Source organism: Scyliorhinus canicula, chromosome 5 (assembly GCF_902713615.1).
Source record: "Scyliorhinus canicula chromosome 5, sScyCan1.1, whole genome shotgun sequence".
In the NCBI taxonomy this organism is placed as follows: domain Eukaryota; kingdom Metazoa; phylum Chordata; class Chondrichthyes; order Carcharhiniformes; family Scyliorhinidae; genus Scyliorhinus; species Scyliorhinus canicula.
Genome location: NC_052150.1, coordinates 125,932,689 through 126,004,777, shown reverse-complemented (window position 1 = coordinate 126,004,777; position 72,089 = coordinate 125,932,689). Strand labels below are relative to the sequence as shown.

Here is a 72,089-nt window from a genome sequence, read left to right as displayed (position 1 = left end):
GGCAGTAATACACAGCTAGGAACATATTCTTATTCACAATTGTTACGGGCCAGGGTTTAGAGAACCCCAAAGTGCATCATGGAGTTAACCTGACCCAAAACTTTTAATAGATTGTGGTATGGGGGGCACACAGCCCACTCTACAGGTGTGGTACAGCAGAAATGGAAAAGTATTTTTTGAAACAAAACAATGTTTATTCTATGAACTCAAGTTAACCTTTTTAAAACATACAGTAAACATCATAACAACCATTAATTCAAATACAACCCCCAAATACTACAACACTAAGTTAACCTTAAGCTTTCCTTTTAACATCCATACGACTTAAAACACCTTTTACCAGAAGCACATCAGGTTAAAGTCACTACTGTTATTAGTTTTAAATCACCAGGATCGATTTACAGTCTTTAGATTACAAAGAGATTCATACACCTTCTGGCTGTGACTGCAGCTATTCCAGCTCTGAAAACAAAACTAAAACACACCCTGCAGCAAACAGCCTAAAACGAAAGTAAAAAGCTGACAGACAGCCCAGCTCCACCCACTCTCTGACACTGCAGTAATAAACACCCATTTCTTAAAGGTACTCTCACTACAGATATTTATGTACATACCCATTTATAAACACCCATTTCTTAAAGGTATTCTCACATGACACAATGGATAGATCCTGTGAAAAGCAAGCAACGTTTCTTCTCATTTTTTTGGGAAAATATTTTAATTAAACTGTTGTCATTTTACACCTGAAAAACACAAAAAGTACGAAAATTACAAACAACAACAGTAAGCCAAATAATAAGAATAATAACCTGATAAACCCACCCCCTTTATTCCCTTCCACCCCTCTATCAACCCCCCCAACAGCTAACAGTGACCAATACCTTAAAGTACAATATGAATAACCTGATAAATTGACTCACCTTTTGAAGGAGCTGCGCTCTGAAAGCTAGTGATTCCAAACAAACCTGTTGGACTTTAACCTGGTGTAAGACCTCTTACTGTGCCCACCCAGTTCCAACACCGGCATCTCCACATCATTATAATATGAATAGTTGCCATCTCTGGTAGAAACCTTCAATTGACCCCCTCATGCATTTTTGACTTTCCCGAGGTGCAAAAACTCCATTAAGTCAAAGAGGATGTGACGATATTTATTAGGGCCCGCCTCCCCGCCCTACCCCCCTCCAGCTATTTCTCCCCTTGCCTCACGCAGAAGGCGACATCACCGGAAATAGCAGGAATGTCTGTCGTACGAACAAATTCCTTTTCTTCTAATCTAATGCAGTGAAAGTGATTGTGACACAAAGCTATACCTACCTCCAAACAATTTCAATTCACATTTTTTGCAGTTGGAATTCAAATCTAATTGTTGTGTAAGACAGGATTAAAGATAAATTTAGTTTCAATTTTCTTCATAAATGGTATTAAAATTTAGTTGGATATGGAAGTAATTTGGAAAATAATTCTATTTCTTTACCAACTCAAATTTTTTAATGTTCTGCTTTATGTTGTTATTGTATCACAACATACAGACGATAGCACACAAGAAGTTTGTGGGGGGACATCTCGAACATCATCGTTGAGTGTGCCAGGATGAAGGTGTCGTGAACACTGCCCGGGTACCGGGCATAGACGTGAATGATGAGCAGCTGATTGTCACATATCAGCTGCACGTTCATCGAGTGGAACCGCTTTCGGTTGGTGTAGAGCGGCCTGACATCTTCAGGTGCCTGTAGGGGGACATGCATTCCGTCGACCACCCCCTGGACCCGGGACATCCCGTCGATGGCGGCGAACCCCACTGCCTGGGCACCCTGATGGGCTTGGCCCACATTGAAATAGATGCATTGACCTGCCTGGGCAGAGAGGGCCTGCGTGACCTGTGCATCGAGATCTGTGAGATCCCGGACAGGGGTCAAAGTGGGTGGTCAGTGGGTGCACAGCCAGCACGGTCTGTGTCTGGGTCGACAGCCTGCAGTCGCTCCTCTCCGGGTCCTATCCCCTCTCACTCTCCCTCAGCAGCTACCACACCTGTTTCACAATTTTTAAAAGCACAAGTGAACCGCGCCGTCAGGAACTCGGGCCCATCGGAGGCAGTGAATCGCAGAGGCCCCGGAGTATACCGGGCCTAGCCCCTAATGAATGCAAACGGTGTTTGCTGTACACGAGTTTCCAGTTGCATTGCCACCGCTGTCCAGGTGACGGAGAATCGCGATTTAGCATCAAATCGGTGCCTGCTATGATTTAGGCATGGGAACCGATTCTCCGCCCAATCGCCTTTCCCGATTTCGCTGTTGGCCAATGGAGAATCAGACCCTCTATCTTTTTCTTTTTTCTGCATTTCCATTTCTCTCTGATTTCTCTCATTCCCTCTGATGCTCAAACGGCCACCGAATTCCCCCCAGCTCAATTTTCCCACCAAAATATGACTACTTAGTGGGCTCTCCTGTGTTGCTGACAGATTCAAGTATTCAATCAATATATCATTTTTCTTTGTCTTCCTAGCTTTAGCTGACACCACTATGGGCGACATGATAGCACAGGTGTTAGCACAGCTCCAGGGTCCCAGGTTCGGTTCCTGGTTTGGGTCACTGTCTGTGCGGAGTCCGCACGTTCTCCCCGTGTCTGCGTGGGTTTCCTCCGGCTGCTCCGGTTTCCTCCCACAATTTTTCATTTTTTCATTTCAAGACCCAAAAGACATGCTGTCAGGTGAATTGGACATTCTGAATTCTCCCTCTGTGTACCCGAACAGGCACCGGAATGTGGTGACTAGGGACTTGTCACCGTAACTTAAATGCAGTGTTAATGTAAACCTAATTGTGATATTAAAGATTATTATTAAAGATTATTATTACATGCAAAACATTTCTGTTTGAGCTACCACTTTCAACGTAACCTGTGTGAAGGAAGGATTTTATGGTTTCAACAGTTCCGTGATGTAATGAATATTAGTTGCCATTTCAGTATTTTTATTATTGCTTGTGATCACAGGATAGTCTCAGGTCAACATAGAACATAGAACATACAGTGCAGAAGGAGGCCATTCGGCCCATTGAGTCTGCACTGACTCACTTAAGCCCTCAGTTCCACCCTATGCCCGCAACCCAATAACCCCTCCTAACCTTTTTGGTCACTAAGGGCAATTTATCATGGCCAATCCACCTAACCTGCACGTCTTTGGACTGTGGGAGGAAACCGGAGCATCCGAAGGAAACCCACGCAGACACTGGGAGAACATGCAGACTCTGCACAGACAGTGACCCAGTGGAGAATCGAACCTGGGACCCTGGAGATGTGAAGCCACAGTACTATCCACTTGTGCTACTGTGCTACCCTAACAACAATAATATTCCTGCACAATTAAAGTTTAATACAGGTAAAGTTACAGACATTGCACTGGAACTCATCAAGAGTGAAGCAAAGGAAAGAGTGTCATTGAAAGACATGCTCTACAAAAGAATAGGGTGCCACAAGTATGGCGGCTAATAGATGGCAGGGTGAATGCTGCCAACAACATCATCAGACCGGGTTCCTGTTGCAGCGCCAATTGAAAATCATTAATTTTAAAAGCAAATATAAATTTCCCAGTGACTGCTACAAATAATCACTCCAGGAATTTTCTTTTTAAGACTTTTACTGTGACAAACAAACTAAAATCCACATGGACTAAACATTACTTCATAGACAATTAATACACTAAACAACAGAGCAAGGACTCCCCATTAAATCCTTAACACACCCGAAAACCCCATTCACCTGATGAAGGAGCTGCGCTCCAAAAGCTAGTGATTCGAAACAAACTTGTTGGACTTTAACCTGGTGTGTTAAGACTTCTTACATTTATATATTACACTGCACTCTCAGCAGAGATGTAACCTTGTGTGTAAAATCCCAAGTTCCTCCCGGCTTCAGCATCTCTTCTTCTTGCCACATGAGGTTATATTTTCAGTGTCCTTTAAAGTGAAAGTCCCGTCACTCTTCTGTGCATAATCAAATGGATGTCCATTTGCAAGGCAGTCTCTGTGACTCCTTGTTCTTTATCTCTCCACAAGCATCAGCTTTTCAAAGAATGAATCCATTCTCACCAATCCTCTGCTTGGTAGTTAACAAACCCAAAATGAATCCTTTTCTTCATTTCGTCTTCTTCCCAGAACCTCTGGGCACGATCTTCCGGCCTTGTTACGCTCTCTCTCAAGCGAAACTAGGCCAGTGAATAACGGGAGAGGCCAAAACCGATAACCGCGCCAGGCACCAAACAGTCTGTGATGCAGCCAGCCCGCTCCCCGAGGCTAAATCAGGATCTTTCCGTCATGTGGTGAGAAACCAATTGTCACCACTTAAGCCGCATTTCCATACAATTAACGATAGCCACCCCTTATCCAATGGCCTCCTGTCATTAGGCGGCCTCCCCAGCAAGTGCTCACGCTGGTGCCGATGAGTACTCCTTTTGAATAATGTGAACCTGGCGGAAGGGCTTCTGTGAGGAGCTGAGGAGATGAGCAGCTATTGTTGCTCACAGGGAAAGAGACCGGGTGTGCTGGGTTTGCTGCCCCTGCTGTGCTCGGGTTGCACTCCCTCAACATACAGCTCGTGTGTGACCACCAAATGAAACAAACCTCTTGGACTTTAACCTGGTGTTGTAAGATTTCTTACTGGGCTGAACCTTTATGCCACGGGATTATTCTAGGGCTCGAGCAGGGAGCTGTATGGTATCTCACAGGCCACAGCCGAGAAGTGAATCCGACAGGTCACGGATGCCCTGTATGCTCGAGCGGAAGACTGCATTGTTTTTGACATGGACTAGGCCCAATAGGATGCCTGGGCAGCAGGTTTCTCCACCATCGACAGGATGCCCCAGGTCCCGGGGGGGCCATAGATGCCATGATGATGCCCTGCGCTCACCGGGGCATCTGGGAGTTCCCTACATTAACAGAAAGGGGTTCCACTTCCTCAACATACAGCTCATGTGTGACCACCAGATGAAAATCTTGCACTTGTGTGCACGTTTCCTGGGGAGTGTCCACGACAGCTACATCCTGGGCCAGTCGGTCATCCCCGGCCTCTTCAAGGATCACCCCGGGATGGGCGCCTGGCTCTTGGGGAATAAGGGGCACCCGCTATGGCCCTGGCTAATGACCGAAGCAGAGACCCGGTACAACGAGGCCCATGCAGCCACCCGAGCTGTGATTGAGCGGTGCATCGGACTCCTCAAGCTGCGGTTTGGATGCTTCAACCATTCCGGTGGTGACTCCAGTACACCGCCCGGAGGGCCACCCATTTTGTGGTGCTCTGCTGTGTCCTCCACAACCTCGCACAGCAGTGTGGCGATGTGCTGAAGGTTGGTGACGTTGAACATGTAGCAACCTCCAAGGCGGAGGGGGATGAGAAATGAAATCAAAATGAAAATAAAATGAAAATCTCTTATTGTCACAAGTAGGCTTCAAATGAAGTTACTGTGAAAAGGCCCTAGTTGCCACATTCAGGCGCCTGTTCGGGGAGGCCGGTACAGGAATTGAACCATGCTGCTGGCCTGCCTTGGTCTGCTTTACACTCCAGGAATTCCTCCTCTACGGCATTGTGGCTAATTTGATTTGCCCAATCTATGTGAAGATTAAAATCACCCATGATCACAGATATTCCCTTGCCATTGCCATTCCCAACCTCACCAGGGCAATTTGGGGGTCTATATATGACACCCACTAATATTGGTTTGGTTCGAGTGCCGGCTGCCCTTGCCCTGACGGCTCCCCATGGTCTGCAATATCGACACCCTTGGCGATGTTCCTCAGTGATTGGGCCATGCTCTGCAGTGCCTCGACAATGCCCATCTGTGACTGGGACAAGCTCCACAGTGCCTCGGCTATTCCCATCTGAAAGCGGGACATGTCCTGCAGAACCTCATGAAGGTCAGCCTAAGGGCAGCACGGTGGCCTAGTGGTTAGCACAACCGCCTCACGGCGCTGAGGTCCCAGGTTCGATCCCGGCTCTGGGTCACTGTCCGTGTGGAGTTTGCATATTCTCCCCGTGTCTGCGTGGGTTTCGCCCCCACAACCCAAAAATGTGCAGAGTAGGTGGATTGGCCACGCTAAATTGCCCCTTAATTGGAAAAAATAATTGGGTAATCTAAATTTATAAAAAAAAAATGAAGGTCAGCCTGGTACTTGGTGACATCCCCTGGCAAGGCGGATATTCTGCCTAGACCCTCAAATGTGGCCGTCACCGACTGCGCGACGACTTTGGCACCGTCACTCATGCTGCTGACGTCATGCACCAGGCTCTCCACTGCGGTCACCACCCTAGCAGTGTTGGCCTCAGTGCCACTCATTGCTGGCACCATCTCCTGTGGCTGTAGCCTCTGGGACTCCTCCAATCAGCCATGGATCTCCTAGAGTGACACTGACATATCCCTCTGAATCCCAGGCCGCTCCCTAGCGTCTCCATCGGCTCCGGGTAACCCTGTACCAGAGGCTTAGCATCAGACTGGGACCCAGCTGGGCCCTGGGATCCAGCAGCCCTCCGACTGCTGTCTTGTTTGAGGGTTCCTGCTTCCACCTGATGTACATCAGCAGCAGTGTGGGTGAATAGTGTTGCTGGCCTCGCTGGGCTGAGCGCCGGGATGCTTGCAGCAATTCCTGACTACTAGCGCACCTGTAAATTTTTCCAGAGAATCGCGCCCTCTGAGAGTGCATGACTCTGAAAATTTGTGCAAGCAAGGCGAGCTGCCTCAGTACATTTCAAAAAGTAACTTCAACAAATTTTACCCTCGGCTGCTCTGTCGGGGACAACTAGGTCAAATGGGCTTATCTCCAGGCAGATTTTGTAGGAGGAAATATCTCCCCCCTCCCCCCCACCTCCATGATAGATAGTTTTTTGAAGAATAAAGGGATTAAGGGTTATGGTGTTTGGGCCGGAAAGTGGAGCTGAGTCCACAAAAGATCAGCCATGATCTCATTGAATGGCGGAGCAGGCTCGAGGGGCCAGATGGCCTACTCCTGCTCCTAGTTCTTATGTTCTTATGTCTCCATTTAGCGTGGTGGTAGTGCCACACAACATGATGGAGGATAGCCTTAATATGAAGATGGGACTTTGTCTCCACAAGTTCGGTGTGATGGTCACTCCTACCACTACTGTCATGAAAAGATGTATCTGTGGCAGGTGGGTTTGTGAGGATAATGTCAAGTATGTTTTTATATTGTTAGTTTTTTTACCACCTGCTGCACACCCAGTTTGACAGGTACACGCTTTACGATTTGGCCAACTCAGTCTGTAGTGCTGCTACCGTGCCAGTCTTGGTGATGGACATTGCTGTCCCATGCCCAGAGCACATTCTGCACCCTTGCAACTCTCAGTGCTTAATCCATGTGTCCAACATGGAGGAGTACTGATTCATCAGCTGAAGGGGGATGGTACATGGTAATCAGCAAGAGGTTTCCTTGCCCATTTATGACCTGGTGCCATGAGAATTCATTCCTGGGACCCAGTGTCAATGTCGAGGTAACTCCCTCCCGACTGTGTACCACTATGCCCGCCGCCACCTCTGCTAGGTCTGTTCTGCCAGTGGGACAGAACATAACCTGGGATGGTGATACTGATGGCTAGGGCATTGTATGGTGTAATTCCATATGACTTTATCAGGCTGTTGCTAGACTAGTTTGGCAAAGGTCCCCACATGTTATTAAGGAGGACTTTGCAGGATTGACAGGACTGGGTTTGCCATTGTCGTTTCTGCTGCTCAGGTCAATGCCAGATGGTCTATCTGGTTTCATTCCTGATTTTGATGCAACTCAGCGGTTTGCTGGACTAATTCAGATGCAAGTAAGACTCAACCACATTTTAGGCCAGGCTGAGTAAGGTTGGCAGATTTCCTTCCCTAAAGGCCATTGGTGAACCAGATAGTTTTTTTACAACAATTGGCAATGGTTTCATGGTCACCATTAGACATGTAATTTCAGTTTTATTCACTGAATTCAAATTCCAACATTTGCCATGATGGGATTCGAGAGCAGGCCCCCAGATCATTATCCTAGGCTTTTGGATTACTCGTCTACTACCCTTCCATATCCTCCCTCTCTATTCCATTGTAAGTGACCCACTTTTCACGTTTTGAGTTATTAAACTAACCATAGAATCTTAGAATCTCTACAATGCAGAAGGAGTCCATTCGGCCCATTGGGTCTGCACTGGCATTCTGAAACAGCACCCTACCTGGGCCCAATTCCGCACCCTATCCCAGTAAACCCCACCGGGGGCAATTTAGTGTGGCCAATCCACCTGACCTGCACTTTTTGGGACTGTGGGAGGAAACTGGAGCACCCGGAGGAAACTCATGCAGACACAGGGAAAAAGTGCAAACTCCACACAGATAGTTACCTGAGGTTGGAATTGAACCCGGGTCTCTGGCGCTATGAGGCAACAGTGCTAACCACCACTGCGCCACCATGCTGCCCTTTGAGTTCATCCTGTGGGGTTATAAATAGAAAATTGGATCACTCCAAAACTGAAGGATTGGGAAAAATGCCACCATTTATAACAAGAGAAACAAATTAAAACACATACCTGTTTCCAGATGGGTGTTGAGAGGAGAATCAGTGCTATTTAAAGTAACCCCACACGTGTCAGTAACAATTGTATATTCTTGCTGAGAGTGGAACTTGAGAAAATTTGCTTTATAGTCTGGTGTCAATTCCCCTTTGATTACAAAGGGGAAAACATCCCAAAATTCTTTTTGGTGAATAATTTGTTCATCAAGGTGAGGGATGTCACTGCTCAGGAAGAGTGCACTTTCGTATTATTCACATCTGGTATTAATATCGCATGCTTCCAGTTCAGACATACTACAGCAAGATATAGACTAAAACCCGCTTTATACATCCCCAATAGTTCATGTCTTATATCCAGGGTAAAAAGATTGCTTTATTATTAAATCTCCTTCACCTCCATCTACTGCTTTCATAATAAAACAATCTCTTTAATAAAGCTGAAATTGAATGCAGATTTAAATAAGGGCTCATACCTGTTGTGGAGCATCAAATTAAAGACACTCAACTCAACACTTAGCTGGAAGTACATCAGGCAAAGTCTATTACCAGTATGCACACAGGGAAGATTATCGCTCGACATTGCCTGGGAGGCAAACTCAATTTACATTTGTTCAAAGCATACGTATAGCTTCCTTTGATCTACATGTCAGTTAACCGTACCAATGTCATTGAACTGTGGCTACTCATTCAGTTCCCTACTTTGCTTTGTTCCCTTCCCCGGTCATGTTTCGTTCCAAGTTTATCTTGAGTATGACTCAATGTCCCATGCTTCTCAATGCCAATTTGCAATTATCAGCTATTTACAGTGTTAGCAGTCTCCAGTCTTTATATTATAAATTCCCATGGTTCCCATGTTGTCAAGTGTCCCATCCTGTCTATGCAAGGAACGCACAACACTTTAAGAGTGGTAAAGCATTTTAATATAAACCCTATTAATATAAGCCCCTTCACTACCCAAAACATCACGATCTGTCTAAACCTTTTACTGACTTGCTCAATGTTTCCAATATTATATTTCCTTTTTTCCGAATTGATCCTTAGGGCTTGTTTCACTGGCCTTGTCGTGCTCTTGCTTCAGTGAAATGAGGCCGGTGAATAGCGGGAGAGGCGGAAAACAAGAACTGTGCCGGACGTCAAACCGATTGCGATGAAACTGGCCTGCTCCCCTAGGCAGAATTGGGGTCTCGCCGTAGCATGGCTTTAAACTAATTATCACCACTTATGTCGTATTTATAATTATAATTAACGGGAGCCACCCCATATCGTGGGCGGCATAGTAACAACGGTTAGCACAGTTGATTCACAGCGCCAGGGACCCGGGTTCGATACCCGGATTGGGTCACCGTCCGTGTGGAGTCTGTATGTTCTTCCCGTGCGTGCGTGGGTTTCCTCTGGGGTACTCCAGTTTAACCCACAGTCCAAAGATGTGCAGGTTAGGTGATTGGCCATGCTAAATCGCCCTTAGTGTCCAAAAAGGTTTTGTGGGGTTACTGCGTTATGGGGATAGTGTGGAGGTGTGATCTTAAGTAGGATGCTCTTTACAAGGGCCAATGCAGACTCGATGGGCTGAAAGGCCTCCTTCTGCACTGTAAATTCTATGATTCTATCCAACGGCCTCCCGTCATTCATCGGCCTCCCCAATAAGTGGTCACGCTGGCGCTGATTAGTACTCATTTTGAAAAACGTGAACCAGGCGGATGGGCTGCTGCAGGGAACTGAGGAGGTGAGTAGCCATCATCCCTCACAGGCAATGAGCCAGGGGGCACTGGGCATGTTACCCCTGAGCTCGGGGAGGGGTGTGATGGGGCCACCGACGGGGGGAGGGGGGGGGGTTGCACCCCCTGTTGGGGTGGGCTGTCATGAGGGGCTATGGGTGTTGGTGCTGGGGAGGTTCCCTGTGGGGCAGTGGGGGGGGGGGGGGGGGGGGCGGACATGCGCAGGTCCACCATGGCAACCCCTGGGCCATGTGTTTCCATTGAGGGGGCAACCCAGGTCCTGCCTGTCTGTCCCACCAACCACCTACAACTCCCACTCACCACAGAGGCCTCTTTACGTGCAGCTAAAGACTACTGCTATTCGGGAACTGACAATTGCGGTTAAGTGAGCACTTCACACATCCTGTGGGTGGGCGGGCTATGTGGCACGTGGGGTACCACTTTGTCTGAGGGGTCACTGACTGCCCTGTGACTCACCCTCCGGGACCCTCGGGGAACAGGATATCTATCCTTGCCTCCACCACATCTAGGAGCCTCCCCAGGTCCCCTTCTTGAAACGTTGGGGCCGTTCATCTCAGCAACATGGCTGTGAGCTGAGTGGGGTTGGCTGAGCAAGTGCTGTTTAAATGCTGCTTGACCTTGTTAGCGGGGGGCTGATGAGCGCGGTCTGGCGAATTGGCTGGTGAGCCTTCATTTGCGGCATGAAACCCATGAGGCCTCGTTAAATGGACCAATTAATGTTGAATAGCATTGCTGAGCACCGGGAAGCTCGTGGCAGTTCCTGCTCGCTACCACACTTAAATATCTTTCTGGAGATTCGTGCCCTTAATGTTTTTACCCTGATTAGGCAGGGTGGAGGACATCTCTAGGGGGATGGGGCATGGGATTGGTGGTCGACCCACATTGCAGAACAGAAAGCCAGAGGTGCCAGACTGGTTGTGTTGAGGATATTTTAATGTTCCTCGTCCAAGTGTACACTAGTGCCCCATTATACTGATGGTGCCACCCCACTATCCCCACCTTCCCTTACTTCCCCCCTCAAACCACCATCTGTAACAAATACCAACCAATATTGGCCTTTGGACTGCTGATTTCCTCTCGACAGATACACCATGATGCTGAAAAATACTCCAAGGTTCATGCAATTAGGGGCTAGTTTAGCACAGGGCTAAGGAGCTGGCTTTTAAAGCAGACCAAGGCAGCCAGCAGCACGGTTCAATTCCCGTAACAGCCTCCCCGAACAGGCGCTGGAATGTGGCGATTAGGGGCTTTTCACAGTAACTTCATTGAAGCCTACTTGTGACAATAAGCGATTTTCATTTAATTTCATTTAATTTCAGTCAAATCAGCATTGTGTCAACCCACAGTTAAAGTATGTATGATAGTTAAGAGTTCAATAAATTCGAGTTGCATTTCTTCAAGTGTTGGAAGACTGTCTCTCTCTACACTGCATCAAACGCAGTCCTTGCAGACCCAGCTTACCCAACACATCAGTCATGTTGGGGGTTAGGACGGTTTCAATGGGCGGGGTGGTGTCAACTCACCTGTGCTGCCCAGTGTAAGTCATTGACATTCTTGCGGCACTGGTCGCCAGTCCTCCTGGTCACACTCCCGAGCTTACAACTGCCGCCACTTTGTCCGAGCGGTCACTGACTGCCCTGTGGCTCACCCTCCGGGACCCTCGAGGAACAGGATATCTATCCTTGCCTCCACCACATCTAGGAGCCTCCCCAGGTCCCCTTCTTGAAAAGTTGGGGCCGTTCATCTCAGCAACATGGCTGTGAGCTGAGTGGGGTTGGCTGAGCAAGTGCTGTTTAAATGCTGCTTGACCTTGTTAGCGGGGGGCTGATGAGCGCGGTCTGGCGAATTGGCTGGTGAGCCTTCATTTGCGGCATGAAGCCCGTGAGGCCTCGTTAAATGGACCAATTAATGTTGAATAGCATTACCGAGCACCGGGAAGCTCGTGGCAGTTCCTGCTCGCTACCACACTTAGAAATCTTTCTTGAGATTCGTGCCCTTAAGGTTTTTACTAACAAACATGCTCTTATGTAACAAGTAAACAATTGATTGTAGATCATGCACAACCACACAACTTCCAAACATGAACAGAATAGTGATGGTGACATTATAAACAGTTGTTATGCCTCCTATTCTCTGGGTTTAAACTGTGCAGTGGTTATTCTGCAGACCCATGTTTTCTCCTGTAGATGGTGGTAGTTATCTTGACATCAGCAGCTGGATCTTGTATTTCTTTTTCAAGTGTCGTTATCTGAGGGTATGCAAGTCATAGAAAATCAAAATTAAGGAATTCAGAAGAGGTTAACATGAGGCAAATGCAATTTCAGACAACTTCAACCAATTTAAGTACTTTAACCTCAAACTCTGAGGGTGGTATTTTATTGAGCAAATTTTATTCTCTCCCTCCAGCTGGAGAGGCTCACGTCACCTCTTTTAGGAAGGCCCACCAAATAAAATGGAACTCAGGTGTGGTGATTGTGTATCAGTGTAGATGCAATACAACTGAGCAAGTACTAGAGGGAGCACGGGAGAGCTATAAATACAGAGGGACTGGAAGTGAGGCCACACTTCACAGAAGGGGGATTTGGCAGCAGGACAGGCAGGCAGCATTTGAGGTAGCTGTAAGTTAAGCTCTGAAGACAGAACAAAGTCACAATAAAGCATCTTCTCCAACTTTGAGACTACGAGCTTTATTAAGACACAAGGAACAACACATGGTACCAAGGAGTGACTTCAGACGCTTACTACAAGACAACTCAGCTGCAGACACAGAAAGACCAAAATGGCAAGAAGAACTCCTACCGGGCATTGGACTTGGGAAGACCTCGCTTATTCGATGATGTGGGTTGGAACCCCACCTCCGCTGGACCTAACCGGTAATGAAAGTAATGTCTGGAAAAGATTTAAACAAGTGTTTGATATATATATCGTAGCTAATGATTTAGCAGCAGCCTCAGACAAAATGAAAATAGCACTGCTCATCGCAGGACCTGCAGCTCGAAAAGTATATAATGGCTTTAAATACTCGAAAGCTGAAGCAACAACTTACAAATAATACTAAAAAAAATTGAAGAGTACTGTATGGAATTTTAACAGTACTGTATGCTCAGAGGCCAAACTGCACAGGGTCTGAGTGATGCATAACTGAAACAATCACTATCAGAACAGAAAGGGTTCAGTCCAGAAATCGCGAGTGAAAAGTACAGATCAAAAAGAAACAGTAACTTGAACTTCTCACAAAGACAAAACACTGAAATCCAGTTGAGATCAAAAGGAAGAAGTAACTAGAATTTTTCACAGAGACAAAACGCTGAGGTCCAGTTCAGATCGAAAGGAAAAGGTAACTTACACTTTTCAAAGGTAAAGAACGCTGAAATCCGCTGTAAAATGGCGTCGGAGCACATTTTACAGTCTCGGGGCTACAACGGACGAAAATCTGTGTCTGCGCATGGACAGGAAACAGAAGCTGCGCATGCGCAGTTACAATCACCCGTTTTGCATTCTGCGCATGCGCAAGGTGCGCATGCGCAGTTTAAAAAAGTTTTTGTTGCATGCGCAGTGGACACAAAACCACACAGTAAAGGAAGGCCGATTTGCACATGCGCGATTGATTCCTACGCATGACGTCACGAGTGTCATGATGTCTGAGGATCCGGACCACGCCCACTTAAAAGGGAAATGCCCGAAAATTGAAAACAAGATACTTAAAGCTGTAAAACCAAATTTTCTTGCCTCAGAAGACAGAAAAACGCCTGAACTTAAACCAGCAGTTGAAAATAACTCTCACAACACCTTGGAAAAAGCAGTCTTCACCACCCAAAGTGAAGAGAACAAAAAAAATCCGAAACTAAAAAAGATGATTTGTTTTTCGAACAATACTACTCAGACATGGCTGAGTTATTCGGATATGCAAAAAATGATGAAGACAACGATACCAAATCCGAAGCAAAAAAAGATGATTTGTTTTTCGAACAATACTACTCAGACATGGCTGAGTTATTCGGATATGCTGATCACAGCATCAGCGACACGGTCGCAAAGCTCAACACCAATCTACTCGTGGTAGATGAATCCAACACCATGGTGCCATGGCAGGTCGTCGATATATTGGATGACAGCAATACCCAATACGAAGACGACGCCACACAGAGAGCACAGAAAGACTCCACAGAGAGAGCGATGACAGGCTCCACAGTGAGAGTGATGAAAGACTCCACAACGAGAGTGATGCGAGCCTCCACAGACAGCTCGTTAAAAGACTCCAAAATGGGAGCAAGCAAATACTCCTGAGAGACCACGTCAATAGAAATCATGAAGGTTTTGACTCCAGAAGAGGAGCACCAAGACCAACAAGAAAATGAAATTGTGAAGAACTTAACTCCAGAAGATGAGCACCAAGAAAGCAAAGGAGATTAATTAAATCCACCACAAATTACTCCAGAAGAGGAGCCCCAAGGAAGCAAGGAAGAGGAAGCAAATCCACCACAAATGACTGATGTCACCAGCATCAATGCAACATCAGATCATTCTCACCATTCTCTAGATGAAATGTTCAATGTAACAGACACCACAAAGAACAGTCGCACCAATAACTGTGACAATGACTCAAGTTATCCACACGGGACACTCATTGAGCACAACAAGAAAAACAAAAGCCACAAGAAGCACAGCAGAAACGAGAACAAAAGCAACATGAAGCGTGATAAGAACAACAAAAATCGCAAGAAGCACTGCAGAAACAAGAACAACAACAGCAACAACAAAAACTACAAGCACAACGACAAAAACTACAAAAAGAACAACAAAACCAACAAGAAGCATAACAAAGATAGCGACAACAACAAAGACAGAAAAGACAAAAACAGCAACAAGAACGACAACGAAAACAACAAAGACAGGAACGACAGCAATGAAACAATGACTTGTACAAAATGGTACAACTCTGCACATGAAGGACAATGCCACTGCAAAACAATGACAAGACTACAAACATGCCAGGGGATGACAACGAATCTCACAAACTCACATCTGCTCCAGAACAAGCAAGCACACTAGCTTTCAAGGCAGATGACATCCTAAATCGATACCACAAGCACAGAAAAAAGTCCATGTCAGTCAACATCAGTGGTTCGAACATGCAAACACCTCGGGATGATGTATTGGTTACTTAAAATAACAAGAACACCGATAACATTGACAACGGAGTTGCAATATCGATATCACCACGTCAACAACGAAAAAGAAAAAACTCAATGAACAAATTCATCAAGTTTGGACTCATAAATATTTATATTATGATTGGACTCATAAATATAAATTGGCTTTGTAAAATATGCAATAGCACCATCACTTGTATAGACACACATATTGTAAGTAAGCTAACTGTTTTCTACAATTTTCTTTAACAGAAAATATGTAAAGAAAAAAGGGGGATGTGGTGTTTGTGTATCAGTGTAGATGCAATACAACTGAGCAAGCACTAGAGGGAGCACGGGAGAGCTATAAATACAGAGGGACAGGAAGTGAGGGCACACTTCACAGAAGGGGGACTTGGAAGCAGGACAGGCAGGCAGCATTTGAGGTAGCTGTAAGTTAAGCTCTGAAGACAGAACAAATTCACAATAAAGCATCTTCTCCAACTTTGAGACTACGAGCTTTATTAAGACACAAGGAACAACACATAAGGTACCTAACTAGATGACGGTGGGCCTTTCCCAGGACCCAGAACCCCAGGGATAGAAGTCCTGCACACCAAAATCTACTGGCTAATCAGAGGCCGGAAGCTCTATTAAGCAGCAGCGCAACTCGGAAGGCAGTGTTTCCTGTTGGCATGACATGTACCCAAGGCCCAGGGCCATTGTTGGATCTCAGGCCACAGGTGAATGATAGCGGGAGGGGGTCACAGGGAAAGTGGGAGAGGTAGTAAGGGTAGGGCAGTGGCTCTGAGTGGCACCTCCACTTCCCGTCCCTCAATCAAGCACTGACTGCCTTTAAATGAGGGGTACCTTGGGAGCCTATTAGTAACCATGTTGGCTTTTGTTTCTCCTCAGATGGCCAATGCCCCACATCATTGGGTTAATACCAGCATTAATTGCCCACTGAATGGCATCAATTGGCTATGGGGCAGGAAAGCTGTCCACAAGAGTGGAGATAGAAAGGTGGTTGAATCCCCACCTGCAACCCTCCCCTGATTAAATTCCCTGTCATCAAACCCCCCACAGGGGAAACATTAAATTCTGGCCAGAAAAGTCTTTTAACCACAAAATGGGCTCCTAAATAAAAATGGAGTCCAAGTACCACTTCTCTAATACTTAATCACTCCGACTGAAAATGTTGTTTTTAATCTGTTCTAAATTAGTTTTTCACCAAATTATTTATCTTCACTAGCCTCAGTACACTTTGCAATATCAAACTGTTTTCCTTCGTCAATATCATCTGATATTTTAAACAATTTCATGTAATTCCTTTCACATTTCTAATACTAGATTGGTGTTGTACAATAAGATTTTGTGCTGACCAAACTTGTGACGAATCATGGCTGGGTTTCCCTGCCGGCGGGATTCTCCGTTTTTTGTGACGCCCGGGGGTTTCCTGATGGCGTGGGGCTGCCCCACAATGGGAAACCCCATTGACCGGCCGGAGTAATGGAGAATCTCGCCGGCGGGTCGAGGCAGAAATGGTGGGGCGGAGAATCCAGCCCAATATTTTCCAGTTTTACTTATTAATTCTCAGCATGTGAAAGTCATCGGCAAGGCCAGCATTTCTTGCTCATTTCTTATTGCTCTGGAGCAGTTAGTGGTGAACCACTTACAACTGAATGGTGTGCTAGGTCACTTCAGAGGGCAGTTAGGAGTAACCACATTGGCGTGCAGTCATAAGTAGGCCAGAGTGGGTAAGGACAGCAGATTTCCATCCCTAAAGGACATTTATGAACTAAATGGATTTGCATGCGGCCCAATAGTTTCATGCTCACCATTACTGAGTCTAGCTTTTAATTCTAGATTTATTAATTAATTAGATTTAAATTCCCCCAGCTGCCGTGATGGGAATTTGAACTCATGTCCCCAGATCAATAATCTGGGGGGGGCAGGGGGAGTCCGACCCCGGGGGGGTCCTCCGATGTGGCCTGGCCCGCGATTGGAACCCACCGATCGTCGGTCCGGCCTCTGTGGCTGGGGCTCTCCTTTCCTAAGCACCGGCCCTTGTAGCCCTGCGCCATGTTGCGTCGGGGCCGGCACTTTGAAGGAGGCCACTGTGCATGTCCTCGTTGCCGCCGGCGCAACTGCGCATGCGTGGATCCCACGGCACACACAGTTCGTGCCGGGATCTGCAGCTGGAGCAGCGCGAACTGCTCCAGTGCCTTGCTGACCAACCGTAGGGGCCAGAATTAGATGTGGGGGCAGCCCGTTCACGCCGTCGTAAAACGCAACGGCGTTTACGACGGCGTGCATACTCTGCCGCGGGATTGGAGAATCCAGCCCACAGTTAGCCAAAACGTTCTGGTTCTGAACGCACCAGTTTTAAAAAAAAACTAATTTCTTCAAAACTAAGCTGCCTCTATATTATCAGAATTGATATTTAGGAGAGTTGGGAAACGGAAAAGAATCAATAAATCTCGGCATGTTCGTTTCTGCACTCTGACTCTTACCATGCTTACTATCTGTCACCCGCCATTTCCAAACACTGTGGGCTGGATTCTCCCAATATCACACTATGCCCCCACGCCAGCATAAAAACGGTGGAGTTTTACTCCCGAAATTTCTGTAAAAAAGATGAACTAATCCAATGCCCTGAGGGGGCTAGCAGGGACCCGGAGTAAATCTCGCAACTTTAGCTGCAGATACCTGCACCATCCCTGCTAGAGCAGCACGGTAGCACACGTGGATAGCATTGCTGCTTCACAGCGCCAGGATCCCAGGTTCGATTCCCCGCTGGATCACTGTCTGTGCGGAGTCTGCACATTCTCTCCCTGTCTGCGTGGGTTTCCTCCGGGTGCTCTGGTTTCCTTCCACAGTCCAAAGATGTTCAGGTAAGGTGGACTGGCCATGATAAATTGTCTTTACTAACCAAAAAGGTTAAAAGGGGTTATTGGGTTATAGGATAGGGTGGAAGTGAGGGCTTAAGTGGGTCGGTGGACTGAATGGCCTCCTTCTACACTGTATGTTCTATGTACTATACGGGCCCCTGCATTTCCGATTCAGAGTCCGTGGTATGCACACGGAAGCTGCCTCCAGCGGCCACGCTGAGCTCCATGGCGGATTTGGACCGCGGAGCCAGTCAGAGAAAGGAGACCTCCCCCCTGATCGGCCATGCGCCTGGGCATCAAACCACGTGGATCTAATCCCCGGCCGCCTATAAGGACCCCCCTGTCCTCCGATGCTCCCGCCCCAACCGGGGCGGCCACGGACTGAATCCTCAGCTGCCACGCCAGCATCCCGACCGGCAATAGGTAGTTAGTTCTACGCCATTGGGAACTCGGCCGGTTGGGAACGGAGGATTGCTGGGCGGGCCTTTCTCAATGGGCCCCCCGTCGCGCGGTGTACTCTGCGGTCACGTTGATTTTCAGGGCCCAGAGATTTGCCGGACTAGCGCCGGGCCCAAATACGGTGTGAATGTGGATTCTCCGCCCTGCGCCGGCCATGATTTCGGCGTGAGGGTGGGAAGAATCAAACCCAGTGTCTGGACATTGAGTAGACCTTTTGGCTCATAGCTAATCTCCTGTAATCCCTCCTTTTACATCATCATGCCATTCCTTTCAATTGCAATAGATCTATTGGAATAAAATCTTTTGGATGTTGCTGCACCATCCCAGCTTTCCAGATTTGTACATTTCAACTTCGATTGACAGCCATGCATCGCGGTCAGTTGCTCACACACCTCAACTGTTGTGTGAATTTTAAGAGCAATCAAACAGCTTTCTTCAGAAGGCTATCCCTGCAGATCTTTAAGAGGCAATTATGGCACCCCGTGAGAACAGGAAGAGTGGATAACAAATGATGGACTATTTTTCTTGTTCTGCTGAGCAAATGGCCCTTCAGCTTCCAGATCACCAAAAAACCAACCAACTGAATTATATTCTGCTCAACATAGTCGCAGCCTGAAGTGTGATTCCTGTCTAACAGCGAAATAGTTGATTTTTCCTTGCTCTATTAGGGATGAATGATAAATGGTGACCCAGTGAGTGACATCGATACTCATACCCACTACTACAACTTTCACACAACTCAGTATTGTACAGCTGTAATAATCAACAGCATAACATTTGCTACATGTGGCCAGAGTATCTGAGAACATTGTTCAAAATTGTAAAGATTTTTACTGAGCTCTTATATAACCTTATCTTTCTGTTAACTAATTGGCTGAAAGTAAACAGAGAGACGCTCACTGGTGAGGGTGAGATATGACAGTTCTTTCACAGGTACAAATGAAACAGGGCTCACATGTGGCACAAGAAGTGTAATTACCTTAATCTAATTGATTGAAACTGCAATTATGTATGTTATAACCCCCTTGGGAGCCAAGGACTGTGCTCCATTAGATTGTTCCCTTATACAGCTGAGTATGAACTCCCCCGGTAATTGGGGGGCAGGGAGTAGTAGTGGTAGTAGTAGTGGTAGTAGTGGTAGTAGTGGAGATGTGGTAGTAGTTGTGGTAGTAGTGGTAGTAGTAGTAGTAGTAGTGGTAGTGGTAGTAGTACTGGTAGTAGTGGTAGCAGTAGTAGTGGTAGTAGTAGTGGTAGTAGTGGCAGTAGTAGTGGTAGTAGTGGTCGTAGTAGTAGTGGTAGTATTATTAGTGGTAGTAGTGGTAGTAGTGGTAGTGGTAGTAATGGTAGTAGTAATGGTAGCAGTAGTAGTAGAGGTAGTAATAGTAGTAGTGGTTGCAATGGTGGTAGTAGTAGTGGTAGTAGTGGTAGTGGTAGTAGTAGTACTGGTAGTAGTGGCAGTAGTAGTAGTGGTAGTAGTGGTCGTAGTAGTGGTAGTAGTGGTAGTAGTAGTAGTGGTAGTAGTAGTATTAGTGGTAGTAGTGATAGTAGTAGTGGTAGTAGTTGCGGTAGTAGTGCTAGTAGTAGTAATGGTAGTAGTAGAAGTGGTAGTAGTAGTGGTAGTAATAGTACTGGTAGTAGTGGCAGTAGTAGTATTGGTAGTGGTAGTAGTAGTGGTAGTAATAGAACTGGTAGTAGTAGTGGTTGTAGTGGTAGCAGTAGTAGTAGTAGTAGAGGTAGCAGTGGTAGTAGTAGTGGTAGTAGTAGTAGAGGTAATAATAGTAGTAGTGGCTGTAATGGTAGTAGTAGTAGTGGCAGTAGTAGTGGTAGCAGTAGTGGTAGTAGTGCAAATAGTAGTAGTGGTATTAGTAGTAGTGGTATTAGTGATAGTAGTAGTAGTGGTACTATTGGTAGTAGTGGTAGTTACAGTAGTAGTGGTAGTAGAAATGGTTGTAGTAGTAGTAGAGGTAGTAATAGTAGTAGTGGTTGGATTGGTAGTAGTAGTGGTGGTAGTGGTAGTAGTAGCAGTGGTAGTAATAATGGCAGTAGTAGATGTAGTAATTGTAGTTGTGGTTGCAATGGTAGTAGTAGCAGTAAGAGTGGTAGTGGTAGTAGTAATAGTGGTACTAGTGGTAGTAGTTGGAGTAGTGGTAGTACTAATGGTAGTAGTAGTAGAGGTAGTAATAGTAGTAGTGGTTGCAATGGTGGTAGTAGTGGTAGTAGTAGTAGTGGAAGTAGTAGTAGTAGTGGTAGTAGTAGTGGTAGTAGTGCAAAGAGTAGTAGTGGTATTAGTGGCAGTAGTAGTGGTAGTAGTAGTAGTGGTAATAGTGGTACTATTGGTAGTAGCAGTGGTAGTGGCAGTAGTAATGGTAGTAGTAGTAGTAGTAGAGGTAGTAATAGTAGTAGTGGTTGCAATGGTAGTGGTAGTAGTGGTAGCGGTAGTAGTAGTACTGGTAGTAGTGGTAGCAGTAGTAGTAGTGGTTGCAGTAGTGGTAGTAGTGGCAGCAGTAGTAGTGGTAGTAGTGGTCGTAGTAGTGGTAGTAGTGGTAGTAGTAGTGGTAGTAGTAGTGGTAGTAGTGGTAGTAGTAGTGGTAGTATTGCTGGTAGTAGTAATGGTAGTAGTAGAAGTGGTAGTAGTAGTGGTAGTAGTAGTGTTAGTGGTAGTGGTAGTAATAGTACTGGTAGTAGTGGCAGTAGTAGTATTGGTAGTGGTAGTAGTGGTAGTAATAGTACTGGTAGTAGTAGTGGTTGTAGTGGTAGCAGTGGTAGTAGTAGTAGTAGAGGTAGTAGTAGTAGTAGTAGTGGTAGTAGTAGTAGTGGTAATAATAGTAGTAGTGGCTACTAGTAGTAGTAGTAGTGGTAGTAGTATTGGTAGCAGTAGTGGTAGTAGTGCAAATAGTAGTAGTGGTATTAGTGGTAGTAGTAGTGGTATTAGTGGTAGTAGTAGTGGTAGTAGTGGTAGTAGTAGTGGTAGTAGTAGTGGTAGTAGTGGTAGTAGTAGTGGTAGTAGTGCTAGTAGTAGTAATGGTAGTAGTAGAAGTGGTAGTAGTAGTGGTAGTAGTAGTGTTAGTGGTAGTGGTAGTAATAGTACTGGTAGTAGTGGCAGTAGTAGTATTGGTAGTGGTAGTAGTGGTAGTAATAGTACTGGTAGTAGTAGTGGTTGTAGTGGTAGCAGTGGTAGTAGTAGTAGTAGTAGAGGTAGTAGTGGTAGTAGTAGTGGTAGTAGTAGTAGTGGTAATAATAGTAGTAGTGGCTACTAGTAGTAGTAGTAGTGGTAGTAGTATTGGTAGCAGTAGTGGTAGTAGTAGTAGTGGTAGTAGTAGTATTAGTGGTAGTAGTGATAGTAGTAGTGGTAGTAGTTGCGGTAGTAGTGCTAGTAGTAGTAATGGTAGTAGTAGAAGTGGTAGTAGTAGTGGTAGTAATAGTACTGGTAGTAGTGGCAGTAGTAGTATTGGTAGTGGTAGTAGTAGTGGTAGTAATAGAACTGGTAGTAGTAGTGGTTGTAGTGGTAGCAGTAGTAGTAGTAGTAGAGGTAGCAGTGGTAGTAGTAGTGGTAGTAGTAGTAGAGGTAATAATAGTAGTAGTGGCTGTAATGGTAGTAGTAGTAGTGGCAGTAGTAGTGGTAGCAGTAGTGGTAGTAGTGCAAATAGTAGTAGTGGTATTAGTAGTAGTGGTATTAGTGATAGTAGTAGTAGTGGTACTATTGGTAGTAGTGGTAGTTACAGTAGTAGTGGTAGTAGAAATGGTTGTAGTAGCAGTAGAGGTAGTAATAGTAGTAGTGGTTGGATTGGTAGTAGTAGTGGTGGTAGTGGTAGTAGTAGCAGTGGTAGTAGTAATGGCAGTAGTAGATGTAGTAATTGTAGTTGTGGTTGCAATGGTAGTAGTAGCAGTAAGAGTGGTAGTGGTAGTAGTAATAGTGGTACTAGTGGTAGTAGTTGGAGTAGTGGTAGTACTAATGGTAGTAGTAGTAGAGGTAGTAATAGTAGTAGTGGTTGCAATGGTGGTAGTAGTGGTAGTAGTAGTAGTGGAAGTAGTAGTAGTAGTGGTAGTAGTAGTGGTAGTAGTGCAAAGAGTAGTAGTGGTATTAGTGGCAGTAGTAGTGGTAGTAGTAGTAGTGGTAATAGTGGTACTATTGGTAGTAGCAGTGGTAGTGGCAGTAGTAATGGTAGTAGTAGTAGTAGTAGAGGTAGTAATAGTAGTAGTGGTTGCAATGGTAGTGGTAGTAGTGGTAGCGGTAGTAGTAGTACTGGTAGTAGTGGTAGCAGTAGTAGTAGTGGTTGCAGTAGTGGTAGTAGTGGCAGCAGTAGTAGTGGTAGTAGTGGTCGTAGTAGTGGTAGTAGTGGTAGTAGTAGTGGTAGTAGTAGTGGTAGTAGTGGTAGTAGTAGTGGTAGTAGTGCTAGTAGTAGTAATGGTAGTAGTAGAAGTGGTAGTAGTAGTGGTAGTAGTAGTGTTAGTGGTAGTGGTAGTAATAGTACTGGTAGTAGTGGCAGTAGTAGTATTGGTAGTGGTAGTAGTGGTAGTAATAGTACTGGTAGTAGTAGTGGTTGTAGTGGTAGCAGTGGTAGTAGTAGTAGAGGTAGTAGTAGTAGTAGTGGTAGTAGTAGTAGTGGTAATAATAGTAGTAGTGGCTACTAGTAGTAGTAGTAGTGGTAGTAGTATTGGTAGCAGTAGTGGTAGTAGTGCAAATAGTAGTAGTGGTATTAGTGGTAGTAGTAGTGGTATTAGTGGTAGTAGTAGTGGTAGTAGTGGTAGTAGTAGTGGTAGTAGTAGTGGTAGTAGTGGTAGTAGTAGTGGTAGTAGTGCTAGTAGTAGTAATGGTAGTAGTAGAAGTGGTAGTAGTAGTGGTAGTAGTAGTGTTAGTGGTAGTGGTAGTAATAGTACTGGTAGTAGTGGCAGTAGTAGTATTGGTAGTGGTAGTAGTGGTAGTAATAGTACTGGTAGTAGTAGTGGTTGTAGTGGTAGCAGTGGTAGTAGTAGTAGTAGTAGAGGTAGTAGTGGTAGTAGTAGTGGTAGTAGTAGTAGTGGTAATAATAGTAGTAGTGGCTACTAGTAGTAGTAGTAGTGGTAGTAGTATTGGTAGCAGTAGTGGTAGTAGTGCAAATAGTAGTAGTGGTATTAGTGGTAGTAGTAGTGGTATTAGTGGTAGTAGTAGTGGTAGTAGTGGTACTATTGGTAGTAGTGGTAGTGACATTAGTAGTGGTAGTATAAATGGTCATAGTAATAGTAGAGGTAGTAATAGTAGTAGTGGTTGGATTGGTAGTAGTAGTGGTGGTAGTGGTACTAGTAGTAGTGGTAGTAGTGGTAGTAGTAATGGTAGTAGTAGAGGTAGTAATAGTAGTAGTGGTTGCAATGGTTGTAGTAGCAGTAATAGTGGTAGTGGTAGTAGTAATAGTGGTACTAGTGGTAGTAGTTGGAGTAATGGTAGTAGTAATGGTAATAGTAGTAGAGGTAGTAATAGTAGTAGTGGTTGCAATGGTGGTAGTAGTGGTAGTGGTAGTAGTGCAAAGAGTAGTAGTGGTATTAGTGGTAGTAGTAGTGGTATTAGTGGTAGTAGTAGTAGTGGTAATAGTGGTACTATTGGTAGTAGCAGTGGTAGTGGCAGAAGTAGTGGCAGTTGTAATGGTAGTAGTAGTAGTAGAGGTAGTAATAGTAGTAGTGGTTGCAATGGTAGTAGCAGCAGTAGTAGTGGTAGTAGTAATAGTGGTAATAGTGGTAGTAGTAGTGATAGTAGTGGTAGTAGTAATGGTAGTAGTAGTAGAGGTAGTAATAGTAGTAGTGGTTGCAATGGTGATAGTAGTAGTGGTTGTGGTAGTGGTAGTAGTGGTAGTAGTAGTTGTAGTAGTGGTAGTAATATTGGTGGTAGTAGTAGTAGTGGTAGTCATAGTGGTAGTAGTGGTAGTGTAGTGATAGTAGTGGTAATAGTAATAGTGGTAGTAGAGGTAGTAGTAGTGGTAGTAGTAATAGTGGTAGTAGTGGTAGTAGTAGTAGAGTGGTAGTAGTGCTAGTAATAGTAGTGGTAGTGGTGGTAGTACTACCGTAATAAACTAGTCACTTCTATCCTGCCATGTTCCTGCTGTCTCCCCGGTGCGGCTTCTACAATGTATGCGTTTGGAATTGGATCAAAATATAATTTGAGTTTGAGGTGATGGATTCAAACACAGGGAGGCGAAAATAAACTCAAAGGGCTCTTTTTACTCAGGTTGCCTTATCTCTCACTTTCTCTATCAAAGTGAATCAAGGTAAATGAAGGGAGGTGCTATTGTCTCTGGAAGGTTCTAAACACACCAAAAGAGATGGCTAACACTAGATTATAAATATTTCTATCAGAGACCGCATATTGGACCTGGTAGATCCAGCAATCCGGCTTACTGGCCTTTGGGACCTTTTTTCAGTTTTGAGCTTCACCGGTCTATTTGTGTTCCTCAAACAGAATTTAAAAAACAGTAAAAACTGGGAAAGAGGGCTTCTGGTCTCAACTGGTCTTATACACCTTAAAATGAAACTGAGAAATAAGAAAACTTGTCTGTGGCAGTCACCACTGTTGTATTATATTGTATATATTGGTATTACGGTAAGGCTCCTGTACTACAGGTACGGGGGTAGATCCCTGCCTGCTGGCTCCACCCAGTAGGCGGAGTATAAATGTGTGTGTTCTCCGAACAGCAGCCATTTTGCCAACTGCTGTAGGAGGCCACACAACTCTGTGTAATAAAACCTCGATTACATTCTCCTCTCGTCTCGTCGTAACTGATAGTGCATCAATTTATTACAGAGATTTTTCTGAGTTGGACCTCCGCATCAAGCCGTATCGCCTGCAGCTGCATCCTCAAGCAGACAACGCCAAATAGGACTTTGCACATTGGCTAGCTTGCTTTGAAGCGTACATTGTGTCTGCGTCAGACCCAATCTCAGAGGCACAGAAGCTCCAGATTCTGTACGCGCAGCTGAGCTCCAATGTCTTTCCCCTCATCCAGGATGCGCCTACCTACGCAGAGGCCATGGTGCTACTGAAGGAGAATTATGCTCAGCAGACCAACCAGATCTACGCCAGGCACATCCTGTCCACGCAGCGCCAACTTCCCGAGGAGTCTGTGGAATATTTCTGGCGTGCCCTGCTCGCCCTGGTGAGAGACTGTGATTGCCAGGCCGTTTCGACCACTGAACATTCGAACCTGCTAATGAGAGACACGTTCGTTACGGGCATAGGGTCTGACTACATCTGCCAGCGCCTCTTAGAAGGGGCCACGCTTGACCTCGTGGTGACTAAGAAACTAGCGCTCTCGCTCACAGTCGCCTCACGCGACGTACAGGCTTATGCCCCCAACAGCACGGCCCACCCCCCCCGTGCATCGTGGAACCCACCAGCGGCCACTACATTGTGGACCCCATCAGCGACCGCCCCCAGCCAACCCCACGCCTGCGCCATGCGGCAGCCAACCAACCCCGGGGGGCCCAGGTGCTACTTCTGCGGACAGCCAAAACATCCCCGGCAGCGCTGCCCGGTGCGGAGCATGCTCTGCAAGGCCTGTGGCAAGAAGGGACATTTCGCTGCAGTGTGCCAGGCCCGCTCAATCACCGCTATTGTCCCGGCACCCCCCATGTGCGGCCAGTGGGCGCCGCCAGCTTCCTCTCCTCAGACCACGTGCCGCCCATGGGTGCCGCCATCTTGCTCCACCCACGACAGGTGCGGCCCATGGGCGCTGCCATCTTGCTTGTCTCAGAACCAATGGGCGCCGCCATGTTGCCTGCCCCAGGACACGTGTGGACCATCTTACCCGCCTCAGGAACCCTGCCTATCGGGCACCTCATCGAGCCACTCATCGCTTGCAACCGCCGACGAGCAGCCGCGTCTCGCCTCGGTCACGATCGACCAGTCTCGACCGCACAACCTCGCGAACGCATTGACAAAGGTGAAGGTCGACGGGCGCGAGATATCCTGCCTCTGGACTCCAGGAGCACTAAGAACTTCATCCACCCCGATACGGTAAGGCGCTGCTCCCTCGCGGTACACCCCGCCAACCAAAGAATTTCCGTGGCCTCCGGATCCCACTCCATGGCGATCCGGGGGTACTGCATTGCCACCCTCACCATCCAGGGCATAGAGTTCAGCGGCTTCCGCCTCTACGTCCCCCCCAACCTCTGCGCTGCCTTGCTACTCAGCCTGGACTTCCAGTGCAACCTCCAGAGCCTAACCCTGAAATTTGGCGGGCCCCTACCACCCCTGACTGTTTGCGGCCTCACGACCCTGAAGGTCGACCCACCTTCCCTGTTTGCAAACCTCACCCCGGATTGCAAATCAGTTGCCACCAGGAGCAGACAGTACAGCGCCCAGGACAGGACCTTCATCAGGTCTGAGGTCGAGTGGCTGCTTCGGGAAGGTATCATCGAGGCCAGCAACAGCCCCTGGAGAGCCCAAGTGGTAGGGGTGAAAACCGGGGAGGAAAACAGGATGGTCGTTGACTACAGTCAGACCATCAATTGGTAACGCAGCTCGATGCGTACCCTCTCCCACGCATATCTGATATGCACAGTACCGGGTCTTCTCGACAGTGGACCTGAAATCTGCCTACCACCAGCTCCCCATCCGTAAGACGGACCGCCCATACACTGCGTTTGAAGCAGATGGCCGCCTTTACCATTTCTTTAGGGTTCCCTTCGGCGTCACCAACGGGGTCTCGGTCTTCCAACGGGAGATGGACCGAATGGTTGACCGGTACGGACTGCGGGCCACTTTCCCGTACCAGGACAACATCACCATCTGCGGCCATGACCAGCAGGACCACGATGCTAACCTTTCCAAATTTCTCCACACCGCCACTCTCCTCAACCTCAAATATAACAAGGAGAAGTGCGTGTTCAGCATGAACTGATTAGCCATCCTTGGCTATGTGGTTCAGAATGGAGTTCTCAGGCCCGACCCCGATCGCATGTGCCCCCTCATGGAACACCCCCTTCCCCACTGTACCAAGGCCCTCAAACGATGCCTGGGGTTCTTTTCGTACAACACCCAGTGGGTCCCTAACTATGCGGACAAGGCCCGCCCACTCATCCACTCCACCGCTTTCCCACTGATGGCCGAGGCTCACCAGGCCTTCAACCGTACCCAGGCCAACATCGCCAAGGCCGCGATGCACGCGGTCGACAAGATGCTCCCCTTCCAAGTCGAGAGCGATGCATCAGATGTCGCTCTGGCCGCCACCCTCAACCAGGCAGGCAGGCCTGTGGCATTCTTTTCATGCACCCCTCATGCCTCTGAAATTCGGCACTCCTCCGTTGAAAAGGAGGCCCAAGCGACCGTTGAAGCTGTACGCCATTGGAGGCATTACCTGGTCGGCAGGAGGTTCACTCTCCTCACTGACCAATGTTCGGTTGCCTACATGTTTGACAACACACAGCGGGGTAAGATCAAAAATGATAAAATTTTGAGGTGGAGGATCGAGCTCTCCACCTACAATTATGAGATTTTGTATCGCCCCGGTAAGCTCAACGAGCCCCCCGATGCCCTGTCCCGAGGTACATGTGCCGACACATAAGTGGACCGACTCCGGACCCTGCTTGAAAATCTCTGTCACCCAGGGGTCACCCGCTTTTATCACTTCATAAAGTCCCGCAATCTGCCCTACTCCATCGAGGAAGTCAGGGCTATCACCAGGGACTGCCAGGTCTGCGCGGAGTGTAAACCACATTTCTACCGGCCAGACCGTGCGCGCCTGGTGAAGGCCTCCCGACCCTTTGAACGCCTCAGCGTGGACTTCAAAGTGCCCCTCCCCTCCACCGATTGCAACACGTATTTTCTTAATGTGGTCGACGAGTATCCCGATTTCCCTTTGCCGTCCCATGCTCCGATATGATGTCTGCCACCGTCATCAAAGCCCTCAACACGATCTTCGTTCTGTTCGGTTTACCCGCCTACGTTCACAGCGACCGGGTTTCCTCATTTATGAGCGATGAGCTGTGCCAGTACCTGCTCAACAGGGGCATTGCCTCGAGCAGGGTGACCAGCTACAACCCCAGGGGAAACGGGCAGGTGGAGCGGGAGAATGGGACGGTCTGGAAGGCCGTCCAGCTGGCCCTCCGGTCCAGACATCTCCCAGCCTCCCACTGGCAGGTGGTCCTCTCCGACCCACTTCACTCCATTAGGTCGCTCCTGTGCACCGCGACCAACGAAACCCCCCATGAACGTCTCTTTGCCTTCCCCAGGAAGTCCACCTCCGGGGTTCCGCTCCCAACGTGGCTGGCAACTCCAGTACCCGTCCTCCTCCACAAGCACGTGCGGCTCCACAAGATGGACCCGTTGGTTGAGAGGGTTCAGCTACTCCACGCGAACCCGCAGTACGCCTACGTAGCGTACCCTGACGGCCGCCAAGACACAGTCTCCCTCAGGGACCTGGCACCAGCTGGGTTCCCACACACCCTCCCCTCTGCCCTGGAACCACCCTCCCTCCCCCCAGCGCACCCCGCCACAGCCCCCGCTCCAGGACAATCCGTCCTCCCCTTGCTCCCACCTGGGCATGAAGAGGATTTCAACATGCTGCCAGAGTCAATGAAGACCAAGCCGACGCCTGAGTTGCCACCAGCACTGCGGCGGTCTCAACGACAGATCAAGGTGCCCGATCTTCTAAATTTGTAACCTTCTCTGTAATTTTAAAACTAATCTGTATGTATATAGTTTCCACCATCCCCGCTGGACTCATTTTTAACAGGGGGTGAATGTGGTAGTCACCACTATTGTATTATATTGTATATATTGGTATTACGGTAAGGCCCCTGTACTACAGGTACGGGGGTAGATCCCTGCCTGCTGGCTCCGCCCAGTAGGCGGAGTATAAATGTGTGTGCTCTCCGAACAGCAGCCATTTAGCCTCGTCTCATCGGAATTGATAGGGCATCATTGTCCAAACTGTTTTTTCTTTGTTCACTTACAACCTGAAAATGTTACCACTGACATTAATAGTTATATTGCAATCAGGACAACGACATATTGCCAAGGCATATAACATAGAACATAGAACACAGAAAAATACAGCACAGAACAGGCCCTTCGGCCCACAATGTTGTGCCGAACTTTTGTCCCAGATTAAGAACAAATTAATCTACACATCATCATTCCACCGTAATCCATGTACCTAGATAGGCCACACTTGGAGTATAGTGTTCAATTCTGGTCGCCACACTACCAGAAGGATGTGGAGGCTTTAGAGAGGGTGCAGAAGAGATTTACCAGGATGTTGCCTGGTAGGAGGCATTAGCTATGAGGAGCGGTTGAATAAACTCGGTTTGTTCTCACTGGAATGACGGAGGTTGAGGGGCAACCTGATCGAGGTCTACTAAATTACGAGGGGCATAGATCGAGTGGATAGTCAGAGGCTTTTTCCCAGGGTAGAGGGGTCAATTACTAGGGGTTACAGGTTTAAGGTGCAAGGGGCATGGTTTAGAGGAGATGTACGAGGCAAGTTTTTTACACAGAGGGTAGTGGGTGCCTGGAACTCGCTGCCGGAGGAGGTGGTGGAAGCAGGGACGATAGTGACATTTAAGGGGCATCTTGACAAACACATAAATAGGATGGGAATAGAGGGATACGGACCCAGGAAGTGTAGAAGATTTTAGTTTAGATAGGCTGCATGGTTGGCATTGGCTTGGAGGGCAGAAGGGCATGTTCCTATGCTGTGCTTTTCTTTGTTCTTTGTTCTCTTTGTTCCCCACTGCTGGAATTTCAATTCAGATTGAGCGAGAAAAGGCACCATACTAGAGTTTTAGCTCTGGGCATGATGCGACCATCAATTCAATCGAGACATGAGTAGAAGTAACAGACGTGGACTCCGGGAGCGTCTCTTCTGGAGCTTCATTCCTGTGGATCGGTGAAGGTGGGATGGCGGGCGGGAGGGAGTGCGGGGGCCATACAGGGGCGGGGGTGCTGGTCACGATAGGTTGGGCGGGATATGGTGGAGGGGCGGCGGTGGTGGTGGTGGAACCGGCGGGCGCCAGGTCCCGGAGGGAGGCCCTATCTTGTCAGACATCGGGGTGTTCGATATAAGCGTACTGGAGGTTGGAGTGTAGGAGCTGGACCCGCTCTACCAGTGGATCGGACTTATGGCTCCTGACGTGCTTTCTGAGTAGGACTGGCGCCAGTGTCTTCAGCCAGGACGGAAGCCAGGCCCCTGAAGTGGATCTCCTAGGGAAGACAAATAGGCGGTCATGAGGGGTCTCCTTTGTGGCCGTGCAAAGTAGGGACCTAATAGAGTGGAGCGCATCGGGGAGGACCTCCTGCCAGTGAGAAACTGGGAGATTCCTGGATCTCAGGGTCAGTAGGATGGTCTTTCAGACCGTCGTGTTCTCCCTCTCCACCTGCCCGTTTCCCCTGGGGTTATAACTGGTAGTCCTGCTCGAGGCGATGCCCTTACTGAGCAGATAATGATGCAGTTTGTCGCTCATGAACGATAAGCTCCGGTCACTGTGGACATAATTGGGGAAACCAAACAGGGTGGAGACACTATGTAGGGCTTTAATGACGGTGGACGTGGGATTGCAAAGGGGAAGCGGGAGAACTCATCAATAATATTGAGGAAATATGTATTGTGGTTATTGGAGGGGAGGGGCCCTTTGATATCGATACTGAGGCACTCAAAGGGCCGGGATGCCTTTACCAGGTGGGCCTTATCTGGTCGATAGGAGTGCGGTTTACACTCCGCACAGATCTGGCAGTCCATGGTCATGGCTCTAACCTCCTCGGTGGAGTAGGGCAGGTTGCGGGCCTTGATATAGTGGACAAGCCGGGTGACCCCCGGATGGCAGAGGTCATCGTGGATAGCCCGTAGTCGGTCATCTTGCGCGCTGGCGCATGTGCCATGGGACAGGGCATCTGGGGGCTCGTTGAGCTTCCCAGGACGATATACTATATCGTAATTATAGGTGGAGAGTTCGATCCTCCACCTCAAGATCTTATCGTTCTTGATTTTGGCCCGCTGAGTATTGTCAAACATGAAGGCTACCGATTGTTGGTCAGTGACGAGGGTAAACCTCCTACCAGCGAGGTAGTGCCTCCAGTGCCGTATGGCTTGCACGATGGCTTGGGCCTCCTTCTCGACTGAGGAGTGCCGAATTTCGGAGGTGGTGAGGGTGCGCGAAAAAAACGCTATCGGTCTTCCTGCTTGACTGAGGGTAGCGGTGAGAGCGACCTCTGATGCGTCGCTCTCCACCTGGAAGGGAACGGACTCGTCCACCGCACGCATTGCGGCTTTGGCAATATCTGCCTTGATGCAGCTGAAGGCCTGGTGGGCCTCAGTTGCCAGTGGGAAGATGGTGGCCTTGATTAGTGGGCGGTCTTTGTCCGCACAGTTGGGAACCCACTGGGCATAATATGAAAAGAACCCAATGCACTCTTCAGGGCCTTGGGGCAGTGGGGGAGGGGAAGTTGCAGTAGGGGGCGCATACGGTCAGGGTCGAGTCCTAGAACCCCGTTTTCCATGACGTAGATGAGGATGGCTAGTCTGGTTGTGCGGAAAACGCATTTCTCCTTGTTGTATGTGAGTTTTGGGGTTTGGGCGGTTTGGAGAAATCTGTGGAGGTTGGCGTCGTGGTCCTGCTGATCATGGCCGCAGATGGTGGCATTATCCAAGTACGGAAATGTGGCCCGCAGCCCGTACTGGTCCACCATTCGGTCCATTGTTCTTTGGAACATCAAAACCCCGTCCGTACGCCAAAGGGGACCCGGAGGAAGTGGAAAAGGCGGCCTTCTGCCTCAAAAGCCGTGAAGCGGCGGTCCCCCGGGTGGATTGGGAGCTGGTGGTATGCAGACTTCAGATCCACTGTGGAGAACACCCGGTAGTGTGCGATCTGGTTTACCATGTCTGCAATCCGGGGAAGAGGGTACGCATCGAGTTGCGTGTACCGGTTTATGGTTTGGCTGTAATCTACAACCATCCGGTTCTTTTCCCCGGTCTTGACGACCACCACCTGAGCTCTCCAGGGGCTATTGCTGGCCTCGATGACTCCCTCCCGCAAGAGTCGCTGGACCTCGGACCTGATAAAAGTCCTGTCCTGTATGCTATACCGCCTGCTTCTGGTAGCGACTGGTTTGCGAAGAGTGGGGGAGGGTCGACTTTTAGGGTCGTGAGGCTGCATATGGTGAGTGCGGGGGTAGGGGCCCCCCGAACCTCAGGGTTAGGCTCCTGAGGTTGCACTGGAAAGCTAGTCCCAATAGGAGAGGAGCGCAGAGGTCTGGGAGCACATATAATTTAAAGTTAGCATACTCGCGCCCTGTATTGCTAGGGTTGCGGTAGTGCACCCTCGGATTTGCACCGAGTGCGTCCCAGAAGCGAGGGAGATGGTTTGGTGCGCCGGGAAAATTGTGAGCGAGCAGTGCCTTACCATATCCGGGTGAATGATGCTCTCTGTACTCCCAGAGTCGACCAGTACTGCTGGCGGTGTTGGGACTGGCCGCAGAAATAGCAGCATAGCGCCCCATGATGGCCGTGTGGCCGCATGGCACAGGCCAGGGGTAGTCTTTGGTCGGGGGTCCACGAGGGGGCTGCGTGGTCAGCCGGGAATGCGTTAAGGCTCTGGAATGCTACTTCCAGAGAGGAGGCTACCTTTACCGTCTGATCCAGGTCCAGGGCCCCCTTTTCGAGTAGGCGCTGTCTCATATAGATGGACCGAACTCCCGCCAGTAGGCGTCTCGGACGGCAAGTTCCATATGTTGAATGGCTGTAACGGCATGGTAGTTGCAGCTGCGTGCGAGGACTTTGAGGTCGCGTAGGTAGTCTTCTAGCGATTCCCCGGGACGCTGGTGGCGAGTGGTTCGGATGTGTCACGCGTAGAGCTCGTTCACGGACCGTACATAGAGGCGTTCGAGCATCGAGAGGGCGTCTGCATAGGAGGAGGCCCCGTCGACCTGAACAGAGATTCGATGGCTCACCTGTGCGTGGAGGAGGCTCAGCTTCTGTTCGTCGGTGACGGAAGGCATGGAGAAGGCTGCGAGATAGGCCTTGAAGCAGCGGAGCCAGTGCAAAAAAATTTATTTTGCCTCCACAGCCTGTGGATCGAGTTCCAGTCGGTCAGGTTTGAGGGCCGATTCCATAGTTGCATTTAAGTTGATTAAATTTGATTAAACATGAGTAGAAGTAAACCGTGGCTTTAATCAACTTAGAACAGAGCCTGCCTGCGACTAGTACAATACTGTGGACCGCCTACAAGTCAACTGCTCTTTATACTTCCTTTCAAGGGGAGGAGCCATGGGCAGAGCCCATACATGCCCCAACATATTCCCCTATGGATAATGCCATACAATGGCCCATAGGAGAAGCCCACAAGGGCAACAGCATAGCACAGATACAAATACACTGGTGGATTATTGGTATATTACATTCACCACAGGGCAGAGGTAATTGTACAGGCCTGAGGAAACAGTTGGCCCAAGTAGACTAGGCACAAATAATTGAGGGTGCGATAGTTCAGGAGAAATGGTGGATGTTCAGGTGGATATTAAATCCCACTCAATTAAAGTACATTCCTGAGAGTAAAAGGAACTGTAAAAGGGAGAAAAACATTCCATGGCTAAACAGGCCCCTCCCCCCCCCAGCCCTGGGATGACCCCCGACCTGGAGGTACATGCCGGAAAATGGAAATAGCTACTCACCTCCTCAGTTCCCCTCAGCAGTCATTGCGCAACTTAATGCTTTTGAAAAGCAGTATTAAACGAAGCCCTCGTGATTTCTCGCTGCGCAGCTGGGTAAGTACTGGGAGAGCGTTACATTCAACTTCAATCTCGCTGAAGAGATTGAAATTAATGCAAATTCAGGTCAATGATATGTGCCCCATATTTTGAGAATCCGGAAATCAGCATCGGGAGTGGGCCGGTTACATAGTAAACTGATTTGCACTTGGTGCAAATCAAGACTTTGGCCTTTCCCGCTATTTAACGGGCGCTCCCAGATCCGCGCCGGGTGCAAAGTGGTGGTTAAATTTTCCCCAAGGGCAGCATGGTGGTGCAGTGGTTAGCACTGCTGTCTATGGCACAGAGGACCCAGATTCGATCCCAGCCCTGGGTCACTGTCTGTGTGGAGTTTGCACATTCTCCCCGTGTCTGCGTGGGTTTCAACACCCCACAGTCCAAAGATGTACAGGTTAGGTGGACTGGCCACACTAAATTGGCCTTAATTGGAAAAAATAATTGGGTACTCTAAATTTATTTTTAAATAAATAAATAAATGTTCCCCATGATTTACAGTTACTTTTACACGGCAGCACAGTGGTTAGCACTGTTGCTTCACAGCACCAGGGTTCTGGGTTCGATTCCGGCTTGGGCCACTGTCTTTGCGGAGTTTGCATGTTCTCCCCGTGTCTACGTGGGTTTCCTCCGGGTGCTCCGGTTTCCTCCCACAAGTCAGTGTACCTGAACAGGCGCCGATGTGTGGCGACTCGGGGATTTTAGCAGTAACGTCATTGCAGTGTTAATGTAAGCCTACTTGTGACACCAGTAAAGATTATTATTATTATTCAGTCAATTGCAGCTCAAATAATGAAAACAAGAATAAGAGAAAGCCTTCCATCTTCATAATAGTCCACATTCTAAATCATGAAAGAAATAAAAAGACAACATGAAAAAGGGAGAACAATATTATGCAACTGGTAAATCAGATTATTCTTCACATGTAACGCTGACAATATTTTGTTCAGCCAATCGACACCATGTAGCATTCTTCCTGCCTGTTTCTCAGCTGATTGTGGCACATTCATAAGGCAGAATAAATAAAGCAGTTAACACGCTTACATGGAGTATGAGTTCAAATAGCTTCTTGGAGAGGGAAAGCTGCACACAAGGGATTTGAAATAAAACATAAACCATATAATATTGTAATGAACTTTGTTTCAGCAGAATATCGAGGTTTAAGTATATTTTATTAACTAAAATCTCCTACCATTGATGATCTATCAAATGTTAGTTTTTCCTTAGGGTTGATTAGAAGATGCTGCTGTGTCAATGACATAAGTAAATGCCAAGATTATTGCATAGCAACCATTTACTGCAGAGCCCATGAATTTGTTACACAGAGGAAACCCATTTTTTTGAAGCTGAGTGTCTTTTTGATCTTTATAGAATCCCTACAATGCAGAAGGAAGCCATTTGGCCCATCGATCTCCGATTAGAGCACACTATCTAGGCCCACTCTCCCACCCTATCACCTACACATTTTTGCACTGTGGGAGGAAACCGGAGCCCCCAGAGGAAACCAACACAGATACAGAGAAAAAATACAAACTCCACACAGTCACCCAAGGTTGGAATTGAACCCGGGTACCTGGGGCGAAATTCTCCGACCCCCACGACGGGTCGGAGAATAGCGGGAGGGCCTTCCCGACATTTTTCCCGCCCTCCCGCTATTGTCCCCCACCCCCCGCCCAACTCCCGACCCGAATCGCTGCCGCCGTTTTTTTACAGCCGGCAGCGATTCACAGCTGTTCGATGGGCCGAAGTCCCAGCCCTTTACACCGTTTTTACGAACGGCAAACACACCTGGTCTGGCCGTTCGTAAAAACGGCGTCACAAACTCGCTTTTCATAACCATGGCACCAATTGGCACGGCAGTACCACGGCCGTGCCAAGGGTGCCATGGGCCCGCGATCGGTGGGCACCGATCGTGGGCAGCGGGCCCGATGCCCGCGCACTCTTTCTCCTTCCGCCGCCCCGCAGTATCCATTCGCGGGGCGGCTGAGGGGCAACCCGGCCCGCGCATGCGCGGGTTTCGCGCAAATACGCGATGACATCATCCGCGCATGCGCGGGTTTGAGTCTTCCAATCCGCACATGCGCGGCTGACGTCATATGACGCGTCAGCCGGCGCTAACTCCGGCAAGCGGGCTTAACGATATTCGTTAAGCCCGTCATGCCGGAGCCTACGGCGTCGGGCTGCTAGCCCCGACTGGGGACCAGAATCGGTTCCCGGTCGGGAAGGGGCGCGCTGGCGTCAAACCCGCCCGGGTTTGACGCCAGCTTTACGATTTCTCCCGTTTTGGGAGAATCGCGCCCCTGGTGCTGTGAGGCAGCAGTGCTAACCACTGTGCCACCCTCTTGAAAGCTTAATTGAAATAAAATACTACTAGATACTTACCGGGGTCAGGAGCAGTGAGTTTTGAGGAAAGCAAAAAAGCCACCAAAATAATTTTTCATCATGAACATAGAATTTTGAGATTTGCTAAAACATTTATCACCGTGCGGATGTGGAGCAGTATCTTAACAAAAAATGGCAAAGTTTCAGTCCCGGCGAGTAAAACGGAGTGAATCACACCAACTGAGTCAATGGGATTTCTCACTAAATCTTACGCCTCTTGAAGAAAGTTTTTCTTCCCGTGAGAATCACACCACACTCTTGGTGCCGTCCCGCTGATTTGCTTGCCCCGGGGAAACGTAAACACTGCAACCACTGGGGAGCTCTATATAAATGCCTCCCCAGCACTACCCACCACTCGTCCCAGATCCATGAAGGGGGATGGCAGCATGGAAGCCACCATCATGTTTCACGGAGGGAGCCCTGGCCAGACTCTTCTGTGGGATACAGCAGAGGTGGAAAATCCTGGACCTGTTCTCTGGGAGGTCGCCCACCAGCAGGGTTTCCACCCCGGCCTTGGAGGCAATATCTGCCTTGGTGAGCCACAGCTCCCTGCAGAAGAGGATGGGGCAGCAGTGCAGAAAGAAGATGGATGACCTTCTTCATGTGGCCAGGGTAGGTCGGCCACCTCCAGTCCCTCACTGCACTCCCTCACCCACCCTCTTGCACCTCCAAGGTGATCTCTCATCCAGCCACCACGCGGGTTGCCCTCTTCTTCTCCACCTCCACCTCCCAGGCTGCCCGCCCCAGTCTTTTTTTAAATGTTTTTATCGGCTTTTGTACATGGTATACTTATAAATGTACATACCAAGAGACCAAAAATAAATAAAAAAGACTAAAAACTAAAAACAAGAAGTGAGAAACATTGCATTACACATGCCAGTAAGGGCGGAGGGCGGATGGGTGCTTTCTCCCCTCCCACTTTCTTCAATTTTTTAATGCAAAACAAGCAAAACGGTGGAGGGGGCACCTAGATGGTGCCCCTGATGCCACTTGCAACCCTTGGTCAGTTTTCTTTTTTGTTTTTGTCCATTTGCCTCAGCTTCAGCCGCCTGTCGTTCCTTCTTCCTGTTCTTTCTTTCTCTCACCTTGCTGTGCTTGTTGTGGTCGTTGTCGTTTCCTGTGCTCTCCCCCCAAGTTTGTGTCCCCTCGTCTTTCCTCCCTTCTGACTCCCCTCCGTTGTTCTCCTCCCTCGTCCTTCTTCCCTCCCTGTCCCCCCCACCCTCCCCCTCCCCCTTCCTTACCCCCCTTCTCGCCCCTCCATCCTCTCCCCTCCTCTTCCTCTCTGCTGATCCCCTTTCTTTTCTGCTGTGTTTGGCTACTCTCTCGTACACCCCCCCCCCCCCCCGCCCCCAACCCACACCACCCCATGGTCCTCCTCCTTTCCCTCTCTTCTATCATGTCTTTGTTACTTTCCCCTGGCTCTAGGCTACATGTTTATTTGTTTGCTTATCACAAACAGGTCCCTGAACAGTTGGGTGAATGGCTCCCATGTTTTGTGGAAGCCATCTTCCTACCCTTGGGTGGCAAATTTAATTTTCTCCATTTGGAGAGATTCAGATAGGTCGGACAGCCCTCTGCAGCTTTAGGTGGTGCTGCTGACTACCAGCAGAGCAAGATTCTACAGCAGGCAATCAGGGAGGCAATGGCAAGGGCGTCTGCCCTCCTGCCCCCCCCCCCCCCCCCTCCCAGTCTTAACTCTGCTCCTCACATCCCTGCTCCCACTCCAGTCTCATGCATGCCACTCCTCAACCATCTGAATTGGCAGGACATCCACCTACAATCTCCCCATCTGTGTCTCCACAGGACAAACTTGAATGTAGCAGGTGTGAGAAGACGCTGCCGCCAGTTATCATGAAGGAGCTCTGCACCCTCAACCCCCCATGAGGAAAAAGCCCTTGAGCTGACCGGGTAGGAGCCTGTGTTGATAGAAAAGTGGGGGCAGTGAGCAAAAGTGAGAACCCGAAGGACACATAATTATTCCTCAAACCTCATTGGATTGGATTGGATTGGATTTGTTTATTGTCACGTGTACCGAGGTACAGCGAAAAGTATTTTTCTGCGAGCAGCTCAACTCATGTGAGTAAACATGTTGCATAATTTATCCCCCACAATGTACTAATGCCATTAATAACACACCTCCAGCCGCACAAACTGAGGAGGGCAGCATTGCAACACCCATGCTGCTCAAAGAGTACACCTGGACCCTCAAGGTCCACATCCCCCAGGGAACGCTCGTCATGGTCATTTCAGGCAATAGGGCGTGGAAGGCAGCTGTGGATCCTGGGGAAACATTTCGATGTAGTGTGAGGGTTAGGAAGAGTAGGAAACTGTGGAACCTTATGGCCATGGGTGAACATTGGCACTAGTTCACTACTTAAAATACCACACAAAATAGGCACTTGTAAATAAACACCACTTTGTTCACCACCCTGTCATTTCATGGCGACATGCTCCACATAACCCGCCATGCACACTCTGCACCTCATCTCTGTGCAGCATGTGAATTGCAGCGCTATGTCTCTGCCAGCTCCCACTCTGTTGACTCACTGAAGGCACAATGTTGTCGATAATTCAATCCCATTCCCCACCCCCTGGCATCAATGCTCAGGCCTCTCATTGCAGCCAGCCTTCTCCAGTGATGAGGATGCCGTGTGCTGACAAAGTGGAGAGAGGCTGACCCACCCCGGAGGGTAGTTGGAGGAACACATCAGGATGCCTGACCTCAAAGGGGTCTGTAGCAGGTGAGAGCTCATCCCATGTCTCTAAACCCCATGATAAGTCCTTTCCTTGACAGGACGCTTTCAGCTCTCTGGCAGGCAGGAGTCAGACATATCACTGAGGCTGAGACGAGCATCGCTCTGTCCTCAGTGCAAGTCATCATTATTCTCTTGCAAGGGCTGGCCAATGGTTTTAATGCCTGCCTATGGAATCTGGCACCATCGCGGCAACCTGCCACTGACACCAAAATAATGCTGAGAACACGATCCCCAGGGTAGGAGATTTCCTCATCCCTAGTCCTGTATGTCCCCAAACTTAGGGACCGTGAGGGTGTCCCAAGCCCGATGGCCCAATCGGGCCATGTCTGTGGCCTGAGATCCTTCCTCCTCCTGCTCTACCATGGGTTACCCCTCACTGTCCTCCTCAACCTTTTCCTGATCTGAGGAGATGTGATAGTCCTGTTCTAGGTTGCCAGCCCTCTTTAGCACCAAGTTGTGGAGAGTTCAGCAGACCACAATAAGTGGGACACCCACTGGGGGCTGTATTGGCAACCCTGGTCAGTCCAGGCACCAGAACTGCATCCTCAACTGTCTGATCACCTGCTCCACCAACATGTGTGTTGAAGCATGAACCGTTTGTAGCGAGACTCCGCCTCAGATTGTAGCCTCCGCACTGGTGTCATCAGCCATCAACTTATTGAGTACCCCTTGGCATCGAGAAGCTAGCTCTCCAGGTGCTGCTCTCCATCAAAACATCTGGGATCTGAGAGTGCTCCAAGATTAAATGAAAAATGAAATAAAAATTGCTTATTGTCACAAGTAGGCTTCAAATAAAGTTACTTTGAAAAGCCCCTAGTCGCCATATTCCGGCGCCTGTTCGGGGAGGCTGGTACGGGAATTGAACCCGCGCTGCTGGCCTGCATTGGTCTGCTTTAAAAGCCAGCTATTTAGCTCTATGCTAAACCAGCACCTTACTATCTAATTATCATGGACACTCCTCAGGAAATGGGCGCACACTTGCATAATTTGCATTGTGCAATAACAGACAATCTGCATGTTGATGGAATTGTATCCCTTGCGGTTCATAAATGGCGCAGCATAATGCCATGGTGGCCTTTGGGCCACGTCAGTGCAGTCTACCAAACCCTGCGCTTGGGACATGCCTGCTACAAGGACGAAGCCCACAACTTTGACAACTTGACTCTCTTGGTCCGGTTCTAAGTTGATATACATGTGAATCATAGAATCATAGAATTTACAGTGCAGAAGGAGGCCATATGGCCCATCGAGTCTGCAACGGCCCTTACAAAGAACACCCCACTGAAGCCCACGTATCTACCCAATCCCCATAACTCAGTAACCTCCCCTTAACATTTTTTGGACACTAAGGGCAATTTAGCATGGCCAATCCACTTAACCCGCACATCTTTGGACTGTGGGAGGAAACCGAAGCACCCGGAGGAAACCCACGCAGACATGGGGAGAATGTGCAGACTCCGCACAGACAGTGACCCAGCCGGGAATCGAACCTGGAACCCTGGAGCTGTGAAGCAACTATGCTAACCACTATGCTACCGTGCTGCCCACAAGGGCCCACGTGTGCCACAGGTGGGCCCTTGTATAAAGGGCATTGGTTACCTCCTTAATGCATTTTTTACATAGAATTTACAGTGCAGAAGAAGGCCATTCGGCCCATCGAGTCTGCACCGGCTCTTGGAAAGAGAACTCTACCCAAGGTCAACACCTCCACCCTATCCCCATAACCCAGTAACCCCACCCAACACTAAGGGCAATTTTGGACACTAATGGCAATTTATCATGGCCAATCCACCTAACCTGCACATCTTTGGACTGTGGGAGGAAACCGGAGTACCCGGAGGAAACCCACGCACACACGGGGAGGATGTGCAGACTCCGCACAGACAGTGACCCAAGCCGGAATCGAACCTGGGACCCTGGAGCTGTGAAGCGATTGTGCTATCCACAATGCTACTGTGCTGCCCACGTGTCATGATGACTGGGAGATGTCACACAGATTTGGCACACAGCTGTACAGTTCTATGTTCTATCACCGGTTCTATGCCCTGAAACAATTTGCTTGCATAGAAGTTCAGAGCGTCAGTTACTTTAAGGTCCACGGGTAGTGTGTTCCTTCTATTCCACGTGGTGACAGCTCTTGCAGTACATGGCAAAGGTGGTCCATCATCCCCCGGGACAGGCGCAGTCTTCTCCACAATTGTGGCTCTGATATCTGTAGATAGGAAATCCGATGTCAGTGGACCCTTTGCCAGTAGAGTCTCAAATGTGGCTGATCCCTCTGCGGTGATGCTTCCTGTACAGCCCCGGGCCCAGTCTGTCCCTCAGCAGAGCACTGGTCCTGGCTGCTTGCAGTGCCACATCTCTGTCTCTGTCTCTGTCTCTGCTGCTGCTCTATCGCAAGTAGTAGAAACGCCAACTTGAGAGGCCCCATGATTCTCCAAAATCAGGCACTGAAAAGAGAAGGGAACCAAAGTGAGCGGTGAAGATTCCTGAGAAGGGCCAGCCCCTCCCCCCTCTACTCCTCTGGGACTGCCACCGTGCCCTTAGTGAGTGCCTCTCCACTGAGCCTCTCACCTTCCCCTCTCACACTGGCACATCCCCACATCTGTCCCTCTCAACTCCACCAAGATTACTGGTGGGCACTCGAGAGTCTCACTGGCACATTTCTCATGGCCATTCCCCAACAAGAACCACCCCCTCTCCCCAACTAGGTGACAGGGCTGTTGAGCAGATGCATGGGACCCACATCTGCAACCTCACAGGACAACTCAAAGAAGCCCCCCCCCGCACCCCCCGATCATGACATGTAGCAGGGTGAGTGATAATAGACTTCACCATGGAACCTTGCTTTCAGGGTCACACCAGTGTATCCTGTGTGATTTGAACTCTTGACTGAGCAGTGGGGTTCAATGCTTGGGACTCAAATCAGCGGCAGTTCTCGTTAGTTTTGCATTATCATCATTGACACTCTTGAGTTGTCAATGAAAGGTAAAATTGCATTCCAATCAATTGAGTGCCTCTTGTGACAGATGAGGCACAGCTGGTTAGCGTAAAGCCTGCAATGAGAATGACAAGCACACATCTCCAGGGATTGGATTTGTTTATTGTCACATGTACCGAGGTACAATGAAAATTATTGTTCTGCGTACGGTTCAGACAGATCATTCCGTACATGAAAAGAAAATACATAATAGGGCAAACATAAAATACACAATGCAAATACATAGACACAGGCATCAGGTGAAACATACAGGAGTGTAGTGCTACTCAGTAGAGAACATGTGTGAACAGATCAGATCAGTTCATAAGAGGGTCATTCAAGAGTCTGGTAACAGCGGGGAAGAAGCTGTTTTTGAATCTGTTAGTGCGTGTCCTCAGACTTTTGTATCTTCTGTCTGATGGAAGAAGTTCACAGCCCTAGACACTTATTCCTGAGAGACAAACTTCCGAGGCAAGTGCAATTGATATTCAATAGAGCTCAACCCCTTGCTACTCAGAGTTGTGTCTGAGTGTGAGCTTCTATACACAGTTCAGTTTTGCTTCCTCAAGTGAAAGGGTGTTCATTACTCATGAGGCAGGGAGGCAAGCCATTCCTGAGGAACCCATTCTGCCGTTTCAGCCTGGCTTCTTATGGGACCCCACCCAGTTCCCTCACAGTCACCCCCCAGTGCTGAACCTCAGTATTTCAACTCCCACTAAGGATGGGCACTCACTCAGCAGTGATTTGATCACAAGCCCAGCAAGTCGGACACAGGGAGTCATGCCTGCCTGCCAGCCTCCAGACCCCCCTAAAGTAAGTGGAAGGAAAGGCCTGCTAGTGACCCTTCCTCCTGAGAATGAGTGACTGACCCCCAGCACTGGCCCCAAGTTGAACTCCCCCCCCCCCCCCCCACATCCTCTCTGGTGCGCTCTGAGTAGTGAAGAGCCTGGGGAATCATGGCTGCCTGAGCGCTCATCTCCGATATGCCCCTCAGTGGATGAGCCGCCAAGTTCATGTTTTGTCGACATGTTGTAAGTGATGCCGGCGCGATATCACGCCAGAGCCCGGTGAATATTCTGTGAGGGGTGAAGGTCTGGAGAGAGTGTCGGTGGTAGGGGTGGTGCGGGGTGCAGATTCCAAAAGCCACTCACACCAGAGAGATCAGTTTAGTCGATTCTCTCCAGATTTTGAGCCCATGCCGAGTTTCTCATGGGTGGGTGCAGAGGGCTCAAAATTGCCACCCTGCGAACATTTCTCACTGTTAAAGTCAAGGGAACACATTCATGGTTGGGTAAACAGTAAACAAAAGTTAATAATAACAACATCTCTGTTTGGATTCCTACATTGAATGGATTAATAATTTGCATTCAGAAGAGATGCCAAGTTTGAATGCAGGCATTCACCTGGATGTTGTCCAGTGGCTGACTTGTGCCAGCTCTTGGCTGAGTTGTTTTGTTAAACATTTACAAGGATTTGAAAGCAAAACGTTCTTGGTGTGGGAGGGGGCAGATTGCTCGCAGGATCTCACATATGCTAACATCCTGTTGATAAAAACTTGACTGATTAATATTGGCTGAGATTCTCCTTTCTTCCCAGGGGGAAAACATATATTGTGGTCGCAGGAGGCAGTAATTTGGAGGTGATGAATGAGTAATTGTTGTTTCTCCATTAAATTTCAAATTGGCAACCAACATATAATAAATGTTTTACTTATTTTGGCAAAAAAATAAAATTTACTGAGAAAAATGGATAATCAAAATATTTCACCAGTATAAAGTAACCATATGAATTTTTGAGGGAATAGGAAAATACCAATATGTGGTTTTACAATAACTTATATGACACCCTGAAACTTAGGCAACATATATTGTTCTTGCTGATTTTACACAAGTTAAAATGGCTCCTTATATGGCGACATGATGGCGTATGGTTAGCACTGCTGCCACACGGGGCTGAGGTCCCAGGTTTAATCCCGGCCCTTGGTCACTGTCCATGTGAAGTTTGCACATTCTGCCCTTGTCTGCAAGGGTCTCACCCCCACAACCCAAAGATAAGCCTGGTAGGTGAATTGGCCACGCTAAATTGCCATTTAATTGGAAAAAAAAAGAATTGAGTACTCTAAATTTATAAAAACAAAACAAAATGACTCCTTCTGTGACTAATACACTCCCACCCAAGGAAAACTGAGTGGATTGGTTCAGGTGTCTGTCTTGCATCCCCACCCAATTGTACTTTTCGTTAACTTCACAGTGGCCTCCTTGCTCTAGGTTTCACTAATTCTAAGATTTTGACATTGACAGTAGTGGAACAACCAAATATTGGGAACTGGTACCATTAACACAAGTTAAAAAAGTCAAATAGCATTGAATTCCATTAATTGTGGATATGCATATTGTAAATTTCCTCCTGTTTAAACCTGGTTTCCCTTGTGTATTCCCTTTATTTTCTGTTATTTTTTGTTTTTATAATCTTTATGCGCGGCCAGTTGCTGGGGCTTATGCCTTTGAGATGGACTGTACTTTTAATTTTTAAAATGGGAAGCCCTCCACCCCCGCCCCTGGCTGATGTGCTACGTGGTCTGACCCCAGGAAACCCCTCGGTCAGAAGGGCTGCTTGGTTTGATCAAGTGATTACATATTGGGACGGCCTTGGCTAGCAGCCAAACAGGTACTGTAAGTTCCCGGGGCTTAACAGATCCTTGATGCTGATTGGTACTGATTGTTCTGGAATGCCCCTTACCTTTTGAAACTGGGTGTTTTTGCTTTCAGTTTCCAATTGAACTCAGTGCTGAACAGAACTCTTTTAAATGTCTCTCCCAGAAAGGACGAAACTCTAATACCTTAGCTGGGGTTCACTCCAGGTAAATGGAGCAGCCAGCATTTCTTCTCTCTATCCAACTGCTGAATGTTTAAAGCCTGAAGACAAAGCTGGGGGGGGAACGACTTTTCAGATTCCTCTCCCTGTAAGGTTATCAGATCACTCTAAGGCCTGGTGGAAGCTACTTCTCTGGTATTCCGGTTACCTGAGACAAGCTGTTAGTCAGTCTGCTGAAGCTGGGAACAAATAAGAAATTGATCAGACCTTGAGTGCATCTTCTGTGTGGACGCGCAGGTTAACACAAGTTAAAGTGACTCCCCATTGGGGATCCCACAATCTCAGAGTACAGCCTGAACATTCCAGCCAGAAGAATCAAACCAACTGGCGGTTTCAGCATGCCATCTCCTGGGAAGATAGCCGGCTACAACGATCTCAATATCAGCAGCAAGAACACTCATCTCTCTTTCTTCCATTTTAATCCCTATCATTTTACCTCTTTCCCTTGTGTGTGTGTGTGTGTGTTTGTCTTGTGTGTGCTTGGGTACAGGGTGGGACAATAAAGGGGGGGGGGGGAAGTTCGTAAGTTCATAAGATATAGGAACAGAATTGGGCCATTTGGCCCACCGAGTCTGCTCCGCCATTCTATCATGGCTGATATGTTCCTCATCTCTTGCCTACAATGCTACAGACCAAGAGCTGGATTGCAAAATGGGAAGGAGCATCTTCCCGCTAGAACACATGAACTAGGAGCAGGAGTAGGCAATTTAGCCTCCAGAACCTAAACACCTTCAATGTGATCATGGCTGATCCCATCATGGTCTCAACCCTACTGTCCAGCCTGTTCTCCATAATCGCTCAACCCATTGCCAATTAAAAATCTGTCTAACTCCTCTTTAAATTTACTCACTGAACCTGCATCCACCGTACTCTGGGGTAGCGAATTCCACAAATTCACAACCCTTCAGGAGAAGTAGTTTCTCCTCAAATCTGTTTTGAATTTGCTACCTCCTATTCTAAGATTATGACCTCTCGTCTAAGAATGTCTAACAAGAGGAAGCATCTGCTCCATGTCTACTTAATAGAGAGTATAGGCCTAAACTGTTCAATCTCTCCTCTGTGGCGCTAACAATTGCACACAAAGACTCGAGACATGTACAATCGAGGCTTTATTGCTGTGTGATGCTATTCCTCTGGCGGCAGCTGTAGAATAGGATCTCAGTGACTCACACGCATATTTATACACTAGCTCCCTGTGGGCGGAGCTAGCCGCCAGGGGCTTACCGGAGGGACCTGTATTACAGGTACAGCCATACATCCCCCTACTGCAAGTACATATATCTACGGTGGTGATATCACCACATTCATCCCCTGTAAAAAATGAGTCCGGCGGGGGTGACGTGTAACTATAATACAAAGGATGATCTATTTACAAAAGGGTTCAAACAAAGAAAACCAAGAGTCCATCCGGTTAGCAGGTTACAGTTGAGTGAAATCGGCGGTCGAACGTTCCGCTGTGATCGGCGTAGCTGTGGTGGCGATGTCGGCACAGGCGGTGATGGCAATGACGGTGTAGGTGCTGGCAGTGTTGGTGCTGGCTGCTGGCAGGATAACTCCGAGACCGAGCCGAAATCTTCCGTGTCTTCCAGTGTGGGCAGGGGAACGAGGGATGGACCAGGTGGGGACGAATATGGGGGCGCCGGGGAAAAGGAGGGTGGCGCGGGGGGAAAAAGGGGCGTGGGCATGGGATCAGCACCTGAGAGAGCCAGGTCCCGGAGCGAGACTGTGTCCTGGCGGCCGTCGGGGAACTCCATGTAGGCATACTAAGGGTTGGCGTGGAGTAGGCGTACTTTGTCCACCAGGGGTTCCGCCTTGTGGTGCCAGACATGCCTACGGAGCAGGACTGGGCCCGGAGTCGTGAGCCAAGTCGGGAGTGACACCCCGGATGTAGACTTCCTAGGGAAGGCAAAAACACGTTCATGGGGTGTACTGTTAGTTGCGGTGCACAGTAGTGACCAAATGGAATGGAGCGCGTCAGGGAGGACCTGCTGCCAGCGAGCGGCTGGGAGGTTCCTGGACCGTAGGGCCAGCTGGACGGCCCTCCATACTGTCCCGTTCTCCCTCTCTACCTGCCCGTTTCCCCGGGGGTTGTAGCTGGTCGTCCTGCTGGAGGCGATACCCCTGCTGAGCAGGAACTGACGCAGCTCATCACTCATGAACGAGGATCCCCTGTCACTGTGGATGTAGTCGGGGAAACCGAACAGAGCGAAAATGGAATCCAGGGCCTTGATGACGGTGGCAGACGTCATATCCGGGCATGGGATGGCGAAGAGGAACCTAGAAAATTCATCGACCACACTAAGGATGTAGGTGTTGCAGTCGGTGGAGGGGAGGGGCCCTTTGAAATACACGCTGAGGCGTTCAAAGGGGCGGGACGCTTTCACCAGGCGCGCGTGATCTGGCCGGTAGAAGTGCGGCTTGCACTCGGCACAGACCTGGCAGTCTCTGGTGACTGTCCGTACTTCCTCAACGGAGTAGGTCAGATTGCGGGCTTTGATTAGATGGTACAAGCGAGTGACCCCCGGATGGCAAAGGCTCTCGTGCAAGGCACGGAGCTGGTTCACTTGTGCGCTGGCACATGTACCTCGGGAGAGGGCGTCTGGGGGCTCGTTGAGCTTGCCGGGGCGATACAAGATCTCGTAGTTAAAGGTGGAGAGCTCGATTCTCCACCACAAGATTATGTCATTCTTGATCTTGCCCTGCTGCGTGTTGTTGAACGTGAAGGCTACCGACCATTGGTCAGTGAGGAGAGTGAATCTCCTGCCGGCCAGGTAATGCCTCCAGTGCCGCACTGCTTCAACGATTGCCTGGGCCTCCTTTTCAACAGAGGAATGTCGAATTTCGGAGGCGTGGAGGGTGCGTGAAAAGAATGCCAAGGGTCTGCCTGCCTGATTCAGCGTGGCGGCAAGTGCGACATCTGAAGCGTCGCTTTCTACATGAAAAGGCAGTGTCTCGTCTACTGTGTGCATCCCAGCCTTGGCTATGTCAGATCGAATGCGGGCGAAGGCCTGTTGTGCCGTGAGGGGAAAATGTGTGGACTGGATAAGTGGGTGGGCCTTGTCCGCGTATTGTGGGACCCACTGGACGTAATAAGAAAAGAACCCCAGGCAGCGTTTGAGGGCCTTGGGGCAGTGGGGGAGTGGAAGCTCCATGAGGGGGTGCATGTGGTCGGTGTTGGGCCCCAGTAGTCCGTTTTGGACTACGTAGCCGAGGATGGCTAAGCGGTCTGTGTGGAACACGCACTTCTCCTTGTTGTACGTGAGATTAAGGAGAGATGCGGTGTGGAGGAATTTAGAAAGGTTGGCGTCATGGTCCTGCTTGTCATGGCTGCAGATGGTGACATTGTCGAGGTACGGGAAGGTGGTCTGCAGTCCGTACCGGTCACCATTCGGTCCATTTCTCGTTGAAATATCGAGACTCCGTTCGTGACGCCGAAGGGGACCATAAGAAATTGGTACAGACGACCGTCTGCCTCGAAGGCAGTGTAGGGACGGTCCGATTTACGGATGGGGAGCTGGTGGTAAGCGGATTTCAGGTCGATAGTAAAGAAGACCTGGTACTGTGCAATCTGATTGACCATATCAGATATGCGGGGGAGAGGGTACGTGTCGAGCTGCATGTACCGGTTGATGGTCTGGTTGTAGTCCATGACCATCCTGTGCTTCTCCCTGGTCTTAACCACTACCACCTGGACTCTCCAAGGACTGTTGCTGTCCTCGATGATACCCTCCCGAAGCAGCCGCTGACTTCGGACCTGATGAAGGCCTTGTCCTGGGTGCTGTACCGTCTGCACCTGGTGGCGACGAGCTTGCAATCTGCGGTCAGATTGGCAAAGAGGGAGGGAGGGTCAACCTTGAGGGTCGCGAGGCCGCAAACGGTGAGGGGAGGCAGGGGTCCGCCGAATTTGAGGGTGAGGCTCTGGAGATTGCATTGGAAATCCAGGCCTAGTAAGAGTGATGCACAGAGGTAGGGGAGAACGGACAGGCGGAAACGGTCGAATTCCACGCCCTGTACAGTAAGTTTAACCAGGCAGAAACCCTGGATCGGTACAGAGTGGGAACCGGATGCGAGAGAGATCTGCCAGTTGGCGGGATGGACCGCAAGAGGATACGCGCCTTACCATGTCCGGGTGGATGAAGCTCTCTGTGCTCCCGGAGTCGATGATGCAGGAGGTCACGTGGCCGTTGACCAGCACCGTTGTGGAAGAGGGTGCCAGGTTGCGAGGATGCGACTGGTCGAGCGTAACGGAGGCGAGTAGCAGCCGATCGGCAGTCAAGTCTGATGAGCCGACGAGTAGCGGCAGCGACCCGTGTCCCGTGGCCCCGTCCCGGGGAGGACAAAATGGCGGCGTCTGGAGTACCTGTGTGGGAGAAGATGGCGGCAGACAAGATGGCGGCGCCTATGGAGCGCACGTTGTGGGGTCGGGACAAGATGGCAGCGCCCATGGAACGCACATGGCGGTGGGGGATGAAGATGGCGGTGCCCATGGAGCGCATGTGGCAGGGGGCGGCGAAAGATGGCAGCGCCCACTGATCGCACGTGGGGTCGGGGGAAGTTGACAGCAGGGTCCATTGTGCGATCGGCTGAGGCGAGGGGGGGAACGGGGGCGCGATAGCGGGAACCGTCCGGGACTGACACACCGCTGCAAAGTGGCCTTTCTTGCCACAGGCTTTCCAGGTCGTGGTGCGGGCCGGGCAGCGCTGGCTGGGGTGCTTCTGCTGACCGCAGAAGTAACAGCGGGGACCACCAGGGAGCGCGGTGCGGTGAGCAGCGCAGGCGTAGTGCGCGGGGGCGGCTGCTGGGGGGGGGGCGGTTGCGGGGTCCACGAGGGGTAGGACGGGTGGCCCTGGGGGGCCATTTGCGGGGTCCACGAGGGGTAGGATGTGTGGGCCGAGTGGCTAGCGGAGTAAGATCGCGCACTACGGGAGGCGGCCATCATTAAAAGAGCCAGAGTCTTTGTGGCCGCGAGGTCGAGGGCTGCCCCTTCCAGCAGTCGTTGCCGGATGGGGTCCGATGCAATGCCTGTAACAAAGGCATCGCACATTATTGAATCAGAGTGTTATGTAGCTGCGAGGGCCCGGCAGTCGCAGTCTCATACCAGAGGTTTAGGGGCCCTCCAGAAGTCCTCAATCGACTCACCCGGCTGCTGGACGCGAGTAGAGAGTAGATGTCTCGCAAACAGGGTGTTTGTCAACTGTGCATAGTTCTCCTTGAGCAGTTCCATAGCTCTGGCGTAGTCAGGCGCATCTCGAATTAGCGGAAAGGCACTGATCTAAGTCTTGAGTACAGGAGTTGTCTTTTTTGGGCCTCCGTCGGGGGAGGGTCCGCTGAAGAGATGTAGGCCTCGAAGACTGCAAGCCAGTGAATGAAGTCATTCATGGCGTGAGGTGACTGCGGATCCAGCTGCAGATGGTCAGGCTTGATCCTGATGCCCATGGTGTAAGGAAAATCACACAGCAATAAATTGTAGCGCTAACAATTGCACACAAAGACTCGAAACATGTACAATCGAGGCTTTATTGCTGTGTGATGCTATTCCTCCGGCGGCAGCTGTAGAATAGGATCTCAGTGACTCACACGCATATTTATACACAAGCTCCCTGTGGGCGGAGCTAGCCAGCAGGGGCTTACCGGAGGAACCTGTATTACAGGTACAGCCATACATCCCCCTACTGCAAGTATACATATCTACAGTGGTTATATCACCACATCCTCATACGACAAACCCCTGGAATCCTTACCTTTATACTCAATTCCTTTTGCTATAAATGTCAACATTCCATTTGCTTTCCTTATTAACTGCTGCCCCTATATGCTAGTTTTCTATGACTCATGTATGAGGACACCCAGATCCCTCTACATTAAAGCACCCTGAAGTCTCTCCCCATTTAGTTAATAAGTTGCCTACTTTTACGACCAAAATGCATGACCTCAAATTTATCCACGTTAAACTTTGTAGGGCAGCACAGTAGCACAAGTGGATATCACTGTGGCTTCACAGCGCCAGGGTCCCAGGTTCGATTCCCTGCGACGTCACTGTCTGTGCAGGTCTGCACGTTCCCCCCGTGTCTGCGTGGGTTTCCTGCGGATGCTCCAGTTTCCTCCCACAGTCCAAAGGTATGCAGGTTAGGTGGATTGGCCATGGTAAATTGCCCTTTATACTGTGCCCCACTGTAGAACTACTGTTTGGGGACCTATAGCTTACTCCTACCAAGGACTTCTTCCCTGTGACATTTCTTATTTCTACCCTGACTGATTCCACATCTTGATCTCCAGTGCTTATGTCATTTCTCATTACAGCACTGATCCCTTTCCTCACCACCAGGCAGCGCCACCTCCTTGTCCTTTCACCCTATCTTTCCGAAATACAGTAATCCCCACCAAATCATATTTGTTTGCTTCCATTTGTGCCATTAGCTCATTACATTTGTTACGAATGCTTCTTGCATTTAGAAACAAAGCTTATAAATTTGGTTTAATGTTAAATTTTCCTACTCTTCTGTTCCTCACTTTTATTTTCTGGTAACCATCCACCACATTGCTAACCTGCATTCTTACCTCCTCCTTTAAATTGGTTTTCTAGTTTCCCCAACAACTGAGCTATCCCCCCCCTCCCCACACCAAGTTTAAAGCCCAATCTACAGCCTAGTTATGCGATTTGCTAGGAGTCTTGTCCCAGCATGATTAGCTGATTAGTAATAGATTAGCTCGCTGATATTCTATGACAATGATCACATGTCTTATCTCTATTGATGTTACAAATAAACAATTTTTTGTGCTTCACTTACAAATCTGGGGCACGATTCTTGGCTTTTGGGACAATGTCCCCACACCGTCGTAAAAACTGTGGACTTGCATGCCAGAAAAACTGGCGTGAAAGGGCCACATATTCCTACGCCTGCAGGGGCTACCAGGGACCCAGCGTAAAACTAGCAACTTTTGCTGCAGATATGGGCCCCCGTACTTCTAGGTTGGAGGCTGCGCATACGCATGGCGGCGGCCTCCGGCGGCCGTGCCGTGCTCCATGGCGGACTCAGACCGCGGAGCTGGACATTAAAAATAGACCCCTTCCCGATCAGCCATGCGCCTAACCCTAACCGCCCGCCCAAACATTGCCCAGCCGTGTATAAGGCCCCCCGCCGCCCTCCGATCGGCGCACCCCCGACCAGGGTGGCCGTGGACTGAGTCAGCAGCTGTCACACTAGTTTCCCATCGGCAGGAACATAAGTGGTCCACGCCATCAGGACTTCGGCCGGTCAGGGGCGGAGCGGGCCTCCAGCAATGGGCACAGGTAGAAGCTATGCAGCGCAGCGTATTTCTCATGGCTCGCAGAATCGGGGAACCTGCGCCGGTCCCGATTCCGTGCGGGGAAATGGATTTTCCTGCCCAGGCGCCGGTCACGATTTTGGCGTCAGAGTGCGGAGAATCCAGCCCCTGGTGTCTGTAAGTCATTGGAGCAGTCAAGGGTTAAAGATCTCAGAAACTATAGACGTTTTATTGTTTAATTCATTTATGTTGGGATTTCGGGGCCTATGTGGCTGGAATTGACCGGGCACTAGATCAGGATGTCATAATAATATACAACAAATGAAACTGTCTCAAAATACGTATGGACTCAAAAGGTTAACTCTGTCCCTCTGTCCACAGATGCTTCCAGAACTGCTGAGTTTATCCAGTATTTTCTGTTTTATTTATTATTATTAATGGTTTCACATTGCTGAGCTTTGATGAGTTGCTATGTTTGCTGGAATCATGTAATGTTAATATTTATTGAAAACATCATAGTGGCAGATAGATCCTAATATGAGAAAATGTGAACCTGTAAACTTTTACCAAGTCGAAAACAAAAAAAGCCAGCAGGTTTCTCCATTCTTGAGACTAGGTGTTGGCGCTGGGGCAGGATTCATGGACTTCCACGACATCAAAACTTGCACCGCACCTGGACCGACTCAGCAAATGTTAAGGGGTTAGCACTGGCCCCACGTGAAATACAATTGATTCCAATGCAAAATGGTGTCGGGTTCGCTGGAAACACAGGAGGATGACAAACTGCAGCTGTATATACACACTTCACTCTCCACACACACCATCCCAACAAACAAAATATCATTGGTTGCCCTCGGTCAAATGGGGCCAGAAGGAACCTGGGAGGGGAGAAGGGTGGCCTGAGGGACACCCATACAACATGTGGCCCTAAGTTCACAGTGGGCAGTCAGCGGCATGTGCAGCTGCATGGCATTCTTGCAGTTCTGTGCCCATCCAGCCCGACCGCACAACCCACTTCCTGGCCACCCCTCGCTACTCCCCCTGGCAGAAGCCCCCCAGTCAGCGGCATGACTGTCAGAAAACTATGGAAGTGTTGGACGCTGTCCGTACTCCCTCTCTCTCCCTCAGTAGCCACGGCATCTGTTTCACGATTCGCCTGGGGAAGGAGCAGTGCTCCGAAAGCTAGTGTTTGAAACAAACCTGTTGGACTTTAACTTGGTGTTGGAAGACTTCTTCCGATTTTTAAAAGCACAAATGAACTTCGACATTGGGATTTGCCCCGGTGGATACGGAGAACTGCAGAGGCCCCGAGGAATACCAGGTCAGGCACACTAATGATACGCCACGGGTGTTTACTGAATGTTCGAGTGGAACGCATTGCGCCGCTGTTGAGACACTGGAGCGATTTGGCGTGAAACCCACGCCCGCCACAATTTCGGCATCAAAACCGATTCTCTGCCCAATCACATTTCCCGATTTTGCCGTCAGCCGACGGATAATCCCGCCCAACATATTTTTGTAAATGGGGAGAGATTGAAGAACTCTGAGGAACAAGGGGATCTGGGTGTTCCAGTACATGAATCACAAAAAGTTAGTGTACAACATGTGAGTAGGAGGGGAAATGGAATGTTGTCATTTAATACAAGGGGAATAGAATATGAAAGTAGTGATGTTTTGTTACATTTGTAAAGAGTATTGGTGAGACCACATCTAGAGTACTTCGTACAGTTCTCATCTCCTTATTTTAAAAATGGACATAATTAAATTGGAAGCAGTTCAGAGAAGGTTTACTTGACTGATTCCTAGGATGAGGAGAGTTTGAAGAGGTTGGGCCTGTATCCATTAAAGTTTAGAAGATGAGAGGTGATCTTATTGAAACATAAAAGATCCTAAGGGCACTTGACAATGTGGATGCTGAGTAGATGTTGCCTCTTCTGGCAGAGACGAGGGGCGGGATTCTCCGACCCCCCCACCAGGTCAGAGAATCGGCAGGGGTCGGTGTGAATCCTGCCCCCGCCGTCCTCTGAATTATCCGGCCCCCCAAATATCGCCCCGGCGTGAATCGTGCCGCCCGCCTCGGAGAATGGCCCTTAATGGGCCCCAGGGCCGACCAAATTCTCCAACCGCGATGGGCCGAAGTCCCACCCGTTTAACGACGGTCCCGCCGGTGTAAATCAAGGTCGGTCCCTACCGGCGGGACCCAGCTCTGTGTGCAGCCTTCGGGGTTCCCGGGAGGGCGCAGTGGGATCTGGCCCCGGGAGGTGCCCCCACGGTGGCCTGGCCCGCATTCGGGGCCCACGGATCCAGGGGCGGGCTTGTGCCGTGGTGGCACTCTATTCCTCCACATCAGCCACCCCGCGTGGCCATCCGCAATGGCCGATGTGGAGACGAACCCTCACGTGCATGCGCTGGGATGACGTCAGCACATACTGGCACTCCCGCGCATGCGCCAACTCGCGCCGGCCGGCGGAGGACCTTCGTCACCGGTTGGCGTGGCGCCAAGCCCCTTCCCCGCCGGCCGGAGAGGCGCAAACCACTCTGGGGCGGGCATAGCCCCTGAAGGTGCGGTGGATTCCACAACTTTGGGACGGCCCAACGCCAGAGTGGTTCACGCCACTCCTCGGCACCGGGACCCACCGCCCTGCCGGGTAGGGGAGAATCGTGCTCATTAACTACTGTACACATAAGGGATCTCCCAGTTAATACAGAGATGAAGAGAAATATTTATTTCTCAGAGGACTATGAGTTTATGGAACTCTCTTTCCCAAACAGCAGCGAAGACCGGGTTAATTTTAAGGCTGAATTAGATAGACTCTTGATTGACAAGGGAGTCAAAGGGTACAGGAGATAGGGAGGAAATTGGGTAGCATAGTAGCACAAGTGATTAGCACTGTGGCTTCACAGCACCAGGGTCCCAGGTTCAATTCCCTGCTGTGTCACTGTCTGTGTGGAGTCTGCACGTTCTCCTCGTGTCTGCGTGGGTTTCCTCCGGGTGCTCCGGTTTCCTCCCACAGTCCAAAGACGTGCAGGTTAGGTGGATTGGCCATGATAAATTGCCCATAGTGACCAAAAAAAGTTAGGAGGGGTTATTGTGTTACGGGAATAGGGTGGAAGTGAGGTCTTAAGTGGGTCGGTGCAGACTCGATGGGCCGAATGGCCTCCTTCTGCACTGTATATTCTAAGTTCTATGAAAGTGGAGTTGAGGCCAGAATCAGACCAGCCATGATCATGTTGAGCAGACTCCTGGGGCCGAATGGCCAACTCCAGCTTCTAATTCGTATGCTTCTATGCTAAACAAGTAGCAGTACCTGATAGTTCAAGATATCAATCTTTAGTTCCAGTTTGAGTTAGAGAGTAGCCCTAATTCCTGACAGCTTGGCTGGTAGCATTGAGCCACGTTGCTGTGGGATATAGGCCTGAAAATTGGATTCACGGAGTATCAATTTTTGGATTTACAATTATACAGCAAAATGTACAATTTCACATACAAACGATATACATTGGTACCTATGCTGAATTTCATTAATTTGGATGAGACTCCATCACCTCGTCTCAAGCACATCACAGATCTTTCCTCCGAGCGAGTGTCCCGAAAACAATGATGTCTCATAATGTTGATGTTTAGCTATTGGACATTTTTCTATGTCCATTCAACACATTTCCCTCTACAATTTGCCTTTTTGGAGAAGCATTCAGTATATTCAGACATACTTTCCTGATTTGTACAATACAAGGTACAGCAAACAAAGTTGGAATTTGAATCACTTTAGCTGAGTAAAAGTGCTGCATGAACTGGATGAGGAGAACGAACTCAAAAGAGCACAATAACAATGATGCCTCATGTGGTACATTCACTGCTATCAATATTCAAGAACATTTGGGAATGGTTGTGGAGTGGTATTATTGGATTACTAACTCAGAGGCCCAAGCTAATGTTCTGAAGACACAAGTTCAAATCCCACCACAGTAACTGAATGAGTTCGAACATAATTAATAAATGTGGAATTAAAAAGCTAATCTCAGTGGTGACAAAGATATCAAATTGTTGCAAAAATCTGCCTTCTTTACCCTGTTTGATCCCAGACCCACGACAACATGGTTCACTTTTAATTGCTCTCTGAAATAGCCCAGCAGATTACTCAGGGTTAACAAATCACTACGTAAAAGCAAAAAAGGGTCAAATCAGGCGAATCCGCAGCACGGTAGCACAAGTGATTAGCACTGTGGCTTCACAGCGCCAGGGTCCCAGGTTCGATTCCCCGCTGGGTCACTGTCTGCGGCGTTTGCACGTTCTCCCTGTGTCTGCGTGGGTTTCCTCCGGGTGTTCCGGTTTCCTCCCACAGTCCAAAGATGTGCAGGTTAGGTGGATTGGCTATGCTAAATTGCCCTTAGTGTCCAAAAAAAAGGTTAGGAGGGGTTATTGGGTTATGGGGATAGGGTGGAAGTGAGGGCTTAATTTGGGTCGGTGCAGACTCGATGGCCGAATGGCCTCTGTCTGCACTGTATGTTCGATGTAATCTATGAACCACCTGATGGTTCTTTGAGGTATGCTTATGTCAAGTGTGACAATGCAAATATGGATACAAAGCCCATTTTTGTATGCAGGGAAGTACTGGCAAATGAGAGAAGTTTCAAATTTTGAAACAGAAGTGGTGGTGAAAAATTCCTTTGAGGTTGAGACCCCAAAGTCAGTTATTAATTTAGAGCTGACTCCATATTAAAAGACAAAGCTGCTGGAGTTGACCTGGATTGCCACATTAAAAACATGCCAAATATCGGGCCCGGAAGTTGCAGAATCCTCCGTACTTCGAGGCTAGGCTGGTGCCGGAGGGGTTGGCGCTGCACCAACCAGCACCGAAGGGCCACCATGGGCCGGCGCGAGTTGGCACATGCGCAGAACTGCTGGCGTGTTCTGCCGCACGTGCAGAACCGCCGGCATGTTTCCTGCGCATGCACAGGGGGTTTCTTCTCCATCCTGGCCATGGTGGAGCCTTACAGAAGTCAGTGCGGAGGGAAAGAGTGCCTCCACGGCACAGGCCCGCCCGCAGATCGGTGGGCCCCGATCGCGGGCCAGGCCACTGTGGGGCCTCCCCGGGGCCGGATCTCCATGCTCCCCCCCCCCCCCCCCCCCGAGGACTCCGCTAGCCACCCTCCAAGCCAGATCCCGCCGGGATGGACCATGTCTATTTCACGCCGGTGGGACTGGCTGAAAACGGTTGTCCGCTCGGCCCATCGAGGCCCGGAGAATTGCCGGGAGGGGTCCGCTGCCAACAGCCCCCGACCTGCTCGACGTGATCCCCGACCCTGCCTGAAAACCGGCGCTGGAGAATTCGGCAGCCGGCGTCGGGGCGGCGGGTTGTGATTCACGTCGCCCCCGGCGATTCTCCGATCCGGCATGGGGTTCGGAGAATCCTGCCCAAGCATTCTGGAGTATCATCTCCCAGGGGTATTGGTACTGAGTAAATTGAGCATTTTGTTGCTATTGCCCTTCACAACGATGTATATGTGTGAGGTTGGATTTTCTGACTTCAGCAGGTGGCACAAAGGAACTGGTTGAATTCTGCACCTGATTTGTGCATTTCCCTCTCCTCCTTTGAACCTGATTCAAATAAGATTGTGAGGACCAAGCAGGCATTCAAGGTTAGTGGGCGTGGGTCACAAAGGTGGGCTGGCTGGCAGAAGTGGGGGAAAGTTTGAAAACCACTGATCAATGAATAAGGAGTCTACTTATTTCCTATTACCAAGAATAGATCTCAATACAATTGATGCAATGTTAAAAGTACATTTTAAACACTGTTAAAAGAAACAGATTTTCACAAAATTGGAGAGGCCGTGGCTTAGTGGTATTGTCACTGGACTAGTAATCCAAAGACCCAGAGTACTGCTCTGGGGTCCCAGGTTCAAATCCCGCGACTGCAGATGGTGAAATTTGAATTCAATAAAAATCTGGAATTAAAAGTAAAATGATGACCATGAAACCATTGTCGATTGTCGTAAAAACCCATCTGGTTCACTAATGTCCTTCAGGGAAGAAAATCTGCCATCTTTACCCTGTCTGGCCCACATGTGACTCCAGTACTTTAATTCAGTCATTTTATTGGAGCTAAGAGGCAAAAAATAAATCTTGTTGAATGGAAAACAGGACTATACACAGAAGTAAAACCATTCTTCAGTCTTGAAACTAGTACCTTAATTGATGGAATCAGTAACTAAAGAAGATTGTGTAGCTCGGGGACTTTGAGAGAACAGGAATTCGAGTGACAACAGTCGTGATCATAGTTACATTGTAAGTTGCCAGTGAAATAGCGCACAGATGGTGATATTAAATCAACTATTAGATATTAATGATTAGCATTGCTGCCTCATCGTTCCAGAGACCCAGGTTCAATTCCGATCTCGGGTGACTCTGTGTGGAGTTTGCACATTCTTCTCGTGTCTGTGTGGATTTCCACCAGGTGCTCAGGTTTCCTCCCACAGTCCAAAGATGTGTAGGTTAGGTGGATTGGCTATGATAAATTGATAATAGGGTGGGGAATTGGGTCTGTGTCGGGTGCTCTTTCAGAGGACCCGTGCAGACATAATGGTCCGAATGGCCTTCTTCTGGACTGTGGAGATTCTATGATATTACTGAATATTGGGATAAGGAACACATTGAAGTAATCCATTGTATTATGTTTAAGGCCATCTGCACAGGTAAAATTAACCCTGATGACAATATTATTGACCAGTTGGCTGACAACAATTTGGATCAAGGTGGGATGATGCAAGAATTAAGTACAAGAGAGGTATAAGAGTTGAGAAACCGCCTTGTTTGTGGATACCAAGAAAAGGGAATCTGGCTGCTTCCCAGGCCCTTATATTTACATAACATCCCTTCTTTCTTTTCCTGATAACGTAATGAGGTGGTGGATGAACTGCTAGCAGGTTCTAGTTTCAATTTGTTTATGATTCTGAAACAGAGGGAAAGGAATCCTTGGCCACAGCTGATGTTGAATCCATCCAACCAGCAGTCACATGGAATCCTTATTTTGAATATCATTTCTGGCTGAATTGTGCCTTTTATCATTCATAATACAGAAACCATCATCAGCTCCAACTTGGCAGACAGTCACCCACTGTCACAAGGCCAGTAGCTTGCTAAGATCTGCCCTTTTGATGAAATAAATTGGCCAGTGATTAGAAGATTACCAAGCACATCATACGCAATAATTGGAGAGCAAATACATGCAATGTTTTTTTGAGCAATAAAGATCTGCTGCTGGTTTCAATGGTTAAAACTATAATTGGAGTCTGAAATTTGCTGCTGAGAATCTTCCAAGTTCAGCAACTTGCTGTTTAGCAATGGTCTGAGTGAATAAAGCTTAACAAAGCTTGGTATGCAACTTGCATTTCCCTGCCTATGATGTAAGGAAATAATTTATCATGTTACTCAGACTCTTTACCAAACATTGCCATGATAACATTGAAGATTAAGTACAATCAGCTGATAAAGATTAACTCAGTGAAAAAACAGATCAGTCAATATTTTAATTTATTTCTGACACAGATCTATATTATATCATTTAATGTCACCAAAATAAACTAAAAGTCCCTTATTGTCCTGACAAGCAAACAGAAGTGGAGATATTTTAAACTTTAAATTGTTTTGGTCTATATATGCTGATAGTGTTTTAAAATTGCTCATCATTAGGTTAAATTATGAAATGAAATTATTGTCACAAGTAGGCTTCAAATGAGGTTACTGTGAAAAGCCCCTAGTCGCCACATTCCGACATCTGTCCAGAGGCTGGTACGGGAATTGAAGTGTACTGCTGGCCTGCCTTGGTCTGCTTTAAAAGCCAGTGATTTAGCCCTGTGCTAAACCAGCCCCTGATTGCATGAACACTGGAGTATTTTTCAGCATCATGGTGTATCTGTCGAGAGGAAATCAGCAGTCTAAAGGCCAATATTGGTTGGTATTTGTTACAGATGGTGGCATTGCCCCTTATGCTACCATAGACCTGAAATCAGTTGTTCCAACATTTCTCTGAAGGTTCAGTCAGCTGCTAAGTGAATTTGAAAAGGAAAATCAGTCACCATTTTCACATCTTTTCAGACATAGATTTTAAGACAATTTGCTGTGAAACAGACCTATCACTTAATATGGAGTAATGACAGAGACCAATGGAATCGAGGTAAAGTCTGTACTAACTTCCTCCAGCAATAATGTCTTTTGAAACAACATCCTCGGAATCTGAAACAATCCCTTCAGCTCAAAATTTCTAGCTGCACACTGACACATCAAAACTATTTCGACCTGACTTGTAGGGTATGTGACATTGGGATCAATGCTGACATTGCTACCTTTGAAATCTTGCACTCTTGAAAGACCTTCATTCCATCCATTTCTGTATTATTCTGTTGCGTTGCTTGATCAGAGGCATGTGAATCCTGCATTTTTCAGAAACGTGTTCACCTATCCTAACCATGGGCGGGATTCTCTATCCGCCGCCGACGAAAGCGGGAAAGGTGAAAGAAGACGGAAAATTAAAGGCCAGTTAGCCTGACTTTGGTCATTGGTAAAACTTTAGAGTCCATTATTAAAGATGAGATCGCAGAGAACTTGGAAGTGCATGGTAAAATAGGACTGAGTCAACATGGCTTCGTCAAGGGGAGGCCATGTCTGACAAGTCTGTTAGAGTTCTTTGAGGAGGTAACAAGGAAGTTAGACAAAGGAGAACCAGTGGACGTAATTTATTTAAATTTCCAGAAGGCCTTTGACAAGGTGCCGCATTAAATAGGTTAAGAGCCTATGGTGTTAAGGATAAGATCCTGCAATGGATAGGGGATTGGCTGACTGACAGAAGGCAGAGAGTGGGGATAAAGGGGTCTTTTTCAGGATGGCAGCCAGCGACTAATGGCATGCCTCAGGGGTCTGTGCTGGGACCACACCTTTTCACAATATACATTAATGATCTGGAAGAAGGAACTGAAGGCACTATTGCTAAGTTTGCAGATGATATAAAGGTCTGGGGCTGGACTCTCCAATTTTGAGACAGACCCCACACCGCCATGAAAATGGTGGTGTTTTACGCCAGGAAAACTGGGGTTAAAAGGCCACCGATTCCCCATTTTGCTGGAGGCTAGCAGGGAGGCAGCGTAGAGCTCGCATCTCTAGTTGCCGATACGGCTCTCAGCACTTCCGGTTCAGAGGCCGTGCATGAGCACGGTGGCAGCCTGCAGTGTTGGGTAGCGGAGAATCCAGCCTCTGTAGAGGAACAGGTAGCATTGAGGAAGCAGATAGGCTGTAGAAGGACTTGGACAGGCTAGGAGAATGGGCAAAGAAGTTGCAGATGGAATGCAATGTGGGAGAATGTGTGGTTATGCACTTTGGAAGGAGGAATGGAGGCGTAGACTATTTTCTAAATGGGGAAATGCTTAGGACATCAGAAGCGCAAAGGGACTTGGGATTCCTTGTTCATGATTCTCTTAAGGTTAAAGTGCAGGTTCAGTCGGCAGTTAGGAAGGCAAATGCAATGGTCAGCATTCATGTTGAGAGAGCTACAATACAAGACATGCATTTACTTCTGAGGCTGTATAAGGCACTCGTCAGACCCCATTTGGAGTATTGCGAGCAGTTTTGGGCCCCGTATCTAAGGAAGAATGTGCTGACCTTAGAAAGGGTCCAGAGGAGGTTCACAAGAATGATCCCTGGAATGAAGAGCTTGTCCGATGAAGAAAGGCTGAGGACCCTGGGTCTGTACTCATTGGAGTTTAGAAGGATGAGAGGGGATCTTATTGAAACTTACAGGATAGAGCGAGGCTTGTATAGAGTGGATAGTGTGGAGAGGATGTTTCCACTTGTAGGAAAAACTAGAACCAGAGGAGACAAACTCAGGCTAAAGGGACGATCCTTTAAGACAGAGATGAGGAGGAATTTCTTCAGCCAGAGGGTGGTGAATCTGTGGAACTCTTTGCCGCAGAAGGCTGTGGAGGCCAAATCACTGAGTGTCTTTAAGACAGAGAGGATGAGGTGGGGGATAGTGACATGTGGGGCAGGGTCCGCAGTGCAAACCAGGGCCACCAAGTTGCCTGTTGGGCCTGGTTGGACACAGAAGGTAACAAGTGGGCCTTTTATCACCTGCAGGCAATGGATATTGGGGAGGCATAGTGGTCTAGTCACCGGACTAGTAATCCAGAGACCCAGGATAATGATCTGGGTACCCGGGTTCGAATCCCATCATGGCAGGTGGTGGAATTTAAACTCAATAAAATATCTGGAATTACAAGTCTAATGAAGACCTTGAAACTACTGTTGATTGTTGTAAAAACCCATCTGGTTCACTGAAGGAAATCTTCCATCCTGACCTGGTCTTGCCTCCATACCCACAGCAATGTGAAATGGCCTAGCAAGACACTCAGTTGTATTCAACCACGACGAAAACACAACAAAGGAATGACACCTGATTGACCACCCGGCATCGAAATGACAATGGCTACCCCTGTTGACCCGGCAAAATCTACCTTACTAACATCTGGGGGCTCATGCAAAAAGTGGAACAGCTGTCTCACAGACTAGTTAAGCAATAGCCTGAGATAATCATACTCACAGAATCATATCATACAGACAAAATCCCAGACACCACTATCACAATTCCTGGTATGTCCGGTCTCACCGGCAGGACAGACCCAACAGAAGTGACGCCAGTGTCCCCCACGCAGTGAGCCCCATGGGATTGGGGTGTCTCTTGAGATTGACTCTGGACCCCATGAAGTTTCATGGCTTCAAGTACAACATGGGCAAGGAAACCTCCTGCTGATTGCCACGTACCGGCCACCATCAGCTGATGAATCAGTACTCCTCCATGTGGAACACCGTTTGGAGGAAGCACTGAGGGTGGCAAGGGCACAGATTATACTCTGGTTGGGGAACTTCAATGGCCATCACCAAGAGTGGTTCTGTCGTACCACCACAGACCGAGCTGGCCGGGTCCTAAAGGACATAACTGCTAGACTGGGACTGAAGCAGGTGGTGAGGAAGCCAACAAGAGGGAATAACATACTTACTTTTTATTTATTTTTTAAATTTAGAGTGCTCAATTAGTTTTTCCAATTAAGGGGCAATTTAGTGTGGCCAATCCACCTACCCTGCACATGTTTGGGTTGTGGGGGAGAAACTAACGCAAACACGGGAAGAATGCGCAAACTCCACACGGCGAGTGACCCAGAGCCAAGATTGAACCTGGGACCTCAGCGCCGTGAGGCAGCAGTGGTAACCACTGTGCCACCGTCCTGCCCTGGGGAAAAACATACTTGACCTCATCTTCACCAAACTGCCTGCTGCAGATGCATCTGTCCATGACAGTATCGGTATAAGTGACCACCGCACAGTCCTTATGGAGACAAAGTCCCGTCTTCACATTGAGGATACCCTCCATCGTGTTTGTGGCACTACCACCGTGGTAAATGGGATAGACTTCCAACAGATCTAGCAACTCTAGACTGGACATCCATGAGGCCCTGAGGGCCATCAGCAGCAGCAGAATCTGCAACCTCATGGCCTGACATATCCCCCACTCTACCAATTTGCAACCTCATTGCCTGACATATCTCCCACTCTACCATTACCACCAAGCCAGGGGATCAACCCTGGTTCAATGAAGAGTGCAGGAGAGCAAGCCGGGAGCAGCATTAGGCATACCAAAAAATGAGGTGTCAACCTGGTGAAGCTACAACACAGGACTACTTGTGTGCTAAACAGTATAAGCAGCAAGTAAGAGACAGAGCTAAGCAATTTCACAACAAATGTATCAGACTTAAGCTCTGCAGTCCTGCCACATCCAGCCATGAATGGTGGTGGACAATTGAACAACTCATTGGAGAAAGAGGCTCCACTAATATCCCCATCTTCAATGATGGAGGAGCCCAGCACATATGACAAAAGACAAGGATGAGACATTCGCAACAATCTTCAGTCAGAAGTGCCAAGTGGATGATCCATCTCGGTCTCGTCCGGCGGTCTCTTGCATCACAGATGTCAGTCTTCAGCCAATACGATTCACTCCACGTGATATCAAGACTGGTTACTGCAATGGCTACGTGTCCTGATACTATTCCGGCAATAGTAATGAAGACTTGTGCTCCAGAATCTGCCACACTCCCTAGCCAAGCTGTTCCAGTACAGCTACAATACTGGCATCTATCCGGCAATGTGGAAAATTGGCCAGGTGTGTCCTGTACACAGGAAATGGAACAAATCCAACCAGCCAATTACCACCCTATCAGTCTACTCTCCATCATCAGCAAAGTGATGGAAGGAGTCATCAACGGTGCTATCAAGCAGTACTTACTCGGCAATAACCTGCTCACGGATGTTCAGTTTGGGATCCGCCAGGGTCACTCACCTCCTGGCTCATTAAAGCCTTGGTTCAAACATGGACAAAAGAGCTGAATGCCCTTGACATCAAAACAGCAGTTGACCGAGTCTGGCATCAAGGAGCTCTAGCTAAACTGGAGTCAATGGGAATCAGGGGGAAAACTCTTCGCTGGTTGGAGTCAACCTGGCACAAAGGAAAATGGTTGTGGTGTTTGGAGGTCAATCATCTCAGCTTCAGGACATTACTGCAGCAGTTCCTCATAGTAGTGTTTTAGGCCCAACCATTTTCAGTTGCTTCATCAATAACCTCCCTTCCATCATAAGGAAGTGGGGATGCTTGCGGATCACTACGCAACGTTTAGTACCATTAGCTCAGATATACTCAGATAATGAAGCACTCCATGTCCAAATGCAGCAAGACCTGAACAATATCCACAGCTGTGCTGACAAGTGGCAAGTCACATGCGTGCCACACAAGTGCCAGGCAATGACCATCTCCTATAAGAAGGGATCTAACCATTGCCTCTTGACAGTCAATGGCATTACCATTGCTGATTCCCCACAATCAAAATCTTGGGGTTAACATTGATCAGAAACTGAACTGGACTCGCCATATTAATACTGTGGCTACCAGGGCAGGTCAAAGGCTAGGAATCCTACGGCGAGTAACTCACCTCCTGAACCCCCCAAAGCCTGTTCACCATCTACAAGGCACAAGTCAGGAGTGTAATGGAACATTATCCATTTGCCTGGATGAGTGCACCTCCAACAACACTCAAGAAGCTCAATACCATCCATGACAAAGCAGCCTGCTTGATTGCTCCCCTTCCACAAAGTTTTAAATCTTCCACCACCGACGAACAGTGGCAACCGTGTGTACCACCTATAAGATGCACCGCAGTAACTCACCAAAGTTCCTTAGATGGCACCTTCAAAACCCACAACAACTACCATCTAGAAGGATAAGAGCAGCTGATGCCTGACAACCCCACTACCTGGAGGTTCCCCTCCAAGTCACTCACCACCCTGACTTGGAAATATTTCGTCATTCCTTCACCGTCACTGGGTCAACATCTTGGAACTCCCTCCCTAACATCACAGTGGGTGTACCTACGCCTGAAGGACTGCAGCGGTTCAAGAAGGCAACTCACCACCACCTTCTGAAGGGCAACTAGAATGGCCAATAAGTGCTGGCCAACCAGCGACGCCCACATCTCTTAAATTAATTTTAAAAAAATTCAACCAGGAATGGTGGCCTTCTCCCTGGGGATTGCACTGAAGCTATATAAGCTGGAGCTGCTCGGGGAGAACCCTGCAGTGGTGAAGCCTGCCCCAGAGGAAAAGGAGGGAGCCAGTGAGGATGGAGAGCCGGCCGCCTAGCAGGACGAGGAGGAGGTTGGAAGAAGGCACCGCATGAGGCCTCGTGTGTACCGGCAGCGCCTGTCATTCGAGGACCTGCCAGATCAGGCATGCTGTTGAAGACTCTGGCTGAGCAGGGACAGTACAACATATCTGCCAGATCATGGCACACCTGGTAACGTGGGTGAATGGACGAGGTCACCTGCTCCCAGTAGCCATCAATGTGACAGCTACCCTAAACATTTACGCCATAGGATCCGTCCAGGCGTCGAGTGGGGACCTGCCCGGAATCTCTCAGAGCTCGGTGCACAGGTGTATCTGCACTATCACGGAGGCCCTATCTGACCGCTTGCCTTGCCAGAATACATCTATTTCAATATGGACAGAGCCCAGCAGGATGCCCGTGGGATTCACCGCGATCGCTGAGATGTCCAGGTTCCAGGGGGTGACTGACAAGGTGTATGTCCCCCTACAATCACCTGCAGATGACAGGCCGCTCTTCACAAACCAAAAGGGGTTCCATTCAATGAACTTGCAGCTGGTGTGCGGCCATGAGATGCACATCATGCACGTCTGCACCCGAAACCCAGGCAGTGCGCACGATGCCTTTGTCCTGGCACAGTCGACGGTTCCTGGCCCCCTTCGTGGTGCAACCCCTCTGGGGGGGGGGGGGTGTTGGCTCCTGGGCGACTGAAATTATCCGCTGCGGTGGTGCCGGATGACGCCTATCTAGAGGAGACTGACCAATGTGTAGACCCACTAGAATCATGCCCATGCAGCGACCAGGGACATGATCGAGCGGTGCTTCGACATCCTGAAGATGTGGTTCAGGTGCCTGGACTTTTCTGGAGGGTCTCTCCAGTATAGCGCTGGGAGAGTCTCCCATATCGTGGTCACCTGCTGTGTCCTCCACAACATCACGCAACAAGAGGGGAAATGTGCTGAAGGAGGAGGATGAACGTCAGCCATCGTCCGACGAGGAGGATGTGGGGGAGGGCAGGGTGGGCAGGACATAAGGCCCGGGCATGCACGGGAGGTCGCACAACATGTGCGCCTGGACCGACGTACAGGGGATGCTCTAATTGCCTCCAGGTTCACCGACCACTGCGGTGAGGGGCCGTAGGTCCGGCGGTCCCACTGCAGTCTTTTCCCTCTCACGGCGATTATGAGCGGCCTTCTCCTGTGGGAGAGGTGGGGGGGGGGGGGCGTGTGGGGGCTAGGGCACCCGGCCGTGGCAGCCAGTATGGTTGTCGGCATGTGGTGCAGAGTTGGGGTTTGGCCGCCCTTCGGGTGGGGGGGGGGGGGGGGGGGGGTTATGGGAGGGAGTTGGTGCCAGAGTAACAGTGCTGCCTACTCACTCTGGTTGCCCTGAGGAGGTTATGCAGTTTTTTTATGCTGGCCGTGTAGTCAACGGTGCTCACGACCTCTGCCACTTATGTCCAGGCATGGTGAATAGCAATAGCTGGCAGCCTTCTTCCCACCCCAGGGTTCAGGGTCACCCGCGTCTCCTCCATGGCGTCTAGCAGGGTCTCCAGTTCAGCGTCGGTGAATCTTGCAGCCGCTCTCCTTGCTGCCATCTTGTTGGCTGGGATGGTGTGAGTAGGGAGTGCAGTGTGTATATGCGGCTGCAGCTTGTCAGCCTCCTGAGTGTCAATCGCATGCCCGGCCAATCTGGGTTCAATTCAATTGATTGTGTTCCACATGGCGCTGATGCTAGCCCCTTAACGGTCAGTGAATTGGTCCGGGTGGGGTGCCAGTTTTGCTATCGTAGATCTCCACAAATCCTGTCCCGGCGTCAACACTTAATCTCAGGAATGGAGAATCCGGCCCCATGACTTTCATTTTGGAAATTGTTATATAGTGTGACGTCTTGCACATGTTTTGCAGAGCAATTTGCAAAAGAAAGACAAAAAAAGATATTCAAATACATTTTTAGGAACTGATTTTATGCAAAGCTGGTGCAGAAAATATAAACATTTTTCTTAAACCATAAAATTCATCATGGGAAACATTCTTTGAAATAGCTTGAACCAGGTGAATAAATCAAATCTGTTGCGTCTTTTAACTAACATCTTGCAAAATACACTGATGTGATGTGGAGGTGTGGCACAAACTATTGTATGCACTGGAGAGACACGTCAGCGTGTACTAATGGTTAAGCAACATTGTTTGTATAGGTGGGGTTTTTCTGAGGCAAAGGAATACCAGGATTTCCTGTTTTACTGTTTCACCTGTGAGGAAAAAGGTCAGAAATTAACCTTCAGTAATGTTCCCATGCTAAACAGACCACTGCTTTTTTTTAAATGTCCTCCTTTTAGAATGATATTACATTAGTAAACAGAGAGATGTGCATGTAGCCAATTCATGTGAACAATATCTATTAGAAATAATTAAAAGTCTGGCTGGTGTTATTAGATTAACACTTTGCTAGTTGTACATTAACCTGCAAGCATTCAGCTCTCGGCAGAGTTTATGAACATAACTGCAATTTTAATCTTTCAAATGGTCTTTGATGTCAATCTGAATCATTATAGGTGGGGCTACAATTTGACATTTTAGCCAAAAGAACTTGAGCAACACAGTACACAGCGGTGGTTTGGCAATTTAGATTATGTGATTATACCCTGGAATGAAGCTTGAACTCATAATCTCCAACTCCCAAGGTAAACGAGCTACCAGCTGTGCCAAGGCACACTTTGTGAGAGCAGTATATCAGGAGAGCTTGCAGATTTTTCTCATGTAAGTATTACAATGATAACAACATCATGCAATTATACAGTGTGTTTAATGTACAAGTATCCCAACCTACAAAGCAACTGTAAAAGAGGTGGAATGCTGAGCCAGGAGAAGTAGACTTTCAAAGAATAGGATGGAGGTGACTAAAAACTATGATAGAGTATACAAAAAGGAATGTAAAGGAAACCAGAGTAAAGAATCCAGTGGACTGGAGTAATAATCCAGAGATGTCAGTTTGAATTCTTCCATTCCTTTCATTGGAACAGTAATTACAATTCCAAAGTACTCGTTGGTTGTAAAGCGCTTCAAGACATCCAGTCGTCATGAAAGTGTTTTAAAAATGAAAACCTCTTTTGTTTCTCATGGCATTTTTGAGAATTTGAATTCAGTTTTGTTTTGTAGATCTAGAAATTTAAAAATAAACTGATCTCAGATTGCTTTTAAAGACACTGGTTTCCTGATGTTCTCCAGGGAAACAAAATAGCCATCCTTACGTGGTGTGCCCTTTAACCAGCTCTACGCCACCGTGGTGCACTTTTACTTGCTCTGTGATGTACCCGAACAAACCATTGGAAAAAGGCTCACCACCACCTTCTTACAGGACAACTAGAGATGGAAATAAATCCCAGTCTTGCCAGTGATAACCACATGCTGAGAATGAACTTTTTTGAAAAGGCTGAAGGGAACAGGGAGGAAAGTAATTATTTTTCTTAATTGGGTTTTCACATTTTAGAACATAGAACATAGAACAGTACAGCACAGAACAGGCCCTTCGGCCCTCGATGTTGTGCCGAGCAATGATCACCCTACTCAAACCCACGTATCCACCCTATACCCGTAACCCAACAACCCCCCCCTTAACCTTACTTTTTAAGGACACTACGGGCAATTTAGCATGGCCAATCCACCGAACCATCAGCACAATGTGCACAATCCACCTAATCCACCTAATTTTGTATTTCATAACTCATTGTTATATGTTACACTTTACATTACTGTGCCGACCAGAGAAAAAAAACAACCTGACAAGAAATAAAAGGGGGTAAAAAGACAGGCAGATGTCAGTACAGACATTCAGACATTTGCATGCAATTGCTTTCCCTCCTGCTCTGGCTGTGAAAGGTGTGCCTTTGTTGCCGTTCCCAGTTTGGCCTGGGCGAGGATTTACAGATGTCTGTCTACAATCTTAGCCTTTGTCCCTCTCGATTTCCTTGTGTCTCCCCCCCCCCCCCCCCCCCCCCCCCTCCTCTATTGGTTGCTGACTACGAACAAATCCTGGAACAAGTTGGTGAATAGCTTCCACATCCTGTGAACCTCTCTTTCGACCCTCGGATGGCAAATTTTATTTTCTCCAATCTGAGAAATTCTGCCAAGTCGGACAGCCAGTCTGCAGCGTTGCGGGGTGGGGGGGGGGGGGGGGGGGAGGGGGGGTTGTGGGGTGCTGCCGATCACCACCGGCGGGCGGATCAGGGAAGCACTGGCTAGGGCACAGCCCCCCAGGCCGTGAAGAGTTCTGGCTGGTCTGAGACCCCTGTGGTGAATTGTAAACCGAAAACTGCCACCTTTGGACATGGCTCCACATTTGGTGGCTCCCGCTCAAGGAGGAGTTTTCCCGTCTTTGAGAGAAAAAGGTGCAAGAGTGCTGGGGAAGTTTTTGCTTCTCTGTTGTGGCTGGTCGATGGATCCACGGACAGGGAGTGCTGCAAAAAGAAAAGTGCTGCCGGAGCAGGAAAAGATGGCGGAGGGCAAGGGGCTGCTTTGCCTGCCCAGGGGCAACGCAGCAGTTAATAGAGTTCCTCAAAGAAAAGTTTCAGCAGCAGAGGAGAGGGGCCCTGGAAGACCGAGCCACCTAGAAGATCGAGCCAAGGTGGTGGAGCCAAAAGTCAGGGATTGAACAGAGGCTGGAGTCCCAGGGCCGGGCGATCCAGAAAGTGGAGGACGTGGTGGTGGAGCACGAGGAGCAATTATCCTCGTTGGTGGCTGAGATAGGAGTCATGTGGGAGACCCAGAAGAGGCTGAGGGAGAAGGTGGAGGATTTGGAGAATCACTCAGGAGGTAAAACCTCAGGATTGTTGGGATGCCTAAAGGCATTGAAGGTGCGGAGGCCGGTATATATGTGGCTAAGGTGCTGGCAAATTGATGGTGGACGAAGCCTTTTACTGGCCCCTGGAGGTCGACTGAGCGCACATTGTGCTGATGAGGAGGCTGCAAGTGGGCGAGCCGTCGAGGGCGATGGGGGTGCAGATGCACAGCTTTCTGAACAAGGAGAAGATTCTTTGATGGGCGAGGCAGACAGGAAATACTGGGAAGGGAACGAGCTGTGGGTGTACCAGGACCTGGTGAAGAGGAGGGCTGGGATTAACTGGGAGATTTGGAGTATTGTACCCGGCCCGCCTGTGGGTGACTTTCCAGAAGTGAGAGTATTATTTGGCACGCCAGAGGAGGCGATGGAGTTTGTGAGGGACAATGGACGGGGAGGAGTGTTAGGTCATTGAACTTTGGAGGTGTTTGTGCTTTCTTGTTTTTGATTGTGGGTTGTTTTGAAGAGCAAGATTTTTCATGGGGAAACAATGATGGTGAGTGCACCTTTTGTTAATCTTTAGGGATGTACAGCTGGGGGGGGGAGGGGAACTGGGGGTGGTAGGGAGGTCGGAGGCCTTGGCTGAGCGAGCTAATTAACGGGAATGAAGTGGGGAGTTGCCAGGAGGTAGGCGCAGGGGAGTAGGGTGACGTGGGGGGGCAGTGGCATGATGGGGCTGGCTCTTTGTTGGAGGGTGGAGGGGAGGGTTGCTGACAAGGGTGTGGTTGGTGTGGCGCAGTTGGAAAGGGGTTGATAACTGTGGACATTCGAGGATGGGACTCAAGGGTCATATGATGTGGGCCGGGAGTTGGCTCAAAGAGG

At 48.8% G+C, this 72,089-nt stretch overlaps 1 protein-coding gene across 1 annotated transcript; it reads right to left on the bottom strand.

Annotated features, from left to right (window-relative positions):
* Nucleotides 1-20,332: 20,332 nt before the first annotated feature.
* LOC119965680 (histidine-rich glycoprotein-like) lies at nt 20,333-61,173 on the bottom strand. The gene is made up of 5 exons (XM_038796444.1): nt 61,073-61,173; nt 24,331-24,756; nt 23,231-23,386; nt 22,184-22,342; nt 20,333-20,546 (listed from the first exon to the last, which is right to left on the bottom strand). Exons 1-5 carry the CDS (start codon nt 61,171-61,173, stop codon nt 20,333-20,335), a joined length of 1,056 nt encoding a protein of 351 aa, XP_038652372.1.
* Between the last annotated feature and the right edge of the window lie 10,916 nt (nt 61,174-72,089).

Coding starts and splice junctions, on each gene's coding strand:
- LOC119965680 (XM_038796444.1), bottom strand. CDS start 61,173: ATGCAGGATTCACATGCCTCTGATCAAGCAACGCAACAGAATAATACA. Junction 24,757..61,072: donor AAGATTTCAAAGGTAGCAAT/GTCAGCATTGAT, acceptor TACTATTACTAG/CACTACTACCACTCTACTAC. Junction 22,343..23,230: donor TACTACTGCCACTACTACCA/GTACTATTACTA, acceptor CTACCATTACAG/CCACTACTACTATTATTACC.